At 37.5% G+C, this 72089-nt stretch overlaps 2 non-coding genes and 3 pseudogenes across 2 annotated transcripts; 3 read left to right on the top strand and 2 right to left on the bottom strand.

Moving 5' to 3' along the window:
* Window positions 1-13025: 13025 nt before the first annotated feature.
* Window positions 13026-13133, bottom strand: LOC148562174 (small nucleolar RNA R71). Its single transcript, XR_015888290.1, has one exon. It is a non-coding gene; the product is annotated as a small nucleolar RNA R71 (small nucleolar RNA).
* A 7493-nt stretch (window positions 13134-20626) lies between these two features.
* Window positions 20627-20733, top strand: LOC148562173 (small nucleolar RNA R71). The gene has a single exon (XR_015887780.1). It is a non-coding gene; the product is annotated as a small nucleolar RNA R71 (small nucleolar RNA).
* A 6310-nt stretch (window positions 20734-27043) lies between these two features.
* LOC107647070 (trafficking protein particle complex II-specific subunit 120 homolog) lies at window positions 27044-35156 on the bottom strand (annotated as a pseudogene).
* A 41-nt stretch (window positions 35157-35197) lies between these two features.
* LOC107647071 (aberrant root formation protein 4-like) lies at window positions 35198-55579 on the top strand (annotated as a pseudogene).
* A 15027-nt stretch (window positions 55580-70606) lies between these two features.
* LOC148562172 (uncharacterized) overlaps window positions 70607-72089 on the top strand; it is a 1647-nt pseudogene continuing 164 nt past the window's right edge.

Raw genomic sequence — 72089 nt, 5'->3', positions numbered from 1 at the left:
ATTGCAGAATCTTAAATGGGGAATGGGGAAGATGAGCATAAAAGTAAATGGCAGAAAGTAAAAAGAATGGGTAAGATCAGAAATGGGGAGTTCATTGGGCTCAGGAGATGTTGTATTCTCCGGATCAAGTTCATTTTCATCTCTTCCTCAATCAATGCATTCATTGATCTCCTTGGAAATCTTAAGTGATTGAATTCCAATTCCTTGGTAATTCAATCTCTTAAATCTTGATCAATAGCCAATTCCTTGGTCTAATTGCTCATGAGAAGAGATGAAGTATGGTCACTGATTATACCACATGTATTTCCAAATCAAAGTATTGGGAGAATTATATGTCACTATATCCGTCCAAACCCCAATTTGGTCCAACATGAGAAAGCATTTCTAGCATGATCTCTTCATTCCTCTTCTAAGGTTCCGAAGAGATCCAAGTATGAATAGCTTCTTTTCCAAGACAACTACCCAATTGGATGAAGATTGAAAGCTTTCTAGTAAAATCAAGAGAAAAGAAAGAAGAAGAATAATGAAAACTATTATTGATCCATCAAATTACAACAGAGCTCCCTAGCCCAATGAAAGGGGTTTAGTTGTTCATAGCTCTGGGAATGGAAAACAAAGATGGGAAATACATTCTAAAAGTAAAACTAGAAGTTGCAGAGAAAGTAAAATTATACAGAGAGTAGTTCTCCCAATGCCAAAAGCTCCCTTTCTAGTTCAAAACTACTCCTATACTACTCTTCTGATCTTCTAGTTGGCTCTTCAAGTCTTGGATATGGGCCTTTGGATCTTTGAGTTGAAGCAGTTATCATCTTCAGTGGGCTTAGCTTTGCTTGCAGAAAAAGTGTGAGTTAGGCATGGATGTTAATTAGGACGTTAGTGGTGTTAACGTTAAGTGAAAATGTGAGTTCGAGAACGTTAGTGACGATCACCTTTTTCACTAACGTTCCTAACCCAAAATTGTCCACATTAACTTCAACGTTAGTTGCACTAACGTGACCACTAACGTTGCCTCTTGGTCCTTCGCAAACGTTATTGACATTCATCTTTTCCAATAATGTTTGCTTGTTGCCCTTCCTCCCTACGTTAGAGTCCACGTTTGTGTAGCTAACGTGACCCTTAACATGGGCATGCCTCAGCTTCGAGAGCGTTAGTGACACTTACCTTTGTCACTAACGCTCCAAATGCCCCTTCCCACGTTAGTGCCTCACGTTAATTGTATTAACGTGACCACTAACGTGGTGGTGATTGCCATCTCCAATGTTAGTAACAAAGGTGAGTGTCACTAACGTTGGCTCATCATTTCTTTCTTCCATGTTAGCTTCCACGTTAATGTAATTAACGTGGCAACTAACGTGGCTAATAGTGGCTTAGTCCAACGTTAGTGACAAAGGTGAGTGTCACTAACGTTGGCTCTTCCTTACTCCTCCCACGTTAGAGTTCACGTTAATGTAGTTAACGTGACTCTTAACGTGGCCAATTGTACCTTTTGGAACGTTAGTGGTATTCACTTTTACCACTAACGTTGGGGGCTTTCTTTTTCCTCCACGTTAATGTAGTTAACGTGGACACTAACGTGGGCTATGATGGCTCATGAAGGCATTATTTGTGTTCACTTTTCTTATTAACGTTGCAAGCTAGCCTCCATTCCACGTTAATGGTCACGTTATTTAGACTAACATGGCTATTAACGTGGCATCTTCCTTGCTTCCTTTGTCCTGAAATCAAGCAAGTAAAGTGCATCAAAGCTAGGTTCTAACTCATGAGATCATGCATCATCCATTTTATCATTCAATTCATGCATAATTCTCATAAAATCATGTAAAATTCATAATGTTTGCTTGAATCAAGATGTAAGTGATTATCTACCCAAAACTTGCTTATTAACTAAGAAAATACATGAAACTACCCTAAAACAGTAAAGAAAAGGTCAGTGAAACTAGCCAAAATGCCCTGGCATCACAACACCAAACTTAAAGCTTGCTTGTCCCTAAGCAAGTACTGAAACATGAGAATGATGAATGAAATGACAAGAGAAATGAGTCATTATTGTGGAAGTCATGTCCTTGGTTTTATGGGGTCACATGCATAGCAACTTAGGTTCATTCCTTCACTGGCTTTCAGACCTTTATCATGCCCTAGAATACTCACTTGATTGCACCCTTTGAGACTTTTATTCATTGATCCCTTTGTCTTTTCAAGGTTTAATTGTGTTCTTAGACTAGGTGCTTTGTGAGGGGGCGACTCTTTAAGATAAGCTTTCAGCCAGCACTCCCGAACTAGTTGGTCCAAGGTGCTAGGTGTTAAGACACCCCTAAGGACTTACTCCCTCAAGTCTCTTTCCCCCATACATACACACCACAGGCACATGGTTTGTTATTTTCTTACTTGAGACCTTGGTGTCCAGCACCTCTTTGGGTTACTAAGTGTTCTATAGCAAAGGTTACTCTTGATAGTGGACTTTCAGCTGATAATCCCGGGTTAGTTAACCCAAGTTACCAAGTGATAAGGCACCCCTGAGAGCTTATTCATCCAAGCATATCCTTTACACAGGAGCACCACAGACACATGCCTCAAGATTCAACCCTTGGTACCTAGCCTTATTTCTTACTCTTTTTCTTTATTTCTCAACTTTCACTTTTCTTTCCCTTTTTCTTATTAGGATCTTGTTATTTGCTAGTCTCATGGGTTTTGTTTCAAGTATATGATTCAGGACAGATAGTTGCCTTCCTACCTTGTTGGTGAACCAACTTAGCTAAGTAATTACTACACCACAAGCTTAAGAACTTACTCCACAAATTGAACCTCACTCTGGTCTTTCATAACATCTCTTTTTATTTGACTTAAAGGAAAAGCATACAAGTGAGCAAGGTGAAAATGCAGCAGTGACATTAGACTTGCAAGCATAGACCTAAGCAATGCAAACTTAAAGGCAGAATTGAAAATCCTAAACTACCATGGAAACATGTTCTATTTCATACATGATTTTCCTTATTTAAAACTTGAAAAAGATGGGACAATGAGGGAACTCCACCACCTTTTACTTATGGGGGTGCTCATGCTCTCCCTCTTATTTGTCCTCTTTGTGTCCACTTGTGTTTCCTTGTATCCGTGCCAGTCTGGCTTTTTTCCAATCAACTTTTTCTATAAGCCAGCATCTTCCATCTTCTTTTTTAATGTTTCCTTCTGCTGTTTTACCTTCCTTTCCTCTTGTTCTGTTAGATCTTTTTGGACTGTATCATACCTAGGGATTGCAGAATGCAAATTATGCATATGCCCAGACATATAGTTCAACTTGGCTTGAGTGTTTATGTTAAACTCTTCCCTATGTATTTGCCGTCCTTCATTAAGCACGATGAACTCATTGAATGCTTTCGTCTGAGCTAGCTGACGTTGGTTGAGTTCTTGAAGGCGTTTATCTTGACGCTCTTGCCTTTCAGTCACTTGATTGATGGCTTGAGTGAGCTGGGAGTAGTGTTCCTGTTGTTGCTCCATTTGTTGTTTCATCCAGTTAGCAAGTAGTTCTTCCTGACGATCCATCCGTTGGGATTGAAGGTGTAGTTATTGCTCATGCCCTTCCATATATCTCCTTGCCAAGTCCTCAATGGCTCCTTGAATGTGGCCCAGATTTATATTGGTTGGATCATAGTACTCTTCTTGCTGGTATTCTTCTTGATGAGATTCTTCTTGGTGAGGTCCTTCTTGTGATGTTCTTTTCCCTATTTGAGGCCTTCTTTGTTGTTGGGCGGGTGCCACATAAGTTATACGCTGGAGCGTAACTAACCTCCCAGGGTTTACCCAATGGGGATTGCTGTCTTCGAAGATCACCTTGGCTTTCTTATATAGTCTCGTGATGGTGCTGAGATACAAAAGCCGAGCGCTCGGATCACTCTTTTCGGCTGCTTCTTGGATTCCCTCAGCTATAATTTCATGTACATTGATGTCTCCACCGCTCATAATGCAATGTAGCATGGTAGCTCGAGCAATGTTGACTTCAGAATTGTTTGAGGCTGGGAGGATAGATCTTCTCACGAGCTCAAACCATCCCTTGGCTTCCGGGATGAGGTCTCCTCTTCTGATGAACCGTGGCCTCTTATCTGCATACCTCTCCCAATCTGATCCTATGACACACATGTCATTCACAATTTCTTCAAGCTCATCATTGTCTGGCCCATTACTTATTCTTGCTTGATAACTTGGCTTATCAGAGGGTTGTGATCTCAGATGAAGAGTCCTCATGATAGCATTAGGACTGAAGTCCACCTCTGTTCCTCTCACATAACTTTTGAAGGTCGGAGCTTTGGTATTATCTTCCCTGGCCACATTGGCATAGAACTCCTTAATGAGATTTGCATTTATTCTTGTTTCTGGGTTCGTGAGCTCTTGCCAACCCCTCTGTTCAATCTTTTCCTCAATCTGCGGGCACTCATCATAGTTGAATTGGAACGTCAGCTCTAGCAATACTTTCTTGTGCTTGATACGTTTGAATTGAAGCTCATGGAAAGCGGTCTTGAACCTTCCTTCGTCAAAAGGAATGCTCTCCACTGGTGTCTTTCCCTTTCGCCTTTTTAAGCTCGATGATGCCATAAGTGATTTTTGAGATGTGAAGGTGTTTAGAATTATTGGTTAATGATGGACTTTGGCCAGTTAAGCTGGGGTGTAGTGAAGGGAGTGAGTGAGAGTGTTTTTTTTTTTTTTTAGGTGGGGTAAGAGGTGTTGGGTTCTGAGAGTGAGAAGTACAAAGAATGGGAATTGGAATGTGAGAGGAGGTATGGAATAAGAACCACTTATATAGAGAAGTGGTGAGTAAATGAAAGGTGTGGATTGATAGAGTGGGTGTATGATGAACGGATGAGGTTTAGCATGGGATGAGCACAAGGATCATCAACTTTATGATGGGGTTGGTTCGATTTCCAAGCGTGTCATTCTTTCAATGTTGCATGGCAACATTTCCCAATGCATTCCCCTTAAAGACATGTGTATAGTCCCCTCCTTTTGAAGTGGCTGAAACCTCCTCCTTCAATTGTCCCATCAATTCTCCTACAAAATAAAAGAAATGTGATTAATAAATTTGTGGATAGTGGCGGCAAAATTTAAAGAGTGGGGTAACTACTTTTTAAAGTTTTTGTTTCTAAATAGTAAGTGCTATTCATGAATACAAACCAACTGACTATTTAACTGTCCATGTATGCAACATTGGTGACACCAAACTTAGTTTGTGGCAATGTGATGTAAAAAGATTTGTTCAAGGTGCTAAGAGTGACATGATATTTATGTCCTCTTAGTGTGCCTTGAACACCAAACTTGTTCTTCACTATATGTTGCATAAAAAAAAGGATTCATTCAAGTATATATCAAAGTTGATTTGGAATTCATGAACCTTGCATTATTGACTACTTTAAAGACATATAAAACATGGGTTGCCTCCCATGAAGCGCTTCTTTAGCGTCACTAGCTTGACGTTCTGCCTTTGTCAGGGTGGTTGGTAATGCTTCAGATCTTCCCCCCTCGCAGTAATTCTATCTCCATTGGCTTCATCAAGGATCTCCACATGTTCTAGGGAGAGAATTCTGTTGATGGTGAAAACTTTAGGTAACTGAGATGGGATGGTGGGGAGATGAGGTGGAATAACTGGGAAATAAGTTGAGATCACTTTATCCCCTGGAGAGAAATCCTCTGTAGGGATCTTCTTGTTCCTCCATCTCCTTGGTGCCTTCTTCTTTGTTTCTTTTACTGTTGCCCTGTTCTTTGTGGTCTCTTTTCCCAGGGAGATTTTGTTGCTGGTCTCACATGATCCTGGTGGGTTTGGGTCCTCTTGGATTTCCTTTAGCTGTGGTACCTTCTGACTGTTCTGCTCACCAGCCAAGGGGATTCCCAGGTGTACAGTTTGTGTTCCTGTGCTTGGTTCTTTCACCAGTGCCCTGTCATGATCTTCCTTTGGTTCCTTTTTTTCTTGATCTGCTTCTTGTGAGGGTTTGAAGACATTGAAGGTAAGTTATTCATCATGTATCCTCAGTATTAGCTCTCCTCGCTCTACATCTATAAGCACTTTGGCTGTAGCTAGAAATGGTCTTCTCAATATGATTGGGTGAAGGTGACTCTCTTCCATTTCCAATATGACAAAGTCTGTGGGAAGGAAGTAGTTCCCAACCTTTACCAACACGTTTTCAACCACTCCTACTGCTTGTTTTTGAGTTTTGTCAGCCAGCCTGATGACTGCGTCTGTGGGCATTAGCTCATTAATCTGCAGCTTCTTCATGAGAGATAGAGGCATTAAATTAATGCTTGCTCCCAGATCACAAAGTCCTTTGTCAATTAGTGTGTCTCCTATGGCACAGGGGATGTGAAAACTCCCTGGATCCTTCCTTTTTGTAGGCAACTTGGGTTGTATAAGAGCACTGCACTCCTTATTCATCACTATTGTTTGTCCTCCTTTGAGTGAGCTTTTCCTGGTCAGCAGCTCTTTCATACACTTAATGTATGAGGGCATTTGTTGGAGAGCCTTGATGAATGGTATGTTGATGAGCGTATAATTTATACGCTTTTTGGCATTATTTTTAGTATGTTTTTAGTATATTTTAATTAGTTTTTATTATATTTTTATTAGTTTTTAAATAAAAATCACTCTTCTGGACTTTACTATGAGTTTGTGTGTTTTTCTGTGATTTCAGGTATTTTTTGGCTAAAATTGAGGGACCTGAGCAAAAATCCGATTCAGAGGCTGAAAAAGGACTACAGATGCTGTTGGATTCTGACCTCCCTGCATTCGAAGTAAAATAAAGGAGGGAAGAAAAGAAATCTCAAGAGGGAGCCTGTTGTCAAGGAAGAAGGGTCAACAAAAGGAGGGAAGAAAAACAAAAACAGAATCAAAAAGGGTTGGAAGAACAAAAAAATTCCAACAAAAGGGCTCTCCAAAGGTGACAAAGTGCAATTAGTCTATCAACAACTGGGAGCAGACCAACAGACTGATGACTACTATACTGTGAGCAAAATACTCTCACTAGAGCATGCTGAAATAGAGCACTAAGGAACAAAGAAGAAGCTCACAATCAGAGGAGACAAGTTGAGGCACTACAGTCACCAACCACCATAAAAGAGGGGGTCAATGTCAAGCTAGTGACAATAAAAGAGCGCTTGTTGGGAGGCAACCCAACCTGGGGTAGTTTTTTTTTCATAGTTATTTCAATAAAAAGGTTAATTAGCCTTATCTATATTGCAAAAAGCTAAGTTTGGTGTTGCACACCAAAACAATATAAGGGAGAATGAAGGATTCTAAGTTTGGTGTTCCACCAAAATCTCATCATAAAACATATTCTCACCTCCTGCATAATGCTAGCTTTGAGCATTTAGATAAACTAGTTAACTATTTTGCTGTCTCCAAGTCATTAGTTTATTTCTTTTGAAAAAGAAAAAAAATTCACATATAATTTGTTGCATGAGAAATATTGGCAAGGAACTAAGTTTGGTGTTCACACACCAAAGTAAGTTCGAGAGCCCACACATAAGCTTTGCAGATTTACCAATACCAAAAAGGGTTGAACAACAAGCAACATTTGAGGAGCAGGCAGAAAAATAGCCAACAAATTAAAAGAACACCTGAATTACAACTCAAAAGGAGCAAATAGAAGGAAGAATGGAAAACTGCAACTCAACAGGTTGTATCTATTCTTGATCCTTGTTGTTATGTAATGATTTAATTCAGAGAGTCCTTTATGTCTGGCTGGAATGATTATTTAGTTGCAAGTGGAAGTACATGTTGAAGAAAGCTATCTGCATAATTTTTGCTTGAAAGTTATCTGCATAATAATTGTCATCATTCATTGACTTGAATACTTTGTCTTGTTCCCCTTGCTGTTTGAATAAAAGAAAGATGTTTGATTTAGAAAAGTAATTGTTCAATGTTGCAAAAGTTAGAATGAAAGTTAGTGGTGGTGTGTGTTTGATTCAACTATTAGCTCATGGAATAAATGTTGCAGAATGACTTGTTTCTTGAAGCTTAAGCTAGTTTGCTGCTATGATCCTTCAATTAATGGAAACCCCTTGAAAATAAACCAAAACAGAAAGAAAAAGAAAGAAGAAAAAGCCAAAAGTTGGCAAAGAAACAAACAATAAGGCTAGACACCAATAGCTTGGACCCTAGGACATATGCCTGTGGTGTTTATGTACTAGGATTTTCTTGGACAAGTAGGTTCTAAGGAGTATTTTAAAACTTGGCAACTTAGATCAACTGATTTGGGATTGTCAACTGAAAGTCCACAATAAAGAGCAACCTAACTACAAAACATTTAGTGATCCAAAGAGATGCTGGGAATCAATGATCCTAGGAAGAAAAAGGTGAGCCATGTGTCTGTGGTGAAGAAATGTTGAGTGAAATTAAGCCAAAGGCCACTGCAACATTTGCCACCAAGCCTTTATAAGTAATAAGCTCTGAAATGCAAAAGAAAAAAAGAAAAGGCTAACAAGGGAAATAAGCAAAAAGGTAAGGAACTATAGCAGCAACCTTGGTGAACCCTTTAGGAAACATAGTTTGTTTTGACAGCAAGTAATAAATGAGTTATTTTTTATCTGCATAAAACCCCATAAACCAAATTCAACTATTTGCCTAATAAGGACATGCATACTTATCTATTTCAATCTGTTTTCTCTTATGTTTAAGTGCTTGCTTGGGGACAAGCAAGTTTAAAGTTTGGTGTTGTGATGACAAGTCATCTTAGCCTAGTTTCACTAGCCTTTTTCTTTAATTTTTATTAGGTTTTATGCACTTTCTTGCATTCTAAGTAAGTAATTTGGATTAAAAATGCATGACTTCTTTGAATCAATCAACCACCCTTTAATTGATACAAAATCATGAGGATTGAGCTAAATTTAATTGATAATTAATTGATTTATAAACCTTGTGAAATTTGTGATACTTTAATTGGTTGATTTGATTACTTGTAAGTGAAGAAAGAAGAAAATAAGAAAAGCATGGCTTAAGAAGCGTGTCCAAGGAAAGAAAAAGCGTGGCAAAAATCAAAGAAGAGTGAAAGCTAAGTTAAGAAAGCAAACTGAGCTTCACAAGGAATAAAAAGAGAAGGCAAGGTACAAAGCTCAATTCACTTAGTGAACTGAGCACTAAAGAAAGCAAGGAGGCAACATGAAGCTCAGTTCACAAATTGAGCTTTATCGGGGCTTGCAAGAATTAATTCAAAGCAAAATTCCCATGAATGACACCACCAAGTTTTGAACTCATGAACTAAAGAAAGCAAGGAACGCTCCTTGCAAGGAAAATGAGAAGAAAATAGCCAAAATGCCTCCTCCATGGTTCGAACTTGGAACCACTCACTACCAAGCTTGCAAGGAAAATAACACAAGATGCATTGGCCAAGGTTTGAACCTGGGAACTCTTGGGAACACAAGGAGGAGCGCCACTTTTAATACAAATAAAATGAGCTAAGATGGCTCTCCCAAGGTTCGAACCAAGAAGCTCCATGAAAGGGGAAGGAGGAGCGCCCACTCATCCAAGGAAATTAGCTTCAAGATTTCCTCCACCAAGTGTCGAACCTGAGACCTTGGAGTGAAAAGCTAAGCGCTACACCATGGAAAGCTCAGTTGGTTTTCCCAACTGAGCACTACTCTCCCTCAAGCTCCCCACACTTTGACACGGCCAAGCAGCAATTTGGCGCAACAAGGAGAAAGCCTAGCGCACCATGACACGGCCATGACACCATGAGGCGCATCACATTGACACACATAGAGCTCAGTTCAAAATTCTAACTGAGCTCTAGTGTCAAGCAACACAGCAAGGAGCTGGGCGCACCACACTTGACATGGGCAGCAACATTTGGGCGCTCAGTTTGGTTTTCCAACTGAGCTTGCCCTTGGGAGGTGCACTTGGGCTGAAAATTGAATTAAAAATCCAACTTAATTCATTTCTTCACCAAATCAAAAGCCCATTCAAATTCCAAAATCCAAGAATAGAAAGTGTATAAATAGGAGCTAGTTTGATGTAATTAGGACCGCTAGACTTTACTTTGAATTTTTCTTTTGAACTTTCATTTTTCATTTTTGAGCTTTTACTTTTGAATTTAGATCTTAGAGAATTGGGAAGAGGAATTGATCTCTCTTCTTCCTTGTTCTTGCTTGAGCACTCTTTACTTTTCTTGCTTTTGATCTTGGGTGAAGAATTGAAGAACTTCTGTTTCAATCTCACCTTGAGATCCCTTATTTACTTTCTTTGCATAATTGAATTTCCATTTCTGTTTACTTTACTGCTTCATCTTCTCTTTAATTCTGCAATTTACTTTCCTTTATTCCTTTTACAATTGTTCTTGTTGGATCAAGGAAGGATTTGAGATCTAGACTTGTTATCTAGTCTCTTCCACTCCTGAGATCTTCAACCACTTTTAAATTGCTGCAAATTAAGCATTGCTCACTTTCTGTTTTAAATCTTCAAAGCATTTTTACTTTTCTGTTGAGATCTAGTTCACTTCAATTACTCCTCTATTTTTCTGTTTATTGCAATTTACTTCCTCCTGTTTAAATTCTGCAATCCCAACTCCCAATCCCTTTTACAATTCAAGCAATTTACATTTCTTGCACTTTAAGATTCATTCATTTACATTTCTTGCAATCTAAGTTTCTGCAATTTACATTACTTGCACTTTAAGATTCAACAATTTTACTTTCTTTGCTCTTTCATTTACTGCAATTTCCCCTCTCCTTTTACATTTCAAGCAATTTAGTTTCTGCCAATTGCAAACAACTCAACCAATACTTGATTCGCTTGACTAAATCAACCACTAAACTAAAATTGCTCAATCCTTCAATCCCTATGGGATCGACCTCACTCATGTGAGTTATTATTACTTGATGCGACCCGATACACTTGCCGGTGAGTTTTGTGTTGGATCGTTTTCCACACATCAACCATAGCTTGCTTCAAGCCGACAGTCTCCGTGGGATCAACCCTTACTCACGTAAGGTTTATTACTTGGACAACCCAGTGCACTTGCTGGTTAGTTGTGCGGAATTGTGACAAAGTATGATTCACGTTTGAGAGCTCCAAGTCCTTTGGCACCATTCTTGATGATCACAATTTCGTGCACCAAGTTTTTGGCGCCATTGCCGGGGATTGTTCGAGTTTGGACAACTAACGGTTCATCTTGTTGCTTAGATTAGGTACTTTTCTTTTTATTTTTCAGAATTTTTAAGAATGAATTCTAGAGTTTCAAGGTGATGTTCTTATCATCACAAAAGCTGATTGATTCTCATCAATTTAGCTGCTGAATGTAATGTCCTGTTGAAGCTTGGCCAGCCATGTCTAATCTTTTTAGACTGAAGCTTTAGACTAACATTGCATGATTCCTGGAATTCTTATTATAAAACTTTGAATCTCTTTATTCTCTCTTCCATATAAGTTTCGAAAATAAAAAAAATTACAAAATCATAAAAATCAAAAATATTTTATGTTTGAGTCTAGTGTCTAATTTTAAGTTTGGTGTCTTGCATGCATTGTTTATTTGATCTTAGTTGCATTTTTTTTATTGGTTCTCGTCATTAAAAATTCAAAAATTTCTCAAAATTGTGTCTTTTCAAGTCAATAATACAGAGAATTGAAGATTCAGAACATTCAGCAGAGGAATTAAACAGAAAGAGCTGGGCGTTCAAAATGCCCAGTGAAGAAGGAAAACTGGCGTTTAAACGCCAGTCAAGGAACCTGGCTGGCCGTTTAACGCCCAAAAAGGTAGGATTTTGGGCGTTAAATGCCAGAATGGATGCCATTCTGGGCGTTTAATGCCAGGATGACACTAGAGGGAAGATTTTGTTTTTAATTCAAATTTTTTTCAATTCTTCATAATTTTTCAAAATCAAATCTTTTTCAAATCTTATCTTTTCAAACATATCTCTTCAAAATCAATTTCTTTCCATTTTTTTTATTTTCGAAAAATCCTTGCTACTATTAATGATTTACTTCAAAATTTTCAAGTTGTTACTTGCCTATTAAGAAAGGATCAAATTTTAAATTTTAGAATCATATCTTTTAATTTCTTGCTTAGTCAAGTAATCAACTTTAATTTTAAAAACTTTCTTTTTCTAAATTGATTTTCAATCATATCTTCTCAATCATATCTTGTCAACCACATCTCTTTCAAAATTAATTTTCAATCATATCTTTTTAATTTCTAATTTCAAAATCTTTTCAAAAATCACTTGATTTCTTTCCTAATCTTAATTTTCGAAAATCTCAATCAATTGTTCAAATTTCTTTTAATTATTTCAAAATCTTTTTAATTTATTTTCAAAAATTCTTTCTCTCTTTTTACATCCTTCTATTTAAGGGACTAACATTCCTCCTCAAGGTGCAATTTGAACTCTATCCCTCTTGATAAGTTCGAATTCTCTTCTATCTACCTCCTCCTTCTATTCTTCTTTTCCTCTGACACCTCAAGGAATCTCTATACTGTAACATAGAGGATTCCCTACTTTCCTGTTCTCTTCTCTTTCATATAAGCAGGAACAAAGATAAAGACATACTTGTTCAAGCTGATCCTGAACCTGAAAGGACCTTGAAGAGAAAGCTAAGAGAAGCTAAAGCACAATTCTCTCTAGAGGGCCTAATAGAGCTTTTCAAAGAAGAAGAAATAATGGCAGCTGAAAACAACAATGCCAACAATGCAAGGAAGGTGCTTGGTGACTTTACTGCACCTACTCCCGACTTCTATGGGAGAAGCATCTCAATCCCTGCCATTGGAGGAAACAACTTTGAGCTTAAGCCTCAATTAGTTTCTCTAATGCAACAGAATTGCAAATTTCATGGACTTCCATTAGAAGATCCTCATCAGTTCTTAGCTGAATTCATGCAAATCTGTGACACTGTTAAGACCAATAGGGGTGACCCCGAGGTCTACAAACTTATGCTTTTTTCTTTTGCTGTAAGAGACAAAGCTAGGACATGGTTGGATTCACAACCTAAAGAAAGCCTAAACTCTTGGAAAAAGCTAGTCAATGCCTTCTTGGCAAAGTTCTTTCCACCTCAAAAATTGAGCAAGCTTAAAGTGGAAGTCCAAACCTTCAGACAGAAGGAAGGAGAATCCCTCTATGAAGCATGGGAAAAATACAAGCAATTGATCAGAAGATGTCCTTCTGACATGCTTTCTGAATGGAGCATCATAGGTATCTTCTATGATGGTCTGTCTGAACTATCCAAGATGTCATTGGATAGCTCTGCTGGAGGATCTCTTCATCTGAAGAAGACGCCTGCAGAAGCTCAGGAACTCATTGAAATGGTTGCAAATAACCAATTCATGTACACTTCTGAAAGGAATCCTATGAATAATGGGACAACTTAGAAGAAGGGAGTTCTTGAGATTGATACTCTGAATGCCATACTGGCTCAGAATAAAATATTGACTCAGCAAGTCAATATGATTTCTCAGAGTTTGTCTGGAATGCAAGCTGCATCAGTCAGTACTAAGAAAGCTTCCTCTGAAGAAGAAGCTTATGATCCTGAGAACCCAGCATTGGAAGAGGTGAATTACATGGGAGAACCCTATGGAAACACCTATAATCCTTCATGGAGAAATCATCCAAATCTCTCATGGAAGGATCAACAGAGACCTCAACAAGGTTTCAACAAAAATAATGGTGGAAGAAACAAGTTTAGAAATAGCAAGCCTTTTCCATCATCTTCTCAGCAACAGATAGAGAATTCTAAGCAAAGCCACTCTGACTTAGCAACCATTGTCTCTGATCTAATCAAAACTACTCAAAGTTTCATGACTGAAACAAGGTCCTCCATTAGAAATTTGGAGGCACAAGTGGGTCAGCTGAGTAAGAAAATTACTGAACTCCCTCCTAGTGCTCTCCCAAGCAATACAGAAGAGAATCCAAAGAGAGAGTGCAAGGCCATAAACACGTCTCACATGGCCGAACCTGGAGAGGAGGAAGAGGCAGTAATCTTCACTAAGGAAGACCTCAATGGACGTCCACTGACCTCCATGGAGTTCCCTGATGAGGAACCATGGGAATTTGAGGCTCACACTGAGACTATAGAGATTCCATTGAATTTACTTTTGCTATTCATGAGCTCTGATGAGTATTCTTCCTCTGAAGAGGATGAAGATGTTACTGAAGAGCAAGTTGCTAAGTACCTTGGAGCAATCATGAAGCTAAATGCCAGGTTGTTTGGTAATGAGACTTGGGAGGATGAACCTCCATTGCTCATCAAAGAACTGGATGACTTGACTAGGCAGAGATTACCTCTGAAGAGACAAGACCCTGGAAAATTCTTAATCCCTTGTACCATAGGCATCATGACCTTCGAGAAGGCTCTGTATGACCTGGGGTCAAGCATAAACCTCATGCCTCTCTCTGTAATGGAGAAGCTAGGGATCATAGAGGTACAAGCTGCAAGAATCTCACTAGAGATGGCAGACAATTCAAAGAAATAGGCTTATGGACTTGTAGAGGATGTATCGGTAAAGGTTGAAGATCATTACATCCCTACTGATTTCATAATCCTAGAGACTGGAAAGTGTATGGATGAATCCATCATCCTTGGCAGACCCTTCCTAGCCACAACAAAAGCTGTGATTGATGTTGACAGATGAGAATTGATCATTCAAGTGAATGGAGACTCCCTTGTGTTTAAAGCTCAAGGATATCCCTCTGTCACCATGGAGAGGAGGCATGAAGAGCTTCTCTCAATACAGAGTCAAACAGAGCCCCCACAGTCAAACTTTAAGTTTGGTGTTGGGAGGCCATAACCAAACTTTAAGTTTGGTGTTGAACCCCCACATTCAAACTCTAAGTTTGGTGTTGGGAGGTTCCAACATTGCGCTAAACATCTGTGAGGCTCCATGAGAGCCACTATCAAGCTATTGACATTAAAGAAGCGCTTGTTGAGAGGCAACCCAATCTTTAACTATCTATATTAAATTTCTATTTTCTTTTGTTATTTTATGTTTTCTATAGGTTGATGATCATGTGAAGTCACAAAAATAATTGAAAAAGCAAAAACAGAAGGAAAAATAGAATGAAAAACAGAACACCCTGGAGGAGAAACTTACTGGCATTTAAACGCCAGTAAGGGTAGCAGAATGGGCGTTAAACGCCCAGTCTGGCACCATTCTGGGCGTTTAACGCCAGAAATGGGCAAGAAGCTGGCGTTAAATGCCAAAAATGGGCAGCAGTCTGGCGTTTAACGCTAGGATTGGCAGCAAGGGGCATTTTGCACGCCACATGGTGCAGGGATGAGAAATCCTTGACACCTCAGGATCTGTGGACCCCACAGAATCCCCACCTATCCCACCTCTCTCTCTCTTCTTCACCCATTCACCAATCACCTCAATACCTCTTCCCCAAAAACCCCTCACCTATCAAATCCCACCATTCTCTTCACCACTCGCATCCATCCTTCATAAAACCCCACCTACCTCACTATTCAAATACAAACCACTTTCCCACCTAAACCTACCCATAATGGCCGAACCATACCCCCTTCTCCACTCCTATATAACCCATCTGCACTCCTTCATTTTCACACAACATACACACTACCTATTTCTTCTTCTTCTACTATCTTCTTTCTTCTTTTGCTCGAGGACGAGCAACCTTCTAAGTTTTGTGTGGTAAAAGCTAAAGCTTTTTTGTTTTTCCATAACCATTAATGGCACCAAAGGCCGGAGAAACCTCTAGAAAGAGGAAAGGGAAGGTAAAAGCTTCCACCTTCGAGTCATGGGAGATGCAGAGATTCCTCTCAAGGGTGCATCAAGACCACTTCTATGAAGTTGTGGCCAAGAAGAAGGTGATCCCCGAGGTCCCTTTTAAGCTCAAAAAGGGCGAATATCCGGAGATCCGACATGAGATCCGAAGAAGAGGTTGGGAAGTTCTCACCAACCCCATTCAACAAGTTGGAATCTTAATGGTTCAAGAGTTCTATGCCAATGCATGGATCACTAAGAACCATGATCAAAGTGTGAACCCGGACCCCAAGAATTGGCTTACAATGGTCCGAGGGAAATACTTAGACTTTAGTCCGGAAAATATAAGGTTGGCATTCAATTTGCCTATAATGCACACCCATACACTAGAAGGGTCAACTTTGATCAAAGGTTGGACCAAGTCCTTATGGACATCTGTGAAGAGGGCGCTCAATGGAAGAGAGATTCAAGAGGGAAGCCGGTTCAACTAAGAAGGCATGACCTCAAGCCCGTGGCTAGGGGATGGTTGGAGTTCATCCAACGCTCAATCATTCCTACTAGCAACCGATCTGAAGTTACTATAGACCGGGATATCATGATTCATAGCATCATGATTAGAGAGGAAGTAGAAGTTCATGAGGTTATATCCCAAGAACTCTACAAGGTGGCAGACAAGTCCTCTATTGTGGCAAGGTTAGCCTTCCCTTATCTCATTTGTCACCTCTGCAATTCAGCTGGAATTGACATAGAAGAAGACATCCTCATTGATGAGGACAAGCCCATCACTAAGAAAAGGATGGAACAAACAAGAGATTTCCACTCATGGACAAGAGCATGAGGAAACTCCTCATTATGAAATCCCTGAGATGCCTCAAGGGATGCATTTTCCTCCACAAAACTATTGGGAGCAAATCAACACCTCCCTAGGAGAATTAAGTTCCAACATGGGACAACTAAGGGTGGAACACCAAGATCATTCCATCCTCCTCCATGAAATTAAAGAAGACCAAAGAACCATGAGAGAGGAACAACAAAGGCAAGGAAGAGACATTGAGGAGCTCAAGCACTCCATAAGATCTTCAAGAGGAAGAACAAGCTGCCATCACTAAGGTGGGCCCGTTCTTTAATTTCCTTGTTCTTTATTTTTTGTTTTTCAAAAATTGTGCTTTATGTTTGTGTCTTTACTACATGATCACTAGTGTTTAAGTGTCTATGCCTTAAAGCTATGAAAATGAATCCATCACCTTTCTTAAAATGAAAAATGTTTTTAATTGAAAAAGAAAAAGAAGTGCATGAATTTCAAATTTTAAAACAGTTTAATTATTTTGATGTGGTGGCAATACTATTATTTTTCTGAATGAATGCTTGAACAGTGCATATTTTTTAATTTGATTGTTTATGAATGTTAAAATTGTTGGCTCTTGAAAGAATGATGGAAAAGGAAAAATGTTATCTGATGATCTGAAGAATCATAAAATTGATTCTTGAAGCAAGAAAAAGCAGTGAAAAGCTTGCAGAAAAAAAAGGATATATGCGAAAAAAAAAAGAGAGAAAAGAAAAAAAGAAAGAAAAAAGAAAAACAAGCAGAAAAAGCCAATACCCCTTTAAACCAAAAGGCAAGAGTGATAAGAAGGATCCAAGGCTTTGAGCATCAGTGGATAGGAGGGCCCACAGGAATAAAATCCTGCCTAAGCAGCTAAACCAAGCTGTCCCTAACCATGTGCTTGTGGCGTGAAGGTGTCAAGTAAAAACTTGAGACTGAGCGGTTAAAGTCGTGGTCCAAAAGCAAAAAGAGTGTGCTTAAGAGCTCTAGACACCTCTAATTGGGGACTCTAGCAAAGCTGAGTCACAATCTGAAAAGGTTCATCCAGTTATGTGTCTGTGGCATTTATGTATCCAGTAGTAATACTGGAAAACAAAATGCTTAGGGTCACGGCCAAGACTCATAAAGTAGCTGTGTTCAAGAATCAACATACTTAACTAGGAGAATCAATAACACTATCTGGATTCTGAGTTCCTATAGAAGCCAATCATTCTGAACTTCAAAGGATAAAGTGAGATGCCGAAACTGTTCAGAGGCAAAAAGCTAAAAGCCCCGCTCATCTAATTAATACTGATCTTCATAGATGTTTTTGGAATTCATTGTATATTCTCTTCTTTTTATCCTATTTGATTTTCATTTGCTTGGGGACAAGCAACAATTTAAGTTTGGTGTTGTGATGAGCGGATAATTTATACGCATTTTGGCATTGTTTTTAGTATGTTTTTAGTATATTTTAATTAGTTTTTATTATATTTTTATTAGTTTTTAATAAAAATCACTCTTATGGACTTTACTATGAGTTTGTGTATTTTTCTATGATTTCAGGTATTTTCTGGCTGAAATTGAGGGACCTGAGCAAAAATCTGATTCAGAGGCTAAAAAAGGACTGCAGATGCTGTTGGATTCTGACCTTCCTGCATTCGAAGTGGATTTTCTGGAGCTACAGAAGCCCAATTGGCGCGCTCTCAATTGCGTTGGAAAGTAGACATCCTGGGCTTTCCGACAATATATAATTGTCCATACTTTGCCCGAAATTTTATGGCCCAAACAGGCGTTCCAAGTCAGCTCAAGAATTCTGGCGTTTAACGCCGGAACTGGCACAAAAGCTGGAGTTAAACGCCCAAACTGGCACAAAAGCTGGCATTTAACTCCAAGAAAAGTCTCTACACATGGAAGCTTCAATGCTCAGCCCAAGCACACACCAAGTGGGCCTGGAAGAAGATTTCTGCATTAATTACTTATTTCTGTAAAACCTAGGCTACTAGTTCTCTATAAATAGGACCTTATACTATTGTATTTTCATCTTTGGACATTTAGTCCCTAGACCTTGGAGGCTAGCCATTCGGTCATGCTTACACCATTATCACTTTTGTATTTTCAACGGTGGAGTTTCTACACACCATACATTAAGGTGTGGAGCTCTGCTGTTCTTCATGAATTAATACAAGTACTATTGTTTTTCTATTCAACTCAAGTCTATTTCTTCTCCAAGATATTCATTCGCACCCAAGAACATGATGAATGTGATGATTATGTGACACTCATCACCATTCTCACCCATGAACGCGTGACTGACAACCACTTCTGTTCTACATGCAAACAAGCTTGAATGTGTATCTCTTGGGTTTCTAATCTAAGATTAGAACCTTCGTGGTATAGGCTAGAATTATTGGCGGTCATTCTTGAGATCCGGAAAGTCTAAACCTTGTATGTGGTATTCCGAGTAGGATCTGGGAAGGGATGACTGAGACGAGCTTCAAACTCGCGATTGTTGGGCGTGTGACAGACGCAAAAGGATCAATGGATCCTTTTCCAACATGATCAAGAACCGACAGATGATTAGCCATGCGGTGACAGCGCATTTGGAACATTTTCACTGAGAGGACGGGAAGTAGCCATTGACAACGGTGATGTCCAATATAAAGCTTGCCATGGAAAGGAGTATGAATGATTGGAAGAAGGCAATAGGAAAGCAGAGGTTCAGGAGGAACAAAGCATCTTCATACGCTTATCTAAAATTCCAACCAAAGAATTACATAAGTATCTCTATCTTTATTTTATGTTTTATTTATCTTTTAATTATCAATTCTCCATCACCATCTGAATTCGCCTGACTGAGATTTACAAGGTGACCATAGCTTGCTTCAAGCCGACAGACTCCGTGGGATCGACCCTTACTCACGTAAGGTTTATTACTTGGACGACCCAGCGCACTTGTTGTTTAGTTGTGCGGAATTGTGACAAAGTGTGATTCACGTTTGAGAGCTCCAAGTCCTTTGGCGCCATTGTTGATGATCACAATTTCGTGCACCATATGTTCACATGAAGGGATATAAACATGTCGAGGAACTTTGAGTATATTCTCTTTTCTACACCACCCTTGAGTCTTTGGGGAAAGGGTGCATAGAGGTTCAGAATCTCCTTCTGTGTAGTTTTGGTTCCTTGGTGACCCTCTTCTTGTTTTTCTACTGAGGTATCTCCAGGTTGTTCTAATGGTTTGTTCAGCTCTTCCTCAGTCCCCTTATCACTTATAGTGACCATCTTGCAATCTTCCCATCTTACTTTCTTTGCTTCACCTCTCGGGTGTTTCTCTGTGTCACTTGGGAAGCTATCAGTAGGTTTGGGAATCTTCTCAGAGAGGTATCCCACTTGAAATTCCAGCCTCTTGATGGTGTCTCCCTAGTTCTTGATATTGGCTCGCACCTCCTCCTTGAACACCTTGTTATCTTGAATTTCCTTACATATGCCTTCAAGTAGATTCTCAATCCTTGAGAGTCTATCTTCGGATGATGGTGAATTGAGATTGGAGGGATGAGAAGGGATATTTTGGTTTTGGTATGGATGTTGAGAGGTGCTGTTAGGTGGGTGCTGATATGATCTCTGTGTGGAATGTTGGTGAGCTGCATTGTTGTTGGGGTTGTGGCATCTCTGATCTTGGCCTTGATCTTGTTTATTTCCCCACCCAAAGTTTAGGTGGTTCTTCCAACCAGGATTATAAGTTTTGGAGTATGGATCATGGGTCTGCCTAGGTGAATTTTCAATGTAGTTGGCTTGTTCCTGATCATCCTCTGCTTCTTCATTCACTCCTTCTTGAGCTGCTACTGAGGTGGTGATTGCTGCTATTTGGTTCCTCTCCATCTTCTTGGTAAGGTCAGCCAACTGCTTGGTGATCATCTTGTTTTGAGCCAGCAATGCATCCACGTTGTTTAGCTCCATCACTCCTCTAGTGTTACTTCTTTCAGAGGCATAGAAGTAGTCATTCTCTGCTGCAGTCTCAATGACATCTATGGCTTCTTCAATGGTCTTCTTCTTATTCAGAGATCCCCCAGATGAGTGGTCCACTGCCTTCTTTAATTCGTAAGAAAGACCTTCATAGAAGATGTGTAACTGCACCCATTCATTGAACATATCTGGCGGACACCTTCTTGTCAAGTCCTTAAACCTCTCTCATGCTTCATATAGAGTTTCACCATCTTGTTGCCTGAAGGTTTGTACCTCAGCTCTCAACCTGTTGATCCTTTGAGGAGGATAGAATCTCGCCAAGAATTTGTTCACCACATATTCCCAGGTTGTTAAACTCTCCTTCGAGAAGGATTCCAGCCATTTAGATGCTTTGTCCTTGAGTGAGAAGGGAAACAGAAGCAGTCTATAAGTGTCAGGATGAACACCATTAGACTTCACAGTATACATATCCTCAGGAAGGTGGTTAGATGTTGATTGGGATCTTCTTGGACACTTCCTCCAAATGAACAGTTGTTCTGAACGAGGGTGATGAGCTGTGGCTTTAGTTCAAAGTTATTGGCATGTATGGTTGGCTTTTGGATGCTACTTCCATAGTTTCCTGGGTTTGGATTTATGTAAGATCCCAGAACTCTTCTCTCTTGCCCAGCATGATGCACTGGACCTTCTCTGCCATGGTTGTGAGCTTCTTCTTCATGATGATTCTCCATATTCTCATCCATGTCTGGTTCAAAGTACTCTTCCTCTTCCTCAGCACCAATAACTCTCTTTCCTCTTGCTTCCCTCCTTAATCTAAGGAAGGTCCTCTCAGGTTCAAAATCAAAGGAAGTTGAAGCCCCGCTTCTTCTACCTGTCATACAACCAACAAGGCCAAAGCAAAAGGGGGATAGAGAGTATTCTTGTAAAAAAAATGCTGTTAGTGTGAGTGATGCAATATATCAAACAGTTAGTGGGTTAGTGAACTGAATTGTGACAATTAAGAGAATATCTCAAACGGGTAAGGGTTAAAGGGAAGAAAATAACTGAAACTGAAAGTAAATTACTCAAACAGAAATTAAATCAACAAAAGAAAGAAAAAGTGCTCAATCTAGTTATCCACCAATTTAATCATTGTTGATACAAAATTAATCCCCGGCAACGGCACCATAAACTTGATGCACGGAAACTTGTCTCTCAACAGATTTCCCTCGGCAAGTATACCGAATTGTCGTCAAGTAAAAACTCACAATAGAGTGAGGTCGAATCCCACAGGGATTGATTGGTCAAGCAATTTTAATTGGAGGAATGTTCTAGTTGAGCTAAGCAGAATTTGATTTGAGAATTGCAGGAAATTAAATGGCGGGAAAGTAAATGGCAGAAAATGTAATTACTGGAAATAAAGAACTGAATGTAAATGACGGAAAGTAAATTGCAGAATCTTAAATGGGGAATGGGGAAGATGAGCATAAAAGTAAATGGCAGAAAGTAAAGAGAATGGGTAAGATCAGAAATGGGGAGTTCATTGGGCTCAGGAGATGTTATATTCTCCGGATCAAGTTCATTTTCATCTCTTCCTCAATCAATGCATTCATTGATCTCCTTGGCAATCTTAAGTGATTGAATTCCAATTCCTTGGTAATTCAATCTCTCAAATCTTGATCAATATCCAATTCCTTGGTCTAATTGCTCATGAGAAGAGATGAAGTATGGTCACTGATTATACCACATGTATTTCCAAATCAAAGTATTGGGAGAATTATATGTCACTATATCCGTCCAAACCCCAATTTGGTCCAACATGAGAAAGCATTTCTAGCATGATCTCTTCATTCCTCTTCCAAGGTTACGAAGAGATCCAAGTATGAATAGCTTCTTTTCCAAGACAACTACCCAATTGGATGAAGATTGAAAGCTTTCTAGTAAAATCAAGAGAAAAGAAAGAAGAAGAATAATAAAAACTATTATTGATCCATCAAATTACAACAGAGCTCCCTAACCCAATGAAAGGGGTTTAGTTGTTCATAGCTTTGGGAATGAAAAACAAAGATGGGAAATACATTCTAAAAGTAACACTAGAAGTTGCAGAGAACGTAAAATTATACAGAGAGTAGTTCTCCTAATGCCAAAAGCTCCCTTTCTAGTTCAAAACTACTCCTATATATACTACTCTTCTGATCTTCTAGTTGGCACTTCAAGTCTTGGATATGGGCCTTTGGATCTTTGAGTTGAAGCAGTTATCATCTTCAGTGGGCTTAGCTTTGCTTGCAGAAAAAGTGTGAGTTAGGCATGGACATTAGTTAGGACGTTAGTGGTGTTAACGTTAAGTGAAAATGTGGGTTCGAGAACGTTAGTGACGATCACCTTTTTCACTAACGTTCCTAACCCAAAATGGTCCACGTTAACTTTAACGTTAGTGGCACTAATGTGACCACTAACGTTGCCTCTTGGTCCTTCGCAAACGTTATTGGTATTCACCTTTTCCAATAACGTTTGCTTGTTGCCCTTCCTCCCTACGTTAGAGTCCACGTTAGTGTAGCTAACGTGACCCTTAACGTGGGCATGCCTCAGCTTCGAGAGCGTTAGTGACACTTACCTTTGTCACTAACGCTCCAAACGCCCCTTCCCACATTAGTGCCTCACGTTAATTGTATTAACGTGACCACTAATGTGGTGGTGATTGCCATCTCCAACGTTAGTGACAAAGGTGAGTGTCACTAACGTTGGCTCATCATTTCTTTCCTCCATGTTAATGTAATTAACGTAGCAACTAACGTGGCTAATAGTGGCTTGGTCCAACGTTAGTGACAAAGGTGAGTGTCACTAACGTTGGCTCTTTCTTGCTCCTCCCACGTTAGAGTTCACGTTAATGTAGTTAATGTGACTCTTAACGTGACCAATTGTACCTTTTGGAATGTTAGTGGAATTCACTTTTACCACTAACGTTGGGGGCTTTCTTTTTCCTCCACATTAGCTTCCACATTAATGTAGTTAACGTGGACACTAACGTGGGCTATGATGGCTCACGAAGGCGTTATTTGTGTTCACTTTTCTTATTAACGTTGCAAGCTAGCCTCCATTCCACGTTAATGGTCACGTTAGTTAGACTAACGTGGCTATTAACATGGCATCTTCCTTGCTTCCTTTGTCCTGAAATCAAGTAAGTAAAGTGCATCAAAGCTAGGTTCTAACTCATGAGATCATGCATCATCCATTTTATCATTCAATTCATGCATAATTCTCATAAAATCATGTAAAATTCACGATGTTTGCTTGAATCAAGATGTAAGTGATTATCTACCCAAAACTTGCTTATTAACTAAGAAAATGCATGAAACTACCCTAAAACAATAAAGAAAAGGTCAGTGAAACTGGCCAAAATGCCCTGGCATCAGTCGCCATCCAAGCCGTTCAGCATGGAGAGAGGTCTAAGACAAGGAGATCCGCTCTCTCCTTTTCTATTTGTTCTTGTTGTTGATGTCCTGCACAGGATGGTGGGTGAGGCAGTCAGGAATGGGTGTATTTCTCCACTGATGGTGGGGAGAGACGGCATAGAGTTATCGCATCTCCAATTTACAGATGACACAATCTTATTTTGCCCACAGGAAACAGAGACACTGGTGAATTACAAGAGACTGTTGCATTGTTTTGAGTGGATGTCGGGCCTGGGCATTAACTTTGATAAGTCAAGCTTGATCTCGGTTAACTGTGACCAGGACTGGGTGACGAATATGTGTGGTTTGTTGGGATGTGCAGAAGCTACTCTACCTGTCAGGTACTTAGAAATTTCTCTAGGTGCAAACCCTCAACTGGTGAAGACCTGGAAACCAATCTTAGACAATGTGGAGGATAAGCTTAGCTTATGGAAAGCGAAATCACTCAATAAAGCTGGTAAGTTGGTCCTCATAAAATCTATTCTTAATAGCTTTCTAGTGTACTACCTGAGCTTGTATAAGATGCCAAAGGCGGTTGTAGAGAAGATAATTAGGTTACAGAGAAGGTTTTTTTGGAGTAAAAAGGATGGAAACAACGGTATACCACTAGTGAGATGGGATATGGTACAAGCTCCGAAAAAGTTAGGTGGTTTAGGTGTGGGGGATGCTTTAATCAGAAATGCATCGCTTCTATTCAAGTGGTGGTGGCACTTTTTTGAAGAAAGATTGTCTGTTGTGGAAGAAGATTGTATGTTCTTGCAACCATTTGTTGTCAAAACAGCCATTACCGTCAAGAGGTGGCCCTTGGAAAGACATTTGCCAGCTTAATGTTAAAGAGCAACAGGTAAGAGATATGATGATCAGTGGTTTGTCTATGGAAGTGGAGAATGGCAGACGTATTCAATTCTGGGAAGACGATTGGTTACAAAGTGGCTCTTTGAAAGATAGTTTTCCTATACTCTTCTCTGTGTCAAATTAACAAGGATCTGTCATTGGGGACTATGGATTCTGGGATGGGCTAGAGTGGGTTTGGAACTTTCAATGGAGGAGAGAATTATTCCAATGGGAGCTGGAGCTACTCAATCAACTTCATGAGTGGCTGCGGTTGGCTAGACTACCATCTGATAGAGAGGATACAGTTATATGAAAATTTGACAGAACATGTGTTTTTTCTACTAACTCTTTTGTGCAGATGATACAGAAGGAGACTCTCTCGGAGGATATCACAAGCTATAGTTTCACCAATACCATATGGAGAGGATTGGTTCCTCCAAGAGTTGAAATGTTTGCTTGGTTTGTCTTAGTAGGCAGAGTCAACACTAAAGAGAGACTCAATAGACTAGGAATTATACATGATGGTGATAATATTTGTGTTCTGTGCAAAAAAGAAATAGAATTTGTGCATCGTCTGTTTCTTGGCTGTGAGTTTACATGGCAGGTGTGGTGTGCTTGGCTGACGAGAGCTGATAGAACTTGGGCTATTCTGGGAACTATCAAAGAGATGTTTGAGAGCTGGATTGAAGCGTCTGGTCGTAACTCGCAGCAAAATAAGTGGCTGATAGGGTTCTTTGTGGTGATCTAGAATATCTGGCTGGAACGGAATAGCAAAGTTTTCCGGAGCTGCGAGACAGGTGTTGATGAAATCAAAAAGAGGTCGTTTTTGAGCTATAGAGAATGGTGTGGTGTTGATCCGTTCGGTTGTTAATGGCAATGTCGGAGATGACAACGGATTAAACCCTGCTGTATGGTGTTTATTGTCCTGTTTATTATTGTTTATTTTTCACATGCTCCACTTTAATGTGTTGAGTTCTCTTTTTTCAAAAAAAAAAGAGAGGAAGAAAAAGAGAGAGAAGTTTGGATAGATATATAGGAATAGATATAGGATGAAAATATATAAAAGATTAAGTAACAAAAAAATATATCTGTACACACAGAAAATTTTGTTAGAAAATATTAGAAAATTTTTAATTGATCCTATTTTGTTAGAAAATGTTAGATATACCGATTTTATTTTGGTTGTATTTAAAGTCACCAAATGACAAAAGTTGATTTGTTTTCACATTTTTATATTTTATGTTTTTTCTCCAAGAAAGAAAGAGTCTATTTCACATGCTACTATTAGAGATTCTCCTAATTAATATGGTCCAATCTTAAATTTGTGGTAGCTTTTGCAATTCGCAAGTTATAATGAAAAAGTAAATAATTAATTCTTCAACTAAAACAACAATGAAAGCAACTTACATCCTAATTTGTCATATTCAAAATCAAAACCTTAGATACTTGTACCATTACAGAATTTAAAAAAAGTTAATTAAAGAATTTAGTTAATAAATATCTTAAAAATTTTAATTTTTTTATATTTTTAATACATTTTGAACATATTAATGTATTAAAAATATAAAAAGGTTATTATTTTATGAGGAGAGCATTGCAGTCTAAATGTTAATTTTAAATAAGAGTGTTTGCAAGGTTATGACAATATAAAGACACGCAGTTCAGATCGTGTGTACAAGGTTTTAAATTCAAACTATATTATCATCAATATATAAAGAGTTGAAAGTTGAAACAATTTTCCAAAGACATATTGAGTATTGACCAACATAGCCCAAGTATTTTCCGGTTTTTATTTTCGAAAAACGAACAATAATTAAGTAGGCCCACGAATTATGATGTAGTGGCAATATTTAGCATATGCAACAGGTTTCATGGAAGTCCAATACTCTGAAACAATAAACTCTAACAAGACTTAGGATTATTGGATTAGCCGTTGTCTCCCAACCAGAAAACTTATCTATACAAGAATGCATGACCCGCAACTGAAGCTTGGATGAGATCATAGATTTGACTGCCTTTTAAAGAGCTGCACCAAGTTCAAATTCAAGCTAAGATTGAGATGAGATTTAATAACCTTTAGTGTGTGAATTGTGTATTTATTAATAAATTTGAGCATGTTGGCAACTATCGCATCACAGCACAATCGAATTTGACATGATTTACAGTTGAAACCTCAATGTCTTCAGTTGGATTCTTAATTTAGAGAGCACAGCTCCAAGAAATATCAATCAGAACCGCCCAGGGGGCATCATATGAAAAACTCATACAAATGATAACACCCTAAATCTACAAATATAAGCTCATGAAGTTCACATCGTATTTATAGACAAAAAATGTCAAGCAGTTTCGTGAACACGAACGTGATACAGTAGTCTCCGGCAGAAAATTGGCTCGGATGGTGAAGTGGCCTTCGCACGAGCACATAGAATGTCGCTTGGATTATGAATCACTGCTGCGGCTAATAGCGTGTACTCTCCCGGGACAAGAAAATGCAAGCAAAAAAAATGTTTGACTTGTTGAAGCGGGGGAATTTCCCCACTGATGTCACTTAGAACACCTGAAAAACATTTATTATAGCAAAAACATAATACAGTGTTAGAAAAGTTTACAAATGCATGCCAATGGCCGAAAGTGGAAAGCAATTATTATGGATGTTACCTGTCCATAAAACAGTTGCTTTGGTTTCATCGACACAATTCTCCCCAGCTACATCTCTGCATGTAATATTGAAATTGATTTTGATCATATCCTTTGTGTTATTACGAACTAGAACCTCCATTGGCTTCATTTCATGTGCAATCACTGAACCTTTGGAAGCAGAAGATTCGCCGATATTAGATTCTTTATCAGGATCAGGTTTTTCTGATTCAACATCATGTCTAGTGAGCCAGAACATGAAAGTCAGTGGATCAGGCATCAAGACATCCATGATTGATGTCTGCAATGCTGTCTGGATCGCGTCCTTGATATTCAACTAGCCAGAGCTATTGCATCCCGAATGCCACCGAACCTTGATCCTGGAGATAAGGTTCTTGATACAAGCATTAAGCTCGGCTTCTTTTGAGAGAAGGGTGTGCTTCTGCCAGCTGCCTGATTGTCCCTCATGAAAAAAGAATCATCAAGAACAGGTAATTTGAAATGCTTGAGTGGCACTAAAACCCTTGCCGAGCAATCCCTATTGATTCTTGTCTTAGGATTGCTGTGTTCAACAACATCCTAATCAGCAGAATGATTTCCCTCTTTGCCAGATTTGTCTAGTTTGATGGAGACATTGATTTCAAACTCTATGTCAGTTGGATTAGATAACTCGAGTTTAAGAAATCTCAGTCCCCAACTTCTTTTGGAAGGATTTATCTTCACCAATCTCTTCATGTTTGTTGTGGAGTCAAAATGTCCTGTGAAATATAGATCATCAACCTTGGGAAGATTTTCACCAACATGGGCAAGAAATTCCATTGAAAGAAGCTGAGCCTTTACGAAAGACAAATCCTGCAAAACACAAATCTATAGAGGAACAACAAGGTGTTTGCCAGGGGGCACAGTAGATGCATTTGCTGGAGTATCTCCAGTGGTTTGAAGTGGTCCTGAAACAAAAATGGAAAGAGAATTATTACCATTCGCCTATAAAGAATGCCAAACTGCCACATGCTGGAAGATCCATAGTGTAACACCCTAATTAGCCTAAGCTTTACCTCGCGTCATAAAGCAAAGGTTAATCAGAGATTATGACATTTCTAAACTCATACATAATATATATATAGAAAGAATAGTATAATCGAGAAGCCCGATGAAGGATATAGCTCAAAAATAGGATTTCAAAAACACAAAACGTACTAGCAAAGCTACTAACTTAAAGCACAAGAAACAGATGGGATACAACAAAAGATAAGTATATAATATCATAAGAAACTAGCCACGGCTCGCGGAGTTTAATCCGGCTAGCCATATATAGACCAAAAAGGATCAGACAGTAAAAATGGATTATACAATTTTGTTCTCTAAAATACAAGCCTCTAGGCAAAACCAAAATACAAGAGTGAGAGACATACATAAACTAAACCAAAAGACTCAAAAAGATGTCTGGATCCTCCGCTCCTGTCACCAACCAGACATCTCACCTAGGTGGGTTGCGACCTGCATCTGAAAAATACAACAGAAATATGGTATGAGAACCGGAGGTTCTCAGTATGGTAACAGTGCCCAATGATGTAGGATATAAGACCCCGGGACGCCAAAGACAATCCTAGACTTCATATCCATCACAAGATTAGATCTTAAAGCACACTAAAGCAAATAAGCATAATTATACAAACCTTAACACAATTAAATTGGGTAATCTATCTTAGGAGATTTCTATTCTAACCAAACAGCGCTGCCCTACAGCCTTCACCAACCAATCCTCCATGCGATCCTATCGCCACAGCCTTCCGAACCTCCTCAATCCCAGTAGAAAACACAGATAATATACAATGCAAGTAAAACACAAGTAGAAGCATATAAGGCAAATAATTCAAATAGCAAATAGGCATGTTATACAAATAGGCAAGCCAATTCAAGTAGTCAAAGCATACAAACAGATAGAAAATGCATATGATGAATGCCTGTCCTACTGGCTGTGATATCATATTGTCGGTTCAACTGCCAACCCGACACATCTCCATGGAGACCTCGCCCTTCGGAATCCTCATGTGGGAACCCCCGAGATATAGTGCTCGGATCACTGTCCAGGTACTTGCACCTGCACGCCCTATAGATCCGAAGGGATGCGAACGGGATACTCTTGCCACAGACCTCACATCTCAACGCCAGCGGGATGAACCACCGCCCTTACACCGCCACTGCTACCTCGACAGGCGAGATCCAACCACCGTCCCTCCCGAGCGCATAGCGTCTCATAATCTCAATATAAAATAATAGTACAGTGGTTTTTCAGAAAACATTTTCAATACATCAGTGATTCCTCATCACACATTCGAGTCCTCGACTCATCTCAACCACCACCAATTCACATTTCCAATTATGAACTCAATGGTCCCTCAGTGCACATCTCATACATCAACATTTATCACATACCATCACACCATCCTCAGCATGCCAGAAACCTAGGCCTCCGTTTTCTAAGTTTTCCGAATAATATCATCTAAAGCCATTAAATTCTTTCCCAATGTTCTAAATATCCAAAACTAGGCCCAAGAGTCCAAAATTGGTATTAGAGAAGCTTGCAACCTTGTTGGGAATGTAGAATAGTTGAAAAAAAAAGTAAAATTTGAGAAACAGGACGTGTGCGTCCGCACGTCCTGGAGAGTTTTAAAATGTGTGCATACGCATAGGAGTGTACGTATGCACAGGTACCAAAATTTACAATGCCTGTTCACTCGCATAACCTGTGCTAGCGCTCCCAACAGACTGGCTTCCCCAACGTGTGCATGCGCACAGGTCTGTGCGTACGCACAGGTTGCATTTTTCTCCTTAGTGTGTGCACACACAGGTCTGTGCGTGCACACAAATTGCAATTTTTGCAGATGTGTGCGTCCGCACACGGCTGTGCGTGCGCACATACCAGAAAACACAAAATTCTGCAACTCTGCAGAATTTCAGATTTTCAACACCAACTTTGAATGATCATAACTTCCTCTAAAAAATTCCAAATTTCACAAACTTTATATCGATTTAAATGGTTTTCAAAGATCTTTAATTCTAGATAAGTTTCATCGGGTTTTGAAAACCGAGGCAAAAGTTATGATCAGACAAAGTTCACCAAAAACCAACTTTTACCCAATTTCAAAATTTCCATAATTTCTTGTAATACACAAACAAAACTATACCAAACCATTTCAAAACTCTATTTCTCATCAAAATCAACCCTTTGTGTCATTTTACATCAATCTTACCACATTTTCCTTCATCTTTCATCATTCACAACCTCAACATGAATATATCACATTATAATCAAACTTCTTTAACATTTTCCCAACTACACTATCAAATCATCAACATTAACATCACATATATCAACACAATCCACTTCTCAACATCACAATTCGTCCACCCTCATCAGATCATTATCAATCATCATAACCAAATTCAACAATCATCAATTTGTCATAAATCATCATATACCATCATTCAATCAACTCAACAACCATTCAAATCCAAACCTATCCTATGGGTCACTAGCCTAAGTGTCCATGAATATTATATACTACATAGAGAAAACCGAAACCATACCTTGGCCGATTCCCTATATTTACCGAAACCTCAAAATCGCACAAGTTGAGTTTTCCACCACAAGTAAGCCACCAATGTAACTCCAACAAGCTCCAAACTCACAATAATCAAACTATATATGCATAAACCATCACAAATCAACCTAAGGTTCCATTTAAATATAATGTCACAAGGATTTAATGTCTCTTACCTTTTCCAACAGATTTAATAGCCAAAATCCAATGCTAAGCAAGGACTAGAGCAAACCTAAATATCCAAAATCACAAAAAATCATTTAACCCAAAGCCCTAAAAATCCGAAATTTTGGAGAGAAGAACTGAGGGAATTTCGAGCTTTACTTACCAGTTTCTTACATGGGTTTTGTAGAGCTCTTCACAAGGAACGCGTAGCCATAAACGGTGCGGCGATCGGAGCTCTGTAGCTCAAGATATGAGCTTGAGAAGATTGAAGTGAATAGTGCTCAATCTCTTCTCCTCTCCCTCTTTCAATTCTGGTGTGTGTGTGTGTGTGTATTTGTGAAAGGGTAGGGTTCATTAAATGAACCTTATATATGTTGGGCTTGGGCCAAACTTGGGTCCGGTCCAATCTGTTAGCGTTTTTAGCCCGTTTGGCCTAACTTCGGGCCAAACCTTTAAAATTAATGCCCGGTTTTCAACTTATAATATTTTTCTAAGGTTTTTTTATGGTTTTCACTTTTTCTCGTGCAGTTCCGGGCAGACTCGAACCAGTTCAACTGTCGGTTTGCGGTTTTTTACGGTTTTTTGCAAAAAATACATTTTCTGACTCAGAAAGATCTACTAAATCTAAAAATCACTTTTAAATCCTCAAATTCTCACTCTAACTTTTTGGAGCATAATTTGGGCAATATAATCACTTAATTAACCGATTGATTAGTTGCGGTTCTTACACATAGTGAACCGTATTATATCCACATATAGGGACTGCCCATGATGGAATAATATACAAGAGAACACCGATGTAACCTAAGTAGCACATGTACTGACATGGACACTTGACCTAACATGGACAGAGACACTAACTCTTCTAATAGCAGAATACAAACACCCATTTGTATATTAAAAACTGTTCAAGATGTCTATATATTCAAAATTTACAAGCATCAAGGTGCAAATATACCACTTTGTAAGCTCTTCACATGGGACATATGATTAATACTTTCAATAAAAAAATTATGGGATATCAATACTTAATATTGGATCATGTCTGATGTGTGTCATATTCTGTTTCTGACTTTCACACACTGACGTGTAATGGACCAGCCACACACCAATAAGTTGGCATCTCTGGAGGAGAGGAAGACAAGGGGAAATTGAAAAAGAGAAAATGATAACGATTCAAATATTGAGGTCCACTAATATATCATTTCATCTTAGCATGTTCTGATGCAACTACTATAGACTGATTAGTCTCATATTTTGGATTGAAATAAAGGTACAAAGAAATGGAAGCAAACAGTATAAATTGCAAAACTAAAGCCTACATGGCTACATTGAGAATATCTATGCATATTTGACAAATATATAACTCTAAAAGGGCCATTAACACCGCCAAAAAGGAGGTAAAAGATAAATTGATGAAGAAAGCAAGAAACAATCAGAATCTGTGCTTTTAAGGTGGTACCAGCATAGTGGATCATAAGTGATGGACTGCTTCCATCTTTGATGTGCCTCACATTGCTTCCAGAGACAGCCTTCCCAGCACCAGCATCAGCATCCACTGATCCAACCTGCCAAGCTCACAAGGTCACACGAATTGTCACTTCAGCACTAGGCTTTAGAGGGAGGCAAGATTTTAAAATCTCACTAGAATATGAAATCACAGAATCTTGATTTTTTCCTGACAGGGAAATATGCGCCTGCTCAATTGCAACTGTGCCTGCATTAGCCAGACTTATCCATATATCATGATTTTCAACTTCATATAAAATGATGGCACCATCACCTCCAACAACACGTGATATTAGCAACGGAAGTGGTGGAACTACAGAAATATTTAGAACCGTTACATTCTTCAACTTTGGAGATCCACAAGATCAGAAAGGGTCAAAAAGGACAAGCCCTTGGATGGCCCCAAGAAGCAGATTGTCAACCTCTTTAAAAAAATGCTTAGTAATAACACCAAAATAATGAACAATGCACCCAAGAATTGTAACCGGCCCCACGGATGTTGGAATGCCTGATAAGGTGATCATTTTCGATGAATTTGGAAAGAGTTTTACACTAATGGAAAAGCATCTAAGTTTCCTGAATGAATAGATAGGTATATCAACCCTTAAATCAAAGCCACGTGGGTTTGCCAATTCCACCATGACCGGGATAGGCTCTCCAATAACCCAAATAAGTTCTTGCTTCTTGACATTGATTGGATCTCCTTTACTGAAGGGTGTATAAATGAATGGACCTGAAGGAGCAAAACCTGCCCACCAGTCTGATCTAGATGGATTCCATTTTACAATGTCCATTTGTATCGGGAGGAGCTAAAAAGAATGCAACCTGAAAACAATTAGTAATCACATTGTTACCCTTTGTCCATTTGTATTAAATAGTTATAATGTAAATTGTCAAACTGGAAATTAAATCTTTAACCTTATAAAATAGTAAACACCTTATAAAAGGTAAAGCAGGATCAGCACATCGTGTCCCCGGTGGCAGCCTATCTGCAGAATTTGAAAGCGCATTTGCAAGGCCATTTTGACCAGCAGGAGTTATTAGAGGATAGTAGTGTCTGAGAAGTTGGGTTGCGGCACTCCATGCAGTAAGAGGATCTCCAGCACGAACTGCAAAGAGCAGAATTTCTCTCAACACAACCATTTGGAGGGTACTCCATTAAGACTTGAATAATGAAATTGCTGATTGGTGATAAGTTTTTCCACTATCTTCATTTCCCTTCTGTGAATAATGAATGGTATGAATTATATTAAAAATGAATTATTTTATTAAGAAAAAACTCTTCAATCTATCAATGTTGTTTTGAGTCCCTAATTTTAGTCAAAGCTTTCATGCTAGACTTTTCACCTTCAATAATTTATATGATGTACTTAAAATTCAAAACAAGATGTCGGGAAGGTTCAGGTAGTGCACATGTGATGTGTAAAAGTAAGAAAATTCAAATTTCAAACCAAAATGTATCTATTCAAGGCATAAGATTATCATATATCTTTTTAAAAAAGCAAGGCCTATATGACTAGGCATTTCAATATTCAAAAGAGATATGGGGCATAGAATCAGAATCAGTTCATTTGATGCTAAATCTTTGGAAAGACTAAAAATCTCATTGGATCATGGTGGCAAGTAAGCTCAGCTAGAATTGGAAGCACACCAGAGAATCAAATAAGAGAGGGAAAGAGAATCACCTGGGAATCGTTGGGGTAGAAGGCGAAGCATCGATGCACAAGCGAAGAAGAGTATGACCTACAGGAAGCGTTGAATTGATCAATTACTAAGTTGAGATCAGGGGAGGAAGGGCAATGGCAGAGTCCGACAAGGAAGGGAGAGGATGAGGAACTGAGGATAGACTACTGCTGTCCAGTAGAGATTAGGGGGGAGGTTGCTCTTTATCAGTAAATTGGTATACAAAGAAGAACAATTTTTTAGATATATTTTTCTTTTTGGTATAAAGGGGATAAGAAAGATTAGATTAGAGTTCATGATAAATAAAGCAATTTTTTAGTGTATATGAATAATGAAATGTATTTTGATTTTAATTTTTAATGTGTATTTATATTCTAACATGTATTTTATACTAGTGGTTGATTTTAGTATATACGTAATATAATCTAATTTTGCTTATAACAAAATTCAGAGACATTTTTATCAAGATAATTCAAGTGTATTTTTAGTAATTTATTGTTATCTTAATTAATCTTACCTTTATAATTTTATTATATATAAAAATAATAATAATAAATAGAAATCATATTCTATTAATAAATTATCTTAAGTTTAATAAAGCAATAACTTTTTTCCTTGAATGCCCAAATAACAATATAAATTAAAAATTTGAATAATACGAAAATTTCTATCATTAAAATTTAGAATTAAGTCTAGCCAATAGTGAGTACTGAGTAGTAGCTACTGGAACTCACTCTCACAGTCTCACTCCCTGCTGCTTAGATGCCTGAAAAGACGAATTTGTCCTTACCTTGTTCTTCAGTGTTGCCAACTGAAATTGCAGCACGCTAACTTGTCTTCTCTTCACCATCTTGGCATCATTTTTCAGAAAAAAAAATAAAAAAAGGGGATTTGGTAACCCTTGATGGAAATGGTGGTGATGCATGGTCGGGTAGTAAAGGTTGAAGCTGTGGAGGGAGACTTGCGGTGGTTCTGATTTCTGTTCATAATACTCTGATGTCATTCATGTCTGGAGAGAGTGAAACTGTGTCGTTTCAAGCCTCTGAAACTCAAAATACAATTCAAAGGATTCTACAATCATGCTTTAAAGTAAGATCAATCCCTTCTAAACCTCCAGACCTTTTTTCATTTCATCTTTTTCCCTTTTCTTTGTTATTTAGTTAATTTGATTTGGTTTCAATTGAATGCTTGCATCATTTCTAAACTCGAATGAAACTAACAACTTTGATCAAGCTTAACACTTTGTTTTTGTTCATTTTTATTTAATCAAGCTAGATCATAGATGAAGTAAGCAATTAAATTTATGAATCTAAGAAAAAGAAAAGCTTTATAATGTATTGTTAGTTTATTAGATTTTTATGATTTTAGTATAGACCTAGTTTACTACTACAGTATAGGATTATGAGATACATTAGCTGAACTCACATAGTGGAAGAAGAATTTGTTATTGTTATAGTTGTTATGGTTTGTGGAGCAATAAATGAAAAGCATGTTTGATATGCTTTGCTTTTTACACTTTGTAGCTGGTTGAGGCTGGCGATATCCATGAGTCTGACAGCACAATCTCAGAGCTTGTCAACTTCCTTGATTCTTTATCGGATGCCGCTCTTTCATACCCAAATAATGAGCCTGCGCAGAATGATGCATTTGATGCTCTCACTGAGATCCATCAATATATATGTTCTCCTTCTCTTGCCCAGGTGAGGTTAAACTTCGGCCTTCCATTCATGTTTTGCAGTTACGATTTCTAAATTCTAAGTTAATAAAATAACATGAATAGAGAAATATGTCTATTGATACCATCTTGTTGTTAGCTAAACAAGAACCTCTTATGGGTCTAGAAAAGGGAGATTAGGGATAGTATAATTTGCCTAAAGCCTAAAGCCTTAAACATTTTAATGTTTGGATCATGTATTATTTTAAGCTTGTAGTTTAGATGTGCGCTAATTTTGTAGTAATTTTTTTTTTTGAGTGACTTTCTGGATGATTTCTTCATTTGGTGTTGTGACAGGAAGCTGTTGATGCCCATTCCTTTGAATTACCAAAGGCCGTCTCCAAGTTTTCTTATCAATTTCTAAAGAAATGTGGTCTAAGGGATATGCTTTCAATTCTTTGTAATGTGAGTTTATATGTTTTCTTAAGAGTAAATATCTACATTATTCTTTCAAAGATACAAACAACATCATATTGTTTTTGCATTTATCAGAAACATCAACTTGATCCTCTAATGTTAATTGGATACCGTCAAATTTGTGCTACAAAGACTTCCACGTCACTTCAAGAACCAACTAATGGCCTTAAGATAACATTGATGGACCAATTTGATGTATTTCTGAATGGAGAAGCAACATGAAACATGTATCTCTTCAGAAGACAAAAATGACCCTCTTGTTTCTTTATTTAATAGATTCTTCTTTTTTATATTTTAAATATCTTCTTACCTCATAGCCAGAGTAGAAGGAGGTTACTTGAGTGAAATCATGCTTTATATGTATTTACTTGTGGATTATGTGTCAGTTCTTGTCATGCTGCCTCCTTCCTAGTTAACAATAGATGATTGGCAAACCAATCTCGTTATAGAATCCGATGGTCAATAATACATAGGGTACTAGAAAGGCGGGCAAAGAAGTCTCTAAATTTATTTATTTATTAGACCCCATCTTTTACCCCTGTCAACTTTTATTCGTCTCTATTTCGCATCCTGCTAGTTCTTAACTTTTTATTTGCCATTATATTTTGTGGGGTTTCTTGGCTTTTGAAGATCACTTTATATCCCATGGGTATGGTATTTACATTAAAAAGAAAGTGTCTATTTTTCTCATGATCATATCATAGTTGACATGCAAAGAACTATAGTCAGTGCAAGCTTGATGTTTAATTTATTTTATTTTTTTTAATATCTTGATCCTATGTTTCTGTTAATCTAATTAGAACAGACACTAGGTTACTCAAGTAATATGACCAAGGCTGCCAGTTACATTGTTCCTCCTTTGTCAGGGCTCTCAAAAGGTAATTTGTTGGCAGTAGTTACCTGGCTAATTCACTTCCGATGTAGTGTTTTGAAGGATTTTTTTCCTTCTTTGGTGTTTATCTTGAATCTAAGTTGTTCAGGGCTTGGTGTAAAGAAAATACTTGTTTCTTTCTGCTTTTCAATCGTGGCTTTAAAGTTGGAGTTAAGTACGACCAATTGAGCTTTCTAAGAAAATGATGGGATCAACTTCAAAATGATTTTTAAAAAAAAAAGAATGCATAAATGCTGCCAATCAGATTTCAGTTACCTATCTAATAGAAGAATGATACCAGATATGAATTTCTTGCAACATAATGTGCTTTTGGCTTCAGCATTTGGAATTGTCTTTACGAGTTTTTTTTTTTTTTTTTGGTTTTTGGGTTGAACATAGGGTTTTGAAATTTTGAGTTTGAGCAAGACTGCTAACTAATAATCCTGAGTAAAAGTGTTTCTTAGGGTATAGTGGCATGATTTCGATGACAAAGGATTATACTTCTTTTGGACGATAATAAGATCCCTTTTTTATATTTGAGATGAGAGATCATTGAAATCTAAATATACTCTTCCAATACAGTGAGCAGTAAACAAGTTATAACTTAAACTTAACTTCCATATCAAATCTAAAATCTTTGTCTAGGCCTTTAGCTTCAACTTGATATTTTACCACACTTTCATATCCAGATGTATTATATATGACCTTGTTTATTTTATCATAAAAACTAGCGAGAACATTTCTGACCACTTAATATTAGTTTTGTATTGACTTGATAAAGTGTATTTGTTTATAAACCTCAAAGACTGAATGTTAGTTTTGGGATGAGTATTTATGTCACACACTGGCAATGATTTGGAGCCATATTACTTGCAAGCATTTGCTTCTGCTTATTTCTTCATTTCAGTCTTTACCTCCAACAAGAAGTGTCATTTTGAGCAAGTACAACTGGTTGTTCCGATCATTCTGAATGTTTTGAAGGCTGTGGCTTTGGATTCATATGACTCAGATGATACAGAACTTGAAAGTGTATTTCATAGAGCTGTTGGGATTCTAAATTCTATATATGAAGTTTGCAATAAGTTGGTCTGTTAATTTGAAAAATAAGTTGGTCTGTTAATTTGAAAGATTTGTTTGTCTTATTTGATAGGAAAATTCTAGCCACTGATTCCAATATTTGCCAGTTTTTTATTTTTATATTTTTTATTTTATTTTATTTTTGCGACAGGGCGGTGTTTCAAATGAGAAGTTCTGAGCCCATCTTGGACTATATGTCCTCCAATGCTTGGTACTTGTCTCTATACTGCAATTATTTGCATCTATTTTCCCAACCACATGTTTTGGTAGATTTGTTGCTTTGACATAGTTTTAGCATCTATAATGTGATTTGATATATTATTACTTATGTGCATCATGTTTAGGCACTTCTTTCAGCCAGCATAAGCTATAAAGATTCCACCTGTCATTTGATGGTGTTGGAACTGTCACAAATATCTTCATATTGTGGTTTAACATATATGAGTCTTTTAACTGCTTTCGATGTTGAGACTGTGGTTGGCTTTGTTTTTGGAGGTAATAACTCTTGGGTTAACTTTTCTCAATTCTAAATTCATTCAATGTTAACGTAAATTTAACACCACTTCCTGACTTTTTTCTGTCATCAATTATCTGGAAGATAAAGATGCCCATATGAGTTGTTTGTCTCATGTCAAACATGGTGCTTCTCTTTCAGGTTTGTCTTAGAAACTATTGTTGTAATTGAACCCTAGTTTCTTTATCAATTTCCTTTTGCTAACCCATCAAATTCTTATTCTTGCAGTGGTATGGGGGCTTGTCTCTGAGGAGGTTGCTCATGCCACTAAAGAGAGTTCGGTTGCTATCAAGGATGACCTTCACAATAACCAGACCAAACGATGGCAAGCAATAGGAACATTAAAACATGTACTTTCTTTTGTAAATTCACCATGGGTGCTAAAGAAACATGATAAACGTCAATTTTGTAGTTTATCTTATGCTAATTTAGGGTGGTTTTATCAACTATTCACACACTTATTCCTTGAAATTGTCATGTTTTTGTGATTCCTTGGCAATGGAGCTTGAATGATAAAAGTATGCTTTTTAAAGCTTAAATAAGTTAATTTTATCTCACAACCAGCATGCGTACGCATAACACTGAAATTGGCCCAAGATGCGTACCCATTCCTTGTATGCGTATGCGTTCCTTGTATGCGTACGCATTGGAGCCAGGCAGAAGCTACCCTTCGCGTACACACTGCTTGCGTACGTATACCACCCTCACCCCTTCCTCATGATGCGTACACATACATCCAGCATGCATACGCATACCCTTCTCTTTTCTCTTTTTATCTTCTTCTCTCTTCTTTTTTCTTCTTTTCCTCATTCAACCACCATCCATCATCATCATCCACCATCCACCATCACTCCCATTTGTTAGTTAGTTAGTTTGATTTTCTATTTTAGTAGATTAGGTTATTAGTTTAGGTTATATTTTGGTGAGAAGTGTTGGATTATGGATTTAATTTGTTGATTGTGCTGAGTTATTGCTACTGATTACTGACATATTGCTATTTTAGCATCATTGTTAGGAATATTCATTGTTGGATTTCTTCATTGAGGTTATAATTTGTTGCTTGGTATTGAACTTTTCATGCTTAATTTTGTGCATACCAAATACTTGTAAATTGCCTTCAAAGCATTCTAAAGTTTTTGAATCGCATGTTTTGGCCACCATGTAATTTGAATTCACTATCTCTTATTAGGCAATTGAGTGTAGTTGATGCACTGAAATTGACAAATTGTGAAATTGGATCGTGAGCTTACCTAATGACATTTTTTTTAGCTTTTTAAGCTTTGTGGGTCATGCTTGCTATGTGATTCATCTCATCTTATATCTCTCTTTTCCTAAATTGCATAGCAACCATATTTCCCATTTCATGTTAATTAGGTGATGCAAACAAACTTTCCTCTATCACGCTTTCACAATTGCTTGATTCTTGCTTGAATACTTTTATGCTCCTTGATTCTTCCTTGATTTTTTGGAATTGTGACATAGCTTTCTATGCTAATGTATGTTTTCTAAAATCGCGCAACTTAGAATTCACACATCTGTTTCCTTCATGTCACAAACTTATTCACTCACTTAATTTTAGTGATTATCACCTTATTCCAACAATCTATGATTCCTTGCTTTTGCATCCACTCATCTTACTATGTTATCTTCTATTTTTCATGGGTGATTCATCATGAGCAAAAAGGAAAACGGGAGAAAGAACACGCAGCAGCCGGTTGATCCACCAACTGATTGTGGCAATCCAAAAAGTCGCCGTACCCCCATTGATCATCTATGAATGCACCGAAGACGGTGTAAACTTTTAAGTGTGGGGAGGTTGGTCGTCCGACCGAGCGGCTTATTTTGGGTGAAATATTCTATTCCAAACACTTGCACCTTCATTTTGATTATCTTGAATTCTCTTCTAGTAGTTACATTTTTCTTAGTTTGTATATATATCTTTTTATTTTTTTTGTGTGTGGATGAATATTGGATAACATGATCTAAGTAATTCTTCCTATATGCATGGGATGATTGAAATTAGCAAAGAATAGGGAAAAGAACTTAGAATTTTGATTTTCATCCAACCATCCCTTGAAAAAAAATTATATATATATTGTAGGCCACTTGGTTAAAATGATGAAAATTCCAAGACCATTTCTTTATAGGGCATTCCAAAAATTGAATTGAGTTGATATATTTTTCATTGAAACTTGCCTGAACTATATATTATAGAACATGTTTTTGAGCTAAGAACATATAAGCATGTGAGTTTTGAGCCTAATTGTGTGGTTACATCATATTAACCACTAGTTTCATTCTTGTGTGTATTATTTTCTTTCCATGATTGTAATCTTTGATTTGTTTGATTCTTTATGTCCATTATTTTGTGTATGAATGCATTTATATGATTGAGGCCTTTATTTCATTTAAGCTCTCTTGTCCAAATGGCCTTACCCTTTTATCCACCTTTGTTAGCCAATTTTGAGTATATTTTAATCCCTTTGTTGTTAATTTTAGCACATCACTATTCCTAATTGAAAAACAATAAATGTACCTTATTTGGATCTTTAGTTAGATTAGGTTAGTGAGAGTGCGTATCATCTAAGTGAAGGGAAGTTTGGGAACATTAGTTGAGATAAAAGTATATTTTGGGCTTTCAATGAAGCTCTTAGGAATTGCGTACATACTCATGCATTGAATGCTTAAACCATATGCATTGATACTCTTGTATATATTTTATTTTAAAAAAAAAAGAATAAAAAGGAAAGAAAAAGAAAAAAAATAAAAGGGGACAAAATGCACCAAAGTAAAGTAATAATAATAATGCATATGGGATGTGAATTGAAAAGAATACATGAGTGTGTGAAAAGTGAAGAATGGGTAGTTATATTTGCATTTGAATTGTATAGGTTGTTATATGTATTTGGTGAGAGCTTAGGTTAATCAAAGATTCAAATTTCAAGTTCACTTGACCATATGCATCCTTACTTTCACCCTAACCCTATTACAACCTTTGAAAAGTCCTCATGGTATTTGTATGCATACATTGAATAATTGTTTATTTTTAGATGAAAAATAAATCTTAGAAAGCATGATTAGAGGAGAATTGAGTGAATCACCCCTATACACTTGAGCGATTAGAGCATATACACATCCGGTGAGGGGTTTAATTGCTCAATTCTATGTTTCCACCAGTTATTATTTCTTATCTTGCAAGTTTATAATTCTTTTCAATAACTCAATTCAATTGTGGATTTGATTTGATTGCTATTGCTTTAGCCTTTGTGTTTATATATATACTCTTGGAAATTGATTTATTTTGACAAAGTAGTTGTATGCATTTAGATAGATTGCATGTAGATAGTTTGTATTAAATAAATATTGATACCATTTTTATTGTCTTTCTTGATTTAGCATAAAGACATGCTTGGTTTAAGTGTGGGGAGGTTTGATAAACCCCAATTTTGTGGTTTATCTTATGCTAATTTAGGGTGGTTTTATCAATTATTCACACACTTATTCTTTAAAATTATCATGTTTTAGTGATTCCTTAAATTGAGCTTAAATGATAAAAGTATGCTGTTTAAAGCTTAAATAGGTTAATTTTATCTCACTATTTCATTCTATTGGTGTCTTGATGTGTATGCTCAAGTATTTCAGTTCATATAGGTCAAAAATGGTATGGAAAGTGAAGAGGAAGCATGCTAGAGTGAGGAATCATGAAGAAAAATGGAAGCTTAAAGTTCATACACCTATGCGTACGCATACACCCAGCATGCGTACGCAACCTGAAGTCCATATGTGTCTGCGTACGCATACACTCACCTATGCGTGCGTATACTGGGAAAAAAATGTGCCTCATTAATGAGAACACGTTATCAGCGATTTTAGGGCTTTCCAAGCCCAATCCAACTTATTTCTGAAACTATTTCATGCCAAATTGAAGAAGGATGAAAGGGGGAGCAATTAGGGATAGATAGAAACATGTTTTAAGGTAGTTTTCTAGAGAGAGAAGCTCCCTCTTTTCTCTAGAATTAGGGTTCTTAGGTTAATTTTCTCTTTAATTTCACTCTTTAATTCTTGTTCTCGTATAGTTTCATTTATATTTCCATGCTCTAGTAGTTTAATTCTCTTAGTTTCTCTTGTTAATTTCTCTTTTGAGCTACTTTTTAGTTTTATGAACTCTTGTTAATTTTGATTTCCATTTAATGCAATGTTTATGTTTTCATGTTATTGATGTTTGTTTGAGTTGTTGTTATTGTCATCTTGCATTTGGTAGTTTAGGTTTTATATTTCTTGCAATTCACTATGCTTTTATTTTTATGTGTAACACCGTAACTTTTAGCACCTCATGATCGTACTAAAAGCTCAGGCGTTACTTACCTCTAAACCTTTTTTATTATATACTATCTTTATTTAATATTAAGCCTTCGCGATTACGAACCGATACTTTAATTAAGAACTCGGAAGGAGACTTTATTTTAAATTACTTAACCATAAAAGTATATACTCACATAGCTTTATATGCATAGACTTATGTCAAAGAACCTCAATTATGAATCCTACCCCTCTGAAAACCAAAATAATAGACGACGAGGGAAAAATAAAATCTAACAACTCAACTTGTGAATATAATCTGCTATGCTCCTGTAGCTCTGCACTAAACATTCGCACCTGTAGCTGAAAGCGGTGGAAATAGGGGGTAAGAACTTGGGAGTTCTTAGTAGGGTCGGGGTAGTTAGTTAAGTCGGGATTATCACAGTTCAATTTAATTCACAGCCCAACACAAGGACCCAGAACAATCACCAATCATAGAAGTTCAAATTAACAAGCAATGAAAATTACAAACAAACTCAAGCAATCACAAATAGTTCACAACACCGAACCAAATGCAAAATATGCAAACAAGGATGATGCATGCCTACTTTTATCGTAGGTAATGAGCTCATCTGTCGGCTTCGACCCGCTCCCGACGTAACTCAGCAACCTTTGTCTGAGTTTGGTTTCCAGTGTCATAACCTCTGTAAGTAACTTCTATCTTACATGTGTGACTCTCTTGAGCCGATGTATGCAAACATAACCTCTGTAAGCAACCTCAATCTTACAGGTGAAACTCTCTCTGACCAACGTATGTATCAATAACCTTTGTAAGCAACCTCGATCTTACAGGTGCGACAATCCCCTAGATTGGCCGATGTATCTTTGGAAGCAAATCTCAGTCATCACACCTCATCAATTAATACTTTATTTTCAACGATATTCCAGCCCAAAAATCACCCAAAACATCCCAATTGGCCGTTCATACATAGCCGACCCATAATCTCAAGCAAACGACAATAATTCAGTAATAATTCAACATAAACTCATTCAAACTCAAACAATAATCATCCAAATCAACATTCTATCAAATTCACATTTAATTATTATAAAGTTACCAAACCCTACCTCCGTATGAAATCAAAACAATGGAAACTCCGGAGAAGCTTTCTGACCGAGCTGCTGAAAAAGAAAACGTCAAAAATCGTCTGTACCTCCTAGAACTCCAATTGGTCGAACTCAAGAGAAAGAGGAGCTACATCACCGTCAACTTCTATCGGACAAAAATAATGCCAACGTGTAGAGAAGGAGAATACGGATACTTTTATTGGATTAGATTTTTTAGTTGAAGGAGAATACGAACACTTTTATTGGATTAGATTTTTTATTGAAATTACGGATCTCAAAAAAATTGAACTCAAAAGCTTTTGGGTGCCATGGAAGCTTTCACGTTCTCTCTCTTTCTCTTGCTTCCAATTCGGTGATGAAGATGATGATTAATATCATAATTAATGTGAATTGATGCCATAGTTTCACATATATGTATATATATTTATATTTGATTCAAGCCACGTTTTGTTTCATTGTCTTTCTTTTGCTGCCAAATGGTTTCGGCCGAATTTCCTTTTTTTTTTAACTTTTTTAATAATAATAATAATAATAATAATAATAATAATAATAATAATAATAATAATAATCAATTTAATATTTGTCTAATCAAAATATTTTTTTATAAATAATTTAAATTTAATAAAATAAGTAATAATTAAATTAAACTTCAATAATCATAAAATTTTATTTAATTTTTTTTTGTTAAACGTAATTTTCTTAAGAACTACATCTCAATATAATATAATAACTCATAAATAGCTCATTCTTTAATTTTTAAAAATTTGGGTTTACATTATGCATACCAAGTATTTGATAAAATGCTTGATTTAGGTTTAGAGTAGTTTTTTAGTATTCTTGGCTTAGAAAGAGAAATTAGGTACTCTTGAGTCATTAATACCCATCTCATGTTGGTGATCTAGAGTTGTTAGTTAATATTGTTTCCATTGACTCTAATCTTTTACTAATTCAATTAGTAAGTTGATTAGAATTTATGAATTGAGATTAGTTAGTCTTATTTGATTTTCTCCCGATGTTGGAGATAACGAAATAGGATTATCTCTTGATAAATATTGTACTACGATTAATGACTAGGATAGAAAACCTTGATCTTCAATCCTTGCTATGAATGTCTCTTTATTATTTGTTATCTTTAGTTACTTGATTTATTTTCTTGCCATTTAATTTCTTACTTTTTATCATCAACCGACCTTTGTGAACCTCATAACTAATAATTGGGCATTCGATTGCAATTTCTAGAGAGAACGACCCGGGAGCAATACTCTCAGTTATTTTTATTGGGTTGAATTTGTGACAACCAAAATTAAACTTTGATGTGAGAATCGATTGTCGGTTTGGGCTATACTCACAACAAAATTTTTTTGTTAAATTCCAAACCAGTATAAATCTTCACATCAAAACATACTATCAACTTCTTGCTTTGCATCACAAATGGATGCGTTTCCGGAGAATATTTTGGTGAACATTCTGAATGGTCATCTTATATGCCTAACATTTTCATAGCTTTGGAGGTTGTTTAATGCAGTTCTTTTTTGTTTTTTCCTTCTTTTTCTCTTTTTTAATCATTGCTTTATGTTTTACTTTCTCAATAGGGAAAGAAACACTGATATGTTCTACTCACATGTTCACACTTGAACAGGCTATTAAAATGGTTATCATGTATGCCCCAGAGCCAGAAGTAAGAAAAAAATCCTTTGCTTTGCTGAAAGTAGTGAGTTTCCAATACAAGACAATACCTTTCCAGTTATCGATACTTTGTGCCATATGCATTATGAATTGTGCATGTGCTCGGATTGAAATGCATGATATTTTAACCTCTTTATTTTTTCTTTTTCTTTAGGAGATGTTTAGTGGTACTATGCTAATGTTGCTCAAACTAGGTACTCGCTGATATTCCTAATACTCAAAGGTTTGACATTTTGAAAGCGTTGATTACAAATACAGGCTCATCCTCCATGGTAATCTCTTTAAACAGAGTTTGACTAAGGTTCTTTGCTTAAATGATCCCTTTGTTTTTGGTTATCTATCACAATGTATGCAGATACATTGGATACGTTGATCAAATGATGCTCAGAAAAGTTATGGTTATAGTTAAAAGGGAACTTCGGGAGTAACTGTCAAAAGTTAAATCCTCTAATGGTGGTTCTGCATCTTTTTGTAGATTGCCATTTTCATCGATATTTTCAAGAGGGAAATGCACATGGAAGTTTGCAATATTACATCTGTAAAAGAATCCCCAGACTCTAATAATGAAACTCATCTCGATATGCCATTTTGGACTCCAAGTATTCTTGAGTTGGTGGAGTCGGTTCTAAGGCCCCCACGAGGTGGACCTCCTTCCCTCCCTGACGCGAGTGATGCGGTATTATTCCTTTATGTTTCATTACTTTTCTGTGTTTTATTCTGGCATCTTGAATGAAATCCATATTCCTTAATTGCATTATTACGGCATTATGTATCATGCTCTACAGGTTTTGTCAGCTCTCAACCTATACAGATTTGTATTGATGACAGAATCTATAGGTATGTAACATCAAAATGTGTAGATTATAGCACAAGTTTACAATGCATTATTTTCGCATACTTAAAACTTGGTGGGATCCATAGATAGATGAATATATCTTAAACAAAGTAAGACAAACTGCTTATATTGTTAGCGTGCCTAACAATGAGATGTTAAACTAGCAGTTTGTAAGAATTTCTCTATAGCATCTATGATTTATCATCTAATGCTCAGAGACTAGTAGGGGTGTCAAGCAGGAAAGCTCACCCCGCCCCACAAGAAGCCTATCCCGTCCCACCTAGTGAGGCGGTCTTAGAATTCTGCCCCGCCCTGCCTAACTGCGGGCTGGCAGGCTGGCGGGCTAAGCCCGCCAAAGCTCCTCTTTTTTTTTTACTATTAACTACTAAATAATATATATAATTTCACAATCATATTAATAAATTTATAATTTCTAAAGGCATAAAAAATTATATTTTTTATATTCACAAATATTAAAGTCTTTGTAATTATAAACATCTAATAAACATAATTATAAACCAAATTTTCATCCAAAACATAATTATAAATATTGTCTCCAAAGCAACATAAACATAATCCAAAACACTCAATTTTCATCTTCATACTTATGTAAGTTGGGTTGGGGAAGTTGGATTTTGGCAAAAAATTGCAAAAATACCCCCTTGCCAAAAAAAAAATCCCGGCAGGGAAGCCCGCCCGGCCCCGCCAAAGTCCGCGGTTTAAGCGGTGCGGGTTAGGCTGGCTCTTGCTCTTTGGCGGTCCCAATTTTCCATCTCGTTTGCCACCAAATGAGTAGTGTTGAGTTTGAAAATTGAAATTATGATCAAACATTATTAAAATATAAATTAGAAAATATATTAAAGGTTTAAATCATTTTCAATTAGTTGTTTGATGTTGCTATTAGTGTGCAGGAAGGAAAATTAATTTCCTATTGGGCCAGTCAATACAAGCCTGTTTTGGTTGCCAAACAAGTTTAGCCCAACAATAATTACTTACTTCAAGTGGTTAAACAATTAAAAGGGAAATAATCCCAAATTGGCCCAAAGCCTTCATAACCCATTTGGTGATCACAAAAAACAAAGGGTTTCAATTTGCAAAAGTCTTCATGTCTTGGTAATTGGAACTAGGAATTCAATTAAGTTTAATTTCTCTTATAGCTTCCACCGAAAGCTTTTCTTTTCTCTCTCTTCTCTCTCATGCTTTGGTCACATCAATCTTTCAAAGAAGCAGAAAGAAGAAGAAAAATAGAAGGCACAGAAGCTAAATTTTAAAGAAAGGCAAAAAGTTCTTTTGCCATATCAAAGCAAGAAAAAGGGTTCGGTCTAGTGAGCTAGGATCTTTGAGTCAATACTCAACAAAAGTTTGTTTCCTCATTTGTACATCACCGAGGATCAAGAAGAAAAGCTCCAAGGTCTCATGCATGGAAGAGGAAACCATGGAGAACGTGAAGCCACATTGGGTCAGAGCTTTGTAACACCCTAATTACCCTAAGCCTTACCTCGCATCGTAAAACAAGGGTTAATCAAAGGTTACGACAGTTATAAGCTCATACATATAATATATAGAAGAATTAATATAATCTAGAAGCCCGATGAAGGATATAGCTCAAAAACAGGATTTGAAAAACGCAAAACGTACTCACGAAGCTACAAACTTAAAGCACAAGATATAGATATAATATAACAAAATATCAGAGTATAATAGTATAAGAATCTAGCCACGGCTCGCAGAGTTTAAGCCGGCTAGCTATATACAGACCATATAGAATCTGAAAGTTTAAAAACAGCTTATACAAGTTTTTCTCTCAAAATAAGCCTCTAGGCAACACTAAATACAAAAGATGAGAGATATAAATAAAATAAACAAAAAGACTCCAAAATATATCCAGGATCCTCCGCTCTGTCACCATCAAAACAACTCACCGAGGTAGGTTGTGACCTGCATCTGAAAAACAACAACAGAAAATGGTATAAGAACCGGAGATTCTCAGTATGGTAACAGTGCCTAGTGATGTAAGATATAAGACCCTGGGATGCCAGAGGCAATCCTAGAACTTCATATCCATCACAAGATTCATCTTAAAGCATAACTAAAACTGTAAAGCATAACTTAAAACCTTAACATAAATAAAAAGGTAATCTAACTTAGTGGATTTTCTAACTAACAACTCTCCGCTGTCCCACAGCCTTCACCAACCTATCCTCCATGCGATCCCATCGCCACCGCCTTTCGAGCCTCCTCAATCCCAGTAGAAAGCACAATTAAGTTCAATGCAAGTAAAACATAAGTATAGGCATATATATCAAATAATTCAAGTAGGCAATTAGACATGTTATACAAATAGGCAAGCAATTACAAGTCGGCAAAGCACACAAACAGATAGAGGATGCACATGATGAATGCCTGTCCTACTGGCTGTGATATCACATTGTCGGTTCAACTGCCAACCTGACACATCTCCATGTAGATGTCGCCCTTCGGAATCATCATTGGGAACCCCCGAGATATGGTGCTCAGAACACCGTCCAGGATTTTGTGCCTACACACTCTATTGATCCGAAGGGATGCGAGTGGGATACTCTTGCCACGGACCTCACATCTCAACGTAAGCGGGACGAACCACCGCCCTTATGCCGCCGCCGCCGCTACCTCGACAGGCGGGATCCAACTGCCGTCCCTGCCGGGCGCATAGCATTTCAACAATCTCAGTATAAAATAATAGCTCAGTGGTTTTCAGAAAATATTTTTCAGTATAGTATGGATCCATCATTTCATTCTGAGTCCTCGACTCATCTCAACCACTGACAATTCAACATTTCCATTCCGAACTCATTAGTTCGTCAATTTCTCAATTCATATACCATTCTTCATTCTCACTCCACCAATCCCATCCTCTGTACACCAGAAACCTAAGCCTCCGTTCTCTAACTTTTCACAACAATACCAAATTAAATCTCACAGGACCTTTCCCATGTTCTTATACCCAAAAACAAGCCAAAGAGTCTTAAATTGGTGTCACAGAAGTTTACAAGCTCGTTGGGAAGGTGAAATAGTCAAAAACAAAGTTTAAGTTAAAAAACAGGGCATGTGCGTATGCACAGGGGTGTACGTGCGCACGACCAGAGAGATTTTCAAAATGTGTACGTATGCATAGAGGTGTGCGTACGCACAAGTGTAAAATTTTCCAAACTCTGTTCGCTCGCCCAAGGCGTGCGAACGCCCTTAACAGACTGCACCTTCCAACGTGTGCGTGCGCACAAGTTGTAAAACTTCATTGGTTATGTGCGCACACAAGTTGTGCTAGCGCTCTTAACAGAAGGCCTTCCCCTATGTGTGTGTACGCACAAAGCTGTGCATGCGCACATGTTCAAAAATCACAGGGGTGTGCATGCGCACAATGCTGTGCGTGCGCACACTAACCAGAAATCACAAAATTCTACAACATTGCAAAATTTCAGATTTTGACACCAAACTTTCCACAATTATATCTTTTTCTACCGAATTTGGATTTCCACAAAATTTAAACCATTTTAAAGCTTGCTCAATTTCCTTTCATTTGATATAAAATACATTGAATTTCAAGCGTGGTAGTTCAAGATATGATTCATGAAAATTCACCAAAATTTCAGTTTTACCAAAAGTTCACAAAGTCTCAATTTTCCACAATCCTCAACCAAAATCAAACCAAAACCATTCCAAACTCCAATTTACATCAAAATCTACCCTTTGTATCATATTACACCATTCTTACCAAATTTTCCTTCACACTCTATTATTCTCAACCTCAATTATCAAATATATAACATTATAAACAATCCTCCACCAACACATTCATCAATCATAAATCTATCCACACCAAGCATCTTAATCAATCTCATTTCATTTCAATCTATATCTTTCACACCATCTTTATCAATTTCACATCATAATCCATCAACATATTCAAAAATCATCAATTCATCATTATTCATCATAAATCATCATTCAACAACTCAACAACAAATTAAATTCAAACCTATCCTATGGGTCACTAGCCTAAGTGTCCAGAAATATTATATATTACATAGAGGAAACCAAAACCATACCTTGGTCGATTCTCAATATGTTCCAAAACCCCAATTGAGCACAAGTTAAGCTTTCAACCACAATTCAAGCCACAATTAAACTCCAACAAGCATCAACTCAATTTCAAAGGCTTCCAAACTCACAATAATCAAGCTATATACACACAAATCATAACTAATCAACCTAGGGTTCATCATAATTAAAATTTCACAAGAGTTCAAGACCTCTTACCTTGTCCAACAGTTTTGGAAGCCAGATCCAATGTCAATCAAGGGCTAGAGTGTACCTAAACACTCAAAATCACAAAATTTCACTTAATCCAAAACCCTAAAATTTCGAAATTTTGGAGAGAAAAAATTAGAAGGATTTCGTGATTTTCTTACCAATTTCTTGGGTGGGTTTTGTAGAGCTCTTTGCAAGGATCGCGTGGCCACAAACGATGCAGCGATCGGAGCTCCGTAGCTCAAGTTATGAGCTTGAGAAGTTGAAGATGAATAGGACTTCTTCTTCCTCTTCCTTCTTTTCTTTTCAGCTGAGTGGGTGTGTTTTTTTTTTTTTATCAGTGAATTGGACAACTCTTAATCCTAGGTACACAACACACTCACACACTCCTCACACATTTTATCACATTTTTTCCTAAATTGCATTCTCTAGGGTTTGAACCCTAGACCTTTGAGGTGGGGAGGGGGAGACATGCCATGTGAGCTAAGACTCATTGGCGCTGAGTGGGTGTGTTTGTGAGAGTGTTTATGGCTGATGGGTTCACTTCATGAACCTATATATATGTTGGACTTGGGCCCAACTTGGGCCCGGTCCAACCCGTTAGCGTTTTTAGCCCGTTTGGCCCAACTTTGGGCCAAACCTTTAATATTAACGCCCGATTTTCCATTTCTAATATTTTTCTTAGATTTTCGACTGTTTTAAATTTTTCTCGCACAGTACTGGATAGACTTGAACCGATTCGACCGGTTCGGCTGTCGGTTCGCGGTTTTTCTCGGTTTTTCACAGAAAATACATTTTCTGACTCAGAAAAATCTACTGAGTTCAAAAATCATATTTAAATCCTCAAATTCTCATTCTAAATTTTTGGATCCTATTTTGAGCAATATTAATGATTTACTTAAATGGTTAATTAATTGCAGTTCTTACAAGCTTCATCAATGGTCAGAATCAATTCTTGGGGCCAAAGCCAGGATCAATGGTCAAGATTGAAGAAGATGGATGAAAAAAGATGAGAGAGGTACATGCAAGCAGGTTCGGGTTCCCTCTCTCTCTCCTCTGTTCAAGCCGTTGCTACTCTAAGGTTGGAGAAGAAGTTGTTAGGTTGGTTGAACCGGTTTCAACCTTGGAAGCTTCACCCTTCTATATTAAGGGTGAGCGGCCAAGGGTTGAGATCAAAGAGAGTAAGTGAAAAGTACAGAGTTCTCATAGCTTCCTAAGCTTTTTGAGTTCTTTTCCTTCAATGGTGTTCATTTTGTTTTCTTTTTCTTAGTTTTGTCTATCTGAGTCTCATAGAAAAAAGGCAAGCATGGTGAGGTTTGTAAGAAAAAGCCAATGAGAGGTAAAAGGCAGTGATCAAAATTAGAGAAAAATCCATGGATGTCTCAGAGTTTCTTTGTACATCTTTTTGTTTTGTTTCATGATCCTATGGGGATTCCCTTTCAAGTTGGGTTAGCACTTTGCTGTTGAAAGCTAGATTGAGGTCTAGTCAAATTTAGATTGGGGTAGAATCTAGATTTATCCCAGATAGGAATGGGTAGTTCCTAGGGAGAAATTGGTGTCGGTAATCTTGTGAAAACATAGTGAAATTCTATCATTGTTGTGATGGAGACTAGATGTAGGCTACATTGCACCTAGTAGCTGAACCAGGACATATCTGGTGTTATTTCTTCTCCTCTACTCTTTTCTCTGTTTCTGTTAATCAGGAGACAAAACAAAAGTGACCCTCAACTCGGCATGAGACAAAAGCAGAAATATCTCTTGAAGTATCTTTGAAAACTCAAAAATTAATATTCAGCAAAAAAAAGGGTTAAGATTCAACCCCCTTTCTCTTAGCCATTGATTACCATCAATTGATATCAAAGCTTGGTCTCAAAGAGATCAAGCTTTACATATTAGAGGAAAGATCCTGATGGCGAACAATAATGGTTCAAATTTGGTGGCTTTTAATCTGGCTGAAGGGCAATCCAACAACATGCCCCCACTCTTCAATGGAAAGAACTACAATTACTGGAAAGAAAGAATGAAGATTTTTGCTCAATCAGTGGACTACGAAATCTAGAAGATAATCTTGAATGGTCCATAAGTTCCAATAACAACAGGAGTCGATGGTGTTGCTGTTCCTAAGGCTGAGGCAGATTAGAATGAAGATGACAAGAAGAAGATTTAGCTCAATGCAAAAGCTATCAACATGCTTAACTGTGCAATCAGCTTCGAGGAATACCAACGAGTATCAAGTTGTAAAACAGCAAAGAAAATCTGGGATAAGCTTCAAATCACTCATGAAGGAACAACCCAAGTCAAAAGAACCAGAACAGACAAACAACGAGTATGAAATGTTCTCAATGAAAGAAGAAAAAACCATTGATGAACTATTTGAAAGATTCAACGTTATCATCACTGGCTTGGATGCTATGGGAATCACATATTTTGAATCTGTGCTTATGAAAAAAATACTGAGAAGCCTTACTAAAGAGTGGGAAGCAAAAGCTTTAGTTATAGATGAAAGTAGTGGTGTTGATCAAATGAGTTATGCTGATCTGAGAGGAAATTTACTTGCTTTTGAATCCACATATTTGAAAAAAGATACAAAAAAGAAAGGAATTGCTCTCAAATCACTCACTAAATCTCTGGATGATGAATCCAGTGATAATTTATCTGATGATGATTTTGTTTTGTTTGCTAAGAAATTTAGGAAAATGGTGAAGCTAAAGGAACGAAACAAAGAAGGTAGTTCAAGGAAACCAAAGAGGGATCTAAGCAAGGTGATCTGCCACAACTGCAGAGAAGCTGGACATTACAAGTTTGATTGTCTAAAATTGAAGAAAGCGGACAAGCCGAAAAGGGAAAAGAAGAAAGGTCTCATGGCTTCTTGGGAAGACTTGGAGAACGGTTCTGATGAAGAGGACGAATCAGAAACCAAGTCCCAAACCTGCCTCATGGCCGATCAAATCGATGAGGTAATATTCGCTAAACCCTCTTCTGAAGACCTCATCTTATGATTGATCATCTCACTGAAAAACTCAGATGTTTCTTGAATGAAAACCATGATCTTGAATCTAAAATTGATATTCTAAAAGCCAAAAATAGTTTTCTCAAAGAAAAATTAAGAGAGGCCAAAACCGTTGTTGATCTTGTTGAAGAAAACAAGCGGTTGAAAGTTGAACTCAAGGGTTGTGAAAATAGCACTCTGTGATTGCATACCTAAACTGTTTTGAAGAAAATGAAAGGTTGCTTAAAGAGGTAAAAAGTTTAAAAGAGGACCTAGCTAACTTTGCTCAAAGTTCTAAAAATTTAAACTAACTTTTTGCTATTCAAAACCTCTTTATGATAAAGCCGGTTTGGGTTTTTACAAGAAATCTGAAATGTTTGTTGAGAAATCTCCTTTCTCTAATATGGCTTCCACTTTGGATGACATAATATTTCAAAGCCCAACAAATTTAAAAAAGCAGCAACCTAAAAGATTTTGTAGGCTATGCAATCAAAATGGGCATTTTTCAATTCAATATTTCATAAGTGAAAGAATGACTGGAGATAAAATCTATAAGATTGTTGGTAACTATAATGTCCTGGGGCAAAGAAAATGGTTTGACATCAAAGGATCCAAAAAGATTTGGATACCTAAGGTCACTTGAGTATTTTTGTAGGTTTGCCTAGCATCCAAGAGAAAAGACAACATGTGATATATGGATAGTGGATGCTCTATGCATATGACCAAAAAGTCAACATTCTTCATCAAGCTTGACGAGTATGATGGAGGTTTTGTCCTCTACTCCTTTCTCTATTTCTGAACCAGGATATATTTGGCGTTATTTTTTCTCCTCTACTCCTTTCTCTGTTTCTGTTAACCAGGAGACAAAAACAAAAGTGTCTCTCAACTTGACATGAGACAAAAGCAGAAATATCTCTTGAAGTATCTTTAAAAATTCAGAAATTAATATTCAGTAAAAAAAGGCTAAGATTCAACCCCCATTCTCTTAGCCACTGATTACCATCAAGTAGCAAACTATAGTCAATGAACCGCTTGGATGATGGATTTTTCTATAACAAGAAATAAGATTAACTTTTCAATAAAAAAGTGTAAACAATTTATGATATCACTTCATTGTCTGATCACGTAGTCGATCTTGTCTAGTGGGACAAAATTTTGCTTTTTGCATATCTTTATCGTTGGCAGATTCAATCAAACTTAAAAGTGAAGGTTTTGGTCCTTATTTGTATCAGGAAAGACAAACCACACTGGAGTATTGTCTAGGAGCAATTTAGTTAAGGCCTACAATGAATGGCTGCTTCCTTTGTGCACCTTGGTGAGTGGGATTATGACAGAGAACAAGAATGATTATGATTAGCTTGCAGTTGACACTGTGTGTACCTTGAATCCACTTGAACTTATTTTGTACCGTTGCATTGAGCTTGTAGAAGATAAGCTTATGCAATCTACCACATAAGCTTTTCTTTTTCACCAAAGTTGTCCTCTTTTGTGAAACATTCCATCAATGAGAATATTTGGTTTCAATATTAATTCTGCTTGTAGATAAAGCCCTAGAACAATAACACCAACAACAATAATAATTGTAGAAGAGAATGAAGAGTGTAAAATTATCGATGGAAAAAGAAAAGAGGGGGTACTTAAACTATCTCATTTTTTGTATGCTAAAAAATAACGTAGCTTGTCGTATTCTTTTGGCTCAATTCCAGGATTTTTATTTTAAAATAAATAAACAAAATTCTATATTACACTTAAAAATCATATTAGGTGTATACTAAAATCAGCTATTAGAATAGAATACACATTGAAATATAAAATATATATTAAAAAAAGTTCAATTATAAATATTTATACACATATTTGATGGCTGATTTTGGTGTGTAAATAATATTTTGTACACTTATATGTATGTTTAAAATTATTTATATTTTTATATTTTATTTTATTTTATTTTTATTAATTTATATTTTATTATTTATCTAAGCTAAAAATATCAAATTATTAATATTATTTCATGATAAAATATTATAATTTTAGTTATGGAAATTGATCTTTTATTAAGTTTAACATTTTAAAAGTGATATCAAATTTAGCTCAACTCTTGCAGCAACTGAATGTGGAATATACGCATGAAGACAATCACCATCAAAATCCCCAGGCAATAGAAACAACAAAGTGGGTTAACCGAGAGAGAAATCATTGAGTGTTGATGTATGGAAGGTGGCCTATTATCAATACTTTATCACCATCACCATAAAACAAGTCTACTATTTGAAGCTCTTCTTTTTTGTACAGGACAATACCACTACCTTTTCTGTAAACCTTTATGACTTTCTTCCTCTTAATGCCTAACTCACACCAATAAAGCAATTTTTCCAATCTATGCTTGTTCAGTGATTTGAGAAGGTATACCAATTTCACCAGGTGATGAGCGGATAATTTATACGCTTTTTGGCATTATTTTTTGTATGTTTATTTTAGTTAGTTTTTATCATATTTTTATTAGTTTTTATTTAAAATTCACTTTTATAGACTTTACTATGAGTTTGTATATTTTTCTATGATTTCAGGTATTTTCTAGCTGAAATTGAGGGACCTGAGCAAAAATCTGATTCAGAGGCTGAAAAAGGACTATAGATGCTGTTGGATTCTGACCTCCCTTCACTCGAAGTAGATTTTCTGGAGCTACATAATCTCAATTAGCACGCTCTCAATTGCATTGGAAAGTAGACATCTTGGGCTTTCCAGCAATATATAATAGTTCATACTTTTCCCGAGATTTGATGGCCCAAACCGGCGTTCCAAGTCAGCATAGAAATTCTGGCGTCAAAACGCCAGAACTGGCATAAAAGCTGGAGTTAAACGCCCAAACTGGCACAAAGCTGGCGTTTAACTCCAAGAAAAGTCTCTACACATGAAAGCTTCAATACTCAGCCCAAGCACACACCAAGTGGGCTCCGGAAGTGGATTTTTATACTAAACACCCTAGCTTACTCATTTTCTGTAACCCTAGGTCACTAGTTGATTATAAAAACCACTTTTAGTGATTCATTTTGTACCTGATGACACTTTTACACGTTTCATATTGTATTCTCTATGGCATAAGTCTCTAAACACCATGGTTGGGGTGAGGAGCTCTGCTGTGTTTTGATGAATTAATGCAATTACTACTGTTTTCCATTCAATCATGCTTGCTTCTATTCTAAGATATTCATTCGCACTTCAACCTGATGAATGTGATGATCCGTGACACTCATCATCATTCTCACCTATGAATGCGTGCCTGACAACCACCTCCGTTCTACATGCAATCTAGCTTGAATGTGTATCTCTTGGGTTTCTAATCTAAGATTAGAACCTTTGTGGTATAGGCTAGAATTATTGGCGGCCATTCCTGAGATCCGGAAAGTCTAAACCTTGTCTGTGGTATTCCGAGTAGGATCTAGGAAGGGATGACTGTGACGAGCTTCAAACTCACGAGTGCTGGGCGTAGTGACAGACGCAAAAGGATCAATGGATCCTATTCCAGCATGAGTGAGAACCGACAAATGATTAGCCGTGCGGTGATAGCGCATTTGGAACATTTTCACTGAGAGGACGGATGGTAGCCATTAACAACAGTGATCCAGCAACATATAGCTTGCCATGGAAGGAGCCTTGCGTGTGTGAAGAAGAAGACAGTAGGAAAGCAGAGATTCAGAAGATAGAGCATCTCCAAAATCTCAACTTGTTCTCCATTACTGCATAACAAGTATTTATTTCATGTTCTTTTACTTTTTACAATCAAATATGAGAATTCTTGATATCCTGACTAAGAGTTACAAGATAACTATAGCTTGCTTCAAGCCGACAATCTCCGTGGGATCGACCCTTACTCACGTAAGGTATTACTTGGACGACCCAGTGCACTTGCTGGTTAGTTGTGCGGAGTTACAAAAGTGTGATTGTAATTTCGTGCACCAAGTTTTTGGCACCGTTGCCGGGGATTGTTCGAGTTTGGACAACTGACGGTTTATCTTGTTGCTTCGATTAGGAATAATTTATTTTTGTTGGTTTAGAGTCACTAAATTTGAGTCTTTTATTTGAGTTAGTTTCATATTTTAAGTTTGCTGTCAATTGCATGTTCTTAGTTCTTTCTTGATCTTTAAAAATTCTAAGTTTGGTGTCTTCTTTGTGTTTTCCTTTAAATTTTCGAAAATTTGTGTTTGATTTTCTAAAAATTTTAAGTTTAGTGTTTTTGTGCTTTTATTTACTTAAAAATTTTTCAAAAATTTGTTCTTGGTATTCATCTTGATCTTCAAAGTGTTCTTGGTGTTCATCTTGACATTCAAAGTTTTCTTGTTTGTTCTCTTTGTTTTGATCTAAAATTTCTAAGTTTATTGTCATCTTGTTGTTTTTCTCTTTCCTCATTAAAATTCAAAAATAAAAAAAATATCTTTTCCTTATTTTACTCATAAATTTCAAAATTTTGCATTAAATCAGTCAAAGATTTTCAAAATCATATCTTTTTTTTAGTGAAGTCAAAATTCTAATTTCAAAAATTGATCTTTTCAAATCTTTTTCAAAAATCAAATCTTTTTAATTTCTTCAATCATATCTTTTTTTATTAAATTGCAATCATATCTTCTCAATCATATCTTTTTAAAATAATTTTCAATCATATCTTTTTGATTGCCAATTCCCAAAATCTTTTTAATCAATTAATTAATTTAGTTTTTAATTTGCTTTTATTTTCTTCTAATTTTCGAAAGTTCTATTTTATCTTCCATTTATTTTGTTTTATTTTTTCTTTTTTCGGTTACTTTTAATTAAAAAAAATTTAAAAATATAATTTAATTGCAATTCATATCAATTCCCTTTTCTCCATCATGGACATAAGTGGAAGTGAACAGTCCAGAAGGACTCTGGGGTCATATGCTAACCCCATTACAGCTGCATATGGGAGTAGCATCTGTATACCTCCCATCAAAGCAAGCAGTTTTGAGCTAAATCCTCAACTCATTATCATGGTGCAGCAAAATTGTCAGTATTCCAGTTTTTCACAGGAAGAACCTACGGAGTTTCTGGCACAGTTCTTACAAATTGCTGACACAGTACGTGATAAAGAAGTGGATCAAGATGTCTACAAATTATTATTGTTTCCATTTGCTGTAAAAGATCAAGCTAAGAGGTGGTTAAATAACCAACTCACAGCAAGCATAAAAACATGGAGACAGTTAACAGACAAATTCCTGAATCAATTTTACCCTCTAAAAAGGATGACACAGCTAAGGCTGGACATCCAAGGCTTTAAACAAGAGGATCATGAATCCCTTTATAATGCCTGGGAGAGGTACAGAAGGATGCTAAGGAAATGCCCCTCTGAAATGTTTTCAGAGTCGGTACAGTTAGACATCTTCTACTATGGGCTTACAGAAAAAGCTCAAATGTCCCTAGATCACTCGTCTGGTGGATCTATACACATGAGGAAGACAATTGAAGAGGCTCAAGAGCTCATTGATACAGTTTCTAGAAATCAACATCTGTACTCAAGCAATGAGTCCTCCATAAAAGAAGAGGCTAGGGCAGTAACTACTGAACCTGATCCTCAAGAACAGATTATTGAACTTAATCAGCAATTACTCCTTATGACAAAACAATTAGCAGAATTTAGAGAGATGCTCCAAGACACTAAAAATGCTAACAAGAATATGGAAGCACAATTAAATCAGACAAGACAGCAGCTATCTAAACAGATGACAGAAGAATGCCAAGCTGTTCAACTAAGGAGCAGGAAGACATTGAATAGTTCAGCCCAAAGTAGCAAAAAGCCAAGAAAGGAACAACTGACAGAGGATGACCAAACTGCTGCCCAAAATCCCTCTAAGGACAGCAAGAGCCCAGAGAGGAATAATTCTGGCGTTCAAACGCCAGCAAAAGGTGAAAAATTGGCGTTAAACGCCCAGTGGGTGCCCACTTCTGGCGTTCAAACGCCAGAAAAGGGAGAAAAGTTGGCGTTAAACGCCCATTCCTTGCCCAGTTTTGGCGTTCAAACGCTAATGAGGGATCAGATACCTGCAAGTGCTGATAGTAACCCCTCTAAGAAGGCTTCTCCAACCACCTCTGTAGGGAATAAACCTGCAGCAACTAAGGTTGAAGAATATAAAGCCAAGATGCCTTATCCTCAGAAACTCCGCCAAGCGGAGCAGGATAAACAATTTGCCCGCTTTGCAGACTATCTCAGGACTCTTGAGATAAAGATCCCGTTTGCAGAGGCACTTGAGCAAATACCCTCTTATGCTAAGTTTATGAAAGAAATCTTAAGTCATAAGAAGGATTAGAGAGAAACTGAAAAGGTGTTTCTCACTGAAGAATGCAGTGCAGTCATTCTGAAAAGCTTACCAGAGAAGCTTCAAGATCCAGGAAGCTTTATGATACCATGCACATTAGAGGGTGCTTGTACTAAGACAACTCTATGTGACCTTGGAGCAAGTATCAACCTGATACCTGCATCCACTATTAGAAAGCTTGGCTTGACTGAAGAAGTCAAACCAACCCAGATATGTCTTCAACTTGCTGATGGCTCCATTAAATATCCATCAGGCATAATTGAGGACATGATTGTCAAGGTTGGGCCATTTGCCTTTCCCACTGACTTTGTAGTGCTGGAAATGGAAGAGCACAAGAGTGCAACTCTCATTCTAGGAAGACCTTTCCTAGCAACTGGACAGACTCTCATTGATGTCCAAAAAGGGGAAGTAACACTGAGAGTCAATGAGGATGAGTTCAAGTTAAATGCTGTCAAAGCTATGCAGCATCCAGACACATCAATTGACTACATGAGCACTGATATTATTGACTCCTTGGTGGAAGAGATTAATATGACTGAAAGTCTTGAATCAGAGCTAGAGGACTTCTTTAAAGATGCTCAGCCTGGTCTGGAGGAATCAGAGGAAATAAAAGAACCTCTAAAAATTCCTCAGGAAGAGGAGAAACCTCCTAAACCAGAGCTCAAACCACTACCACCATCCCTGAAATATGCATTTCTGAGAGAGGGTGACACTTTTCCAGTGATCATAAGCTCTGCTTTAAATCCATAAGAAGAGAAAGCACTAATTCAAGTGCTAAAGACCCACAAGACAGCTCTTGGGTGGTCCATAAGTGATCTTAAGGGCATTAGCCCAGCAAGATGCATGCACAAGATCCTATTGGAGGATGATGCTAAGCCAGTGGTTCAACCACAGAGGCGGCTAAACCCAGCCATGAAGGAGGTGGTGCAGAAAAAAGTCACTAAGTTACTAGAGGCTGGGATTATTTATCCTATTTCTGATAGCCCCTGGGTAAGCCCTGTCCAAGTTATACCCAAAAAGGGAGGCATGACTGTGGTTCACAATGAAAAGAATAAACTGGTTCCTACAAGAACATTTACAGGGTGGCGTATGTGTATTGACTACAGAAGGCTCAATACAGCCACCAGAAATGATCATTTTCCTTTACTATTCATAGACCAGATGCTAGAGAGACTAGCAGGTCATGACTATTACTGCTTTTTGGATGGCTATTCAGGCTACAACCAAATTGCAGTAGATCCTCAGGACCAAGAGAAAACAGCATTCACATGTCCCTCTGGCGTATTTGCTTACAAAAGGATGCCTTTTGGTCTGTGCAATGCACCTGTAACCTTTCAGAGGTGCATGCTCTCTATCTTCTCTGATATGGTAGAGAAATTTTTGGAAGTCTTCATGGATGAATTTTTAGTATTTGGAGACTCATTCAGCTCCTGTCTTGACCATTTAGCACTTGTTCTGAAAAGATGCCAAGAGACCAACCTAGTTTTAAACTGGGAAAAATGTCACTTCATGGTGACTGAGGGAATTGTCCTTGGGCATAAAATTTCAAACAAGGAAATAGAAGTGGATCAAGCTAAAGTGGAGGTAATTGAAAAATTACCAACACCTGCCAATGTTAAGGCAATCAGAAGCTTTCTGGGGCATGTAGGATTCTATAGGAGGTTTATAAAGGATTTTTCAAAAATTGCAAAACCTCTGAGCAATCTGCTAGTTGCTGACATGCCATTTGTGTTTGACACAGAATGTCTGCAGGCGTTTGAGACCCTGAAAGCTAAGCTGGTCACAGCACCAGTCATCTCTGCACCAAACTGGACATTACCATTCGAACTAATGTGTGATGCTAGTGACCATGCCATTGGTACAGTGTTGGGACAGAGGCATAACAAGCTTCTGCACATCATTTACTATGCTGGCCATGTTTTAAATGATGCACAGAAAAATTACTTGCAGTGATTTATGCCATTGACAAGTTTAGATCCTATTTAGTAGGTTCAAAAGTGATTGTGTATACTGACCATGCTGCTCTTAAATACCTACTCACAAAGCAGGATTCAAAATCCAGAGTCATAAGATGGGTGTTGTTACTGCAAGAGTTTGATATAGAAATAAGAGACAGAAAAGGGACAGAGAACCAGGTAGCTGATCACCTGTCCCGAATAGAACCAGTAGCAGGGGCGTCCCTTCCTCCTACTGAGATCTTTGAGACCTTTCCGGATGAGCAACTCTTTGCCATTCAGGAGGCACCATGGTTTGCAGACATTGCAAATTATAAAGCTGTGAGGTTCATACCTAATGAGTACAACAGGGTACAAAGAAAAAAATTAATTTCTAATGCAAAGTACTACCTATGGGATGAGCCGTACCTCTTTAAAAGATGTGCAGACGGAATGATCCGCAGATGTGTACCTAGAGAGGAGGCACAGAAGATCCTGTGGCATTGCCATGGATCACAGTATGGAGGACATTTTGGAGGTGAGCGAACAGCCACTAAGGTCCTCCAATGTGGCTTCTACTGGCCTACTATCTATAAAGATGCCCGAGAGTTTGTGCGTAACTGTGACAGTTACCAAAGAGCTGGTAACTTACCTCATGGTTACGCCATGCCTCAACAAGGGATCTTAGAGATTGAGTTATTTGATGTATGGGGCATTGACTTCATGGGTCCTTTCCCACCATCATACTCAAACACTTACATTCTGGTGGCTGTAGACTACGTATCTAAATGGGTAGAAGTAATTGCCACACCCACTAATGATACTAAGATTGTGCTGAAGTTCCTCCAGAAACATATTTTCAGCAGATTTGGTGTTCCCAGAGTACTAATTAGTGATGGGGGCACTCATTTCTGCAATAAACAACTTTACTCTGCTATGGTCAGATATGGAATTAGCCACAAAGTGGCAACTCCGTATCATCCACAGACAAATGGGCAGGCCGAAGTCTTTAACAGAGAACTAAAGAGAATCCTGGAACGGACTGTAATTGCCCGTAGAAAGGATTGGGCAAAAAACTTGGATGATGCTCTGTGGGCATACAGAACAGCATTCAAGACTCCTATAGGAACCTCTCCATACCAGCTGGTATATGGCAAGGCCTGTCATCTACCCGTGGAACTGGAACATAAAGCCTACTGGGCAACCAGATTCCTAAACCTGGACGCTAAGTTAGCTAGAGAGAAAAGACTGCTCCAGCTGAATGAGCTAGAGGAATTCAGACTCAATACTTTTGAAAATGCAAAAATTTATAAGGAGAAAGCAAAAAGGTGGCATGACAAGAAACTGTCATCTAGAGTCTTAGAACCAGGACAGAAGGTTCTGCTGTTTAACTCTAGGCTCAAACTATTCCCCGGGAAATTAAAATCCCGGTGGAGGGGACCATATGTGATTACAGGTGTGTCTCCATATGGATATGTTGAGCTTCAGGATTTTGACTCTGATAAAAAGTTCATTGTTAATGGACAGCGAATCAAACATTATCTTGAAAGCAATTTTGAGCAAGAATGCTCAAAACTGAGGCTTGAATAAAGCTCAATCAAGGTCCAGCTAAAGACAATAAAGAAGCGCTTGCTGGGAGGCAACCCAGCCATTAGTAAGTTATTTGTTTTAAGTAATACTTGCAGAAGTTTGAAATAAATTATCTTCAAAGACTAATCATCAAAATTGAAGGAATTCACAGAGTTACAGAAGGATTCAGCGTAAAAAGCAGAGAAAAAGAGCTTACTGGCAAGAAAACGCCAGTAAGGAGCATTTTGGGCGTTAAACGCCAGAATGGGTACCATTCTGGGCGTTTAATGCCAGAATTGCAGCATCCTGAGCGTTCAGAAAAATACCCAGTAACAAAGGATTTCTGGCGTTAAACGCTAGCCAGGGTACCTGGCTGGGCGTTTAACGCCAGAAAGACAGGGGGAGAGGATTTTGTTTTCCACTTCAAAATTTTTCAAATTTTCATGTGTTGACTCATAATTTTCTGCATAAACATGTTTCAAACTTGCATCATTCATCCTCAATTTTCAAAAATTCAACAATTTTCTATATCTCTTTTCAAATTTCTTTCAAATCCTTCCCAAATCTTCTTCAAAAAAAAACTCAAGTATCTTTTCAATTTCTTTCCAAATCTTTTCAAACTCATCATATCATCTCTTATTTCTTAGATCCATGACCAAATTTTCAGATTTAACCTCTTTACATCTTTCTCAATTAAAAATCTCATCTTTTCATATCATGATTTTATTTTCTTCCACCAATCATATCTCTATGTCATATCTCTTTTAAAATTTTTGAAATCCCTCCCCTCCTCTTATAAATACAAATTCGGCCATCCCCTCCTCTCCACCATTCGAATTTGCCTCTTCTCCTCTCTCTCCCCTTTCTTTTCTTTTGCTTGAGGGCAAGCAAACCTCTAAGTTTGGTGTGTTTTTCTGTGATCACTGAGCTAAGACTCATCAAGATCATGGCACCTAAGGGAAAACAAACCAATTCAAGAGGCAAGAAAGAGAATACTCCAAAGAGTCTTTGGAATCAAGAGAGGTTCTTAACCAAAGAACATGCAGACCATTACCACAAAATAATGGGTCTGAGGTCAGTAATCCCGGAAGTTAAATTTAATCTAAAAGAAGATGAATATTCGGAGATCCAAGAGCAAATTTGAAACAGAGGATGGGAAATTCTAGCTAATCCTAAAACAAAGGTTGGAAGAAATATGGTTCAGGAATTCTACTCAAATCTGTGGCTAACAGATAAGCAGAGAATAACTGGAACTGCCTTTCACACCTACTGAACTATGGTCAGAGGGAGACTTATTTACTTCTATCTGGATAAAATAAGAGAGGTCCTCAAACTACCTCAACTACAAGATGATCCAGAATCCTTTAATAGGAGAATGGTGAGAGTAGATAAGGGGTTGGATCAAGTTCTAGAGGACATATGCCTCCCTGGAACTAAGTGGATAACCAATTCAAAAGGTGTCCCAAACCAACTCAAGAAGGGAGATCTCAAACCAATCGCAAGAGGCTGGTTGAACTTCATTGGGCGTTCTATATTGCCCACTAGCAACCGCTCTGAGGTCACTGTCAAGAGAGCAGTGATGATTCATTGTATTATGCTGGGAAAAGAAGTGGATATTCATCATCTGATTTCTTGTGAGATTTACACAATTGCAAACAATAACTCCACTGAAGCCAAACTAGCTTACCCAAGCTTGATTTCTCTGCTATGTAAAGATGCTGGGGTGAGGATAGGAGTAGATGAATTCATCCCAATCGAACACCCAATCACCAAGAAGTCAATGGAAGGACAAGTGCAAGACAACTCCATCAAAAGGAGGGCGCAGGAGTTCCTCCCAGAAATCCCTGAAATTGACTACTGGACCCGCCTAGAAGCATCTGTTACCAAGCTGCAAGAAGCTATAGAACAACTTAAGGAAGAACAGCAGAATCAAAACTGCATGCTCTGCAAGCTGCTGAAGGAACAGGAGAAGCAAGGGCGTGAGCTACAGGAGCTGAAGCGTCAGAAGCTCTCCCTTGAAGGACCAAACACCCCACAGATTGAAGGAGCATCCACTGCTCAAAATCAAGGTTGTTGAGTCCTAACTCTGTGATAACCTCTATTATTAGGAATCTATTTTAAGAGTTATTTATTTTTCTGTTTTTAATTATTATTGGTTTGCTCTTATATTTATTTTTGAGTCTTATTGTCATTCCATGATTAATAAAATTTAAAGTTTATGTCTTAAAGCTATGAATGTCCTATGAATCTATCACCTTTCTTAAATAAAAAGTGTTTTTAATTGCAAAAGAAAAAGAAGTACATGAATTTCAAATATTAAAATAGATTAATTATTTTGATGTGGTGGCAATACTTTTTTTTCTGAATGAATACTTGAACAGTGCATATTTTTTAATTTGTTGTCCATGAATGTTAAAATTGTTGGCTCTTGAAAGAATGATGGAAAAGGAGAAATGTTATTGATCATCTGAAAAATCATAAAAATGATTCTTGAAGCAAGAAAAAGCAGTGAATAGAAAAAAAAAGAAAAAAAAAGGCAAGCAGAAAAAGCCAATAGCCCTTTAAACCAAAAGGCAAGGGTAAAATAAAAAGGATCCAAGACTTTGAGCATCAGTGGATAGGAGGGCCCATAGGAATAAAATCCTGGCCTAAGCGGCTAAACCAAGTTGTCCCTAACCATGTGCTTGTGGCGTGAAGGTGTCAAGTGAAAATTTGAGACTGAGCGGTTAAAGTCGTGGTCCAAAGCAAAAAAAGAGTGTGCTTAAGAGCTCTAGACACCTCTAATTGGGGACTCTAGCAAAGCTGAGTCACAATCTGAAAAGGTTCACCCAGTTATGTGTCTGTGGCATTTATGTATCCGGTGGTAATACTGGAAAACAAAGTGCTTAGGGTCACGGCCAAGACTCATAAAGTAATTGTGTTCAAGAATCAACACACTGAACTAGGAGAATCAATAACACTATCTAAATTCTGAGTTCCTATAGATACCAATCATTCTAAACTTCAAAGGATAAAGTGAGATGCCAAAACTGTTCAGAAGCAAAAAGCTAATAGCCCCGCTCATCTAATTAAGACTGATCTTCATAGATGTTTTTGGAATTCATTGTATATTCTCTTCTTTTTATCCTATTTAATTTTCAGTTGCTTGGGGACAAGCAACAATTTAAGTTTGGTGTTGTGATGAGCGGATAATTTATACGCTTTTTGGCATTATTTTTTGTATGTTTTCCATAGATTTTAGTTAGTTTTTATCATATTTTTATTAGTTTTTTTTTTAAATTCACTTTTCTGGACTTTACTATTAGTTTGTGTGTTTTTCTGTGATTTTAGGTATTTTCTAGCTGAAATTGAGGGACCTGAGCAAAAATCTAATTCAGAGGTTGAAAAAGGACTACAGATGCTATTGGATTCTGACCTCCCTGCACTCGAAGTGGATTTTCTGGAGCTACAGAAGCCCAATTGGCGCACTCTTAATTGCGTTGGAAAGTAGACATCCTGGGCTTTCCAGTAATATATAATAGTCCATACTTTGCTCGAGATTTGATGGCCCAAATCGGCGTTCCAAGTTAGCATAGAAATTCTGGCGTCAAAACGCCAGAACTGGCATAAAAGCTGAAGTTAAACGCCCAAACTGGTACAAAAGCTGGCGTTTAACTCCAAAAAAAGTCTCTACATAAGAAAGCTTCAATGCTCAGCCCAAGCACACACCAAGTGGGCCCCAGAAGTGGATTTTTACACTAAACACCCTAGCTTACTCATTTTCTGTAATTCTAGGTCACTAGTTGATTATAAAAACCACTTTTAGTGATTCATTTTGTACCTGATGACACTTTTACACATTTCATATTGTATTCTCTATGGCATGAGTCTCTAAACCCCATGGTTGGGGGTGAGGAGCTCTGCTGTGTTTTGATGAATTAATGCATTTACTACTGTTTTCCATTCAATCACGCTTGCTTCTATTCTAAGATATTCATTCGCACTTCAACCTGATGAATGTGATGATCCGTGACACTCATCATCATTCTCACCTATGAACGTGTGCCTGAAAACCACCTCCGTTCTACATGCAATCAAGCTTGAATGTGTATCTCTTGGGTTTCTAATCTAAGATTGGAACCTTCGTGGTATAGGCTAGAATTATTGGCGGCCATTCCTGAGATCCGGAAAGTCTAAACCTTGTCTGTGGTATTCCGAGTAGGATCTGGAAAGGGATGACTGTGACGAGCTTCAAACTCACGAGTGCTGGGCGTAGTGACAGACGCAAAAGGATCAATGGATCCTATTCCAGCATGAGTGAGAACCGACAGATGATTAGCCGTGCGGTGACAGCGCATTTGGAACATTTTCACTGAGAGGACGGATGGTAGCCATTGACAACGGTGATCTACCAACATATTGCTTGCCATGGAAGGAGCCTTGTGTGTGTGAAGAAGAAGACAGTAGGAAAGCAGAGATTCAGAAGATAAAGCATCTCCAAAACCTCAACTTGTTCTCCATTACTGCATAACAAGTATTTATTTCATGTTCTTTTACTTTTTACAATCAAATCTGAGAATTGTTGATATCCTGACTAAGAGTTACAAGATAACCATAGCTTGCTTCAAGTCGACAATCTCCGTGGGATCGACCCTTACTCACGTAAGGTATTACTTGGACGACCCTTGCTGGTTAGTTGTGCGAAGTTACAAAAGTGTGATTGTAATTTCGTGCACCACCAGGCTCAAGGCTGGATCCCCAACTACTACCATACAGAATGAACTATCACTACATTTTTCAAAAACCACATCTTTCATAAACATATTAAAGAACACATTGAAGGAGAAAAAGAAATATATTTACAAAAGTCAACACGTTTCTGTTAGCAAATGCATGCATGACTTCTGTCACGCAATGGCAATTTGGCATCGCTGACAAACCCCATTTGTAGGGTTTATCTTGTATTGATTTTTGGGGATTTTATCACCTTTTACCCATATTTATTCAAGAAATAGCATGGTTTTGTATATTCTCCTTTAATTGTGCTTGAATGTGAAAACATGCTTTTTAGGACTCAAAATAGCTAAATTTAATTCACCTTGATTCTATTAGATGCCTTGATATGTTTGTTAAGTGATTTAAGGTTTAGGAGGCAAAGATTGGATCAAGGAAATGAAGAAAGAAAGCATGAAAAGTTGGAGAACTCATGAAGAAATGAAAGAACCGGAAAGCTGTCAAGCCGACCTCTTTGCACTTAAACGACCATAACTTGAGCTACAGAGGTCCAAATGATGCGGTTTCAGTTGGGTTGGAAAGCTAACATCCGGGTCTTCGAAACGATATAAGATTTGCTATGGTTGAACCGCGCATGGTGACGCGTACGCGCATAGTACGCGCACGCACCGTTGCTGCCACCTGGTTCACTTAAAACAAAACGTGGCCAGCGAATTCTAAAGCCTTGTGGGCCCAATCCAACTCATTTCTGATGCTATTTAAGCCAAGGATTGAAGGGGGAATGAGGATACTTTTCATACTTTAGAAGTTAGTTACCATTAGTTTAGTCATAGCTTAGTTTAGTAGTGAGAATTAGTTTCTAGAGAGAGAAGCTCTCACTTCTCTCTAGAATTAGGATTAGGTTTAGTTCAATAACCTTAGATCTAGATTTTAATTCATGCTTTCATCTCCTTCTACCTTTCAATTCTTTGTTGCTACATTCAATCTTCTTCTATTCCTTTGTTGTAATTTCCTTTATGTTGTTCTTATACTTTGTTGTAGATCTAGTATTGTTCCTTCTACATTCTTCCAATTCAATAAGAGGTAATTCATAATAAATGTGTCTTCTTTGCTTTTCTATTGTTGATCTCTTGTTTTTGTAGTTGTAGATTCCTTTAATTCTTGCATTTAATAATGTTTACTCCTCTTGCACTTTATGTGTTTGTTGAAATGTCTCTTTTAGTTTTAGTGTAGATTTTGTTCCTCTTGGCCTAGGTAGAGTAATTAGTGACACTTGAGTTATCTAATTCCTTTGTTGATTGATAATTGGAAAGATTGCTAATTGGTTGGGAGTGCACTAAAGCTAGTCCTTCCTTGGAAGTTGGCTAGGACTTGTGGCTCAAGTCAATTCATCCACTTAACTTTCCTTTAATTAGTAAGGGTTAACTAAGTGGTAGCAATGAATAATTCTCATCACAATTGAGAAGGATAACTAGGATAGGACTTCTAGTTCTTACACCTTACCAAGAGCCTTTTATAGTTGTTAGTTTATTTTCATTGCCATTTACTTTTCATGCTTCTTATCCAAAACCCCAAAATAACTCATAACCAATAACAAGACACTTTATTGTAATTCCTAGGGAGAACGACCCGAGGTTCCAATACTTCGGTTTATAAATTTTAGGGGTTTGTACTAGTGACAAACAACTTTTTGTATGAAAGGATTAGTGATTGGTTTAGAAACTATACTTGCAACGAGAATTCATTTGTGAAATTCTATACCATCAAAAATCCATTCGTCAAAATGGCGCCGTTGCCGGGGAATTGCAATGGTGTTATGTTATTGGTTATTGTACATATGTGAATAGTGTGAATATCTTGCTTTTTGCTTTATTTGCTAGTTGTAGAATTTTATTTCTCTTATTTTCCATTATCTTTTGATTTTTGTTTTCTCTTTCCATTATGAATTCTCATTTTGGCTATGAGTGTGATTACAACTATGTTGTAGGTGATGAGGACTATAATGGAGATGTGTATCAAGGATGGGACAATCAAAGGTGGGAAGAGCCATATGCTTATGATCAATCATCATGGCAATAACCCCCACCAATGCACTATGAGAAAGAGCCATTCTTTGATGCATATCAATCAAATGGCTATGGTGGATCTCCTTGTGATTTCCAAGAACCACCACTATATGCCTATGAGTCATATCCTCAACATGACCCTCAACCACACTCACAAGCCTATTTTCAACAAACACCTCCATATGACCATGATCCTTACCCACCATACCAACCTCCTTTTGAACCATATGAGCCATACATGGAACCACAATTCCAAGATTACTATTCCCAAGAACCACTTCAATACACACCACCACCTCACCAAGAAGAACCACCTTCCTATATTGAACCCTTTCTCCAAGACAATGAACCTTCTTATCCACTCCAACCTCTAATGGATGGAACCCTTGGTGTTCTTCTTCAAGGACATGAGGAGATGACAAGGGATGTGCAACAATTCATGACTGCCTTGGATGCGGTGGTAAACCGGTTAGCATCCCAATTTTTGGACACTCAAGGAACTCCCATGGCTCAAGAAGAGCATAGCATGAAGGAGAGATTGGAAACTCCGGTGGAAAAGGAGGAAGGCTACTTTGTGTTAGAACAATTGGAGGAACCTATGACCATTGAAGAAGAGGAAGAAGTGGTTGAAGACTTAGGAGATGCGGAACTTCCATGGGAAGCTAAAATCAAAGAAAATCCCTCCAAGAAGAGTAAATTTGATGTTGAGGAGGAATGTGCACAACCTCCGAGGCATATTCTATATGAAGACTTGGAGAGAATGAAGCAAGAATTGAGTTCCCTTGGTGATGAAGATCATGCACCCAATCTTCTTGGTGAAGAATCCTTTGAATTTGAAGAACCTTCTCCCAATGAATTTAAAAGTGATGTGGAGGTAGATTTCTCTCAACCTCCCATTTATGACTTGAGTGATGTTGAAGAGTTAGAGGAAGTTGATGAACAAAGGATTGAAAATAAAAAAGTTTATGAAGAGGTGGAGATTGACAAGGAAGCAAACAAGGGAGTAGAGCTTGCAAGCACATTGGAGATACCTCTCCCCAAGCCACCACCATCCATTCTCTCATTCAAGTGGGTAAATTCCTTATACTTAAGCTTTGTTATTCCCCTTGAATATGGTTTGCTTGAGACGGATGGTCAACTTAGAAAAATTAGTGGCTTTAAGAGTAAAAAGGAGATGGTTAGTGGTTGGAAGCATCATTCTAGGTTCATTATGGTCACATGTCCAAAGCTTGATAGCAAAGGTTGGTGTATAACTAGAGTACATGGGTCTAGAAGGATGTTTAGTCACTTTGTTGAGAATTCACCTTGCTCACCACCCACATGGATTAATGATAATCAACTTGGAGATGGGTGTGAAG

Source organism: Arachis ipaensis, chromosome B6 (genome assembly GCF_059453495.1).
Source record: "Arachis ipaensis isolate K30076 ecotype BB chromosome B6, ASM5945349v1, whole genome shotgun sequence".
Taxonomy (NCBI): Eukaryota; Viridiplantae; Streptophyta; class Magnoliopsida; order Fabales; family Fabaceae; genus Arachis; species Arachis ipaensis.
This window is presented reverse-complemented; position numbering and strand designations above follow the sequence as displayed.